At 45.0% G+C, this 55,611-nt stretch overlaps 6 protein-coding genes across 6 annotated transcripts; 2 read left to right on the top strand and 4 right to left on the bottom strand.

The window, feature by feature from the left end:
* Positions 1 to 558: 558 nt before the first annotated feature.
* Positions 559 to 1,790, bottom strand: PtA15_14A323 (uncharacterized protein; the record flags this gene model as incomplete). The annotated part of the gene is made up of 2 exons (XM_053163027.1): positions 559 to 593; positions 1,457 to 1,790. 2 exons carry the CDS (start codon positions 1,788 to 1,790, stop codon positions 559 to 561), a joined length of 369 nt encoding a protein of 122 aa, XP_053026994.1.
* Positions 1,791 to 10,937: 9,147 nt separating this feature from the next.
* On the bottom strand, positions 10,938 to 11,538 carry PtA15_14A324 (uncharacterized protein; the record flags this gene model as incomplete). Its single annotated transcript, XM_053163028.1, has 2 exons — positions 10,938 to 11,416; positions 11,493 to 11,538. The coding sequence occupies 2 exons, from the start codon at positions 11,536 to 11,538 to the stop codon at positions 10,938 to 10,940; spliced, it is 525 nt and encodes a 174-aa protein (XP_053026995.1).
* A 16,290-nt stretch (positions 11,539 to 27,828) lies between these two features.
* Positions 27,829 to 28,837, top strand: PtA15_14A325 (uncharacterized protein; the record flags this gene model as incomplete). The annotated part of the gene is made up of 2 exons (XM_053163029.1): positions 27,829 to 27,867; positions 28,472 to 28,837. The coding sequence occupies 2 exons, from the start codon at positions 27,829 to 27,831 to the stop codon at positions 28,835 to 28,837; spliced, it is 405 nt and encodes a 134-aa protein (XP_053026996.1).
* A 165-nt stretch (positions 28,838 to 29,002) lies between these two features.
* On the bottom strand, positions 29,003 to 30,785 carry PtA15_14A326 (uncharacterized protein; the record flags this gene model as incomplete). Its single annotated transcript, XM_053163030.1, has 7 exons — positions 29,003 to 29,180; positions 29,243 to 29,432; positions 29,511 to 29,628; positions 29,694 to 29,837; positions 29,908 to 30,024; positions 30,084 to 30,254; positions 30,327 to 30,785. 7 exons carry the CDS (start codon positions 30,783 to 30,785, stop codon positions 29,003 to 29,005), a joined length of 1,377 nt encoding a protein of 458 aa, XP_053026997.1.
* Positions 30,786 to 31,400: 615 nt separating this feature from the next.
* On the top strand, positions 31,401 to 32,768 carry PtA15_14A327 (uncharacterized protein; the record flags this gene model as incomplete). The annotated part of the gene is made up of 4 exons (XM_053163031.1): positions 31,401 to 31,424; positions 31,507 to 31,849; positions 31,937 to 32,016; positions 32,085 to 32,768. 4 exons carry the CDS (start codon positions 31,401 to 31,403, stop codon positions 32,766 to 32,768), a joined length of 1,131 nt encoding a protein of 376 aa, XP_053026998.1.
* Positions 32,769 to 50,279: 17,511 nt separating this feature from the next.
* PtA15_14A328 (uncharacterized protein) lies at positions 50,280 to 50,903 on the bottom strand (the record flags this gene model as incomplete). The annotated part of the gene is made up of 2 exons (XM_053163032.1): positions 50,280 to 50,678; positions 50,748 to 50,903. The coding sequence occupies 2 exons, from the start codon at positions 50,901 to 50,903 to the stop codon at positions 50,280 to 50,282; spliced, it is 555 nt and encodes a 184-aa protein (XP_053026999.1).
* Positions 50,904 to 55,611: the final 4,708 nt, after the last annotated feature.

Here is a 55,611-nt window from a genome sequence, read left to right on the forward strand (position 1 = left end):
TAAGCCACACCCAATGATGGAAGGAGAAATTCCCCACCATGGTGGTTACCAAAAAAACAAGCAGAATCAAATAGCAACGCATTCTTCCGATCCTGGTGTGTGTAGACTTGACTGTTCACACTGATTGTGCGGGCTAAAAATAATCTTGAAGCTGTGGTATTATTGCAGATCACAAAAAGAACGGGTCACTTACATGCGATGATTTTGTTTTTCTCATTTTTCAAATTTTTGCAGAGGTAGTCAGATCCATGTTTCTCAAGAAACCCAATGGCCGCCTCGGCAATCGTAGTTGATTGTGGCAAGAATGCCTTATTGATCCACAATGACAGCTTGCTGTAGAAGGTGATTTTGTTCCAAAATTTGGCCATTGCCTTTGTGTCTGCAGCGTAAGAGGGTTGGGAAGTACGGGGGAGAATTCTTCAGTCTTCCACAAGTTGTTGTACCCCTGCAGCTCATTCAAATCGTTTTTTTCTTGCTTAATTTGTACTTTGAGGTCATGCATCCCCTTTGATTTGGGATAAGAATTGTAGTGGTTAAACAATATGGCCCAATTATTACTTAAGAAGAAAATGGTTGTACATCAATCCATAGGCCTGAAAAGACATTGAAGAGTTGTCAGCCCCCGCAGGGCCACAAATTTCACCCTTAATTTTTAGGCCAATTGGGAAGGGACTTTGCAGAGGCCCAGCAATGGGTTCAGAAGAGTAAAGGACTTCTTTTTTGGCTGTATTCCAATTCAAGGTTGATACGATTTCATTGAGATTAATCTCGGCGCGAACCTGTAAAATTCATACATAGATTTGAAGGGCAATTTACCTATCAAAAAAGGGGAGCAGAGCACAGCAAAAAGTTAATGTACATCTGGATGCAAATGTTGATCACTAGTGGCAACATAGGGTAGTTACGTTACGTTGCGTTATCCACACGATTTTGGTAACGTAACTACCCCCGTTATCTGGGCCCCCCCCGCTACTTTACTAGTAACGAGGTCATTTCAGGCCCCGCGCGTAACGTAACGGGCCTCATTTTTGAGGCCCATTATCGCGTTATCCCCCGGATAACGCAATAACAGACCATTTAAGGCTTTTTTAGCCTCATTTTTTGCCCATTCTCAAGGGCTCCGCGCGCCCGGATAAAGCAACAAGCATAAAAAAAAGGGCTTAATATGGTGCGCTAATGTAATCGCACCGCCGTTACGCATAACGCGTAGATAACGACAAAAATTCTGTTACGTTACCGTTATCTACGCGTTACACGTAGAGTAACTACCCTTTGTTGCTAGTGGTCGGAATTGGTGGAACTCCAACACCAACAAAAATGCCAGCTTCATGAATCAAGACAACCATTTTGTCACCAGGTAGAAGCTTGAACTTGCTCTGCTTAACCTTGGAGTATTTGAGGTTGTGGAAATAGGTTGGATATCAAAGGCAAAAAGGCTTGGTTGCACCAGGATTACCATTGTATTGTTGGATGGTCTCGTGAACTGATTCGGCAGCTTGGAGTAACTGGCTTTGGAGAGCGGTGCTTGGAGGAGCGCCAGCGGACAACCCTTCGGCTGGGAATTTTGCCGATTGAAATTGCGCCAGCAGCAATTGGACAATTTTTCTGATGTGCGTCTTTGGGGTGATCTCTTGCATTAAAAATACGGCCAACAAGTCAAAGTCCACCACTTCTTTGCGGTGATCCAGATTTTGCCTGTGGAGCAACATGCACAGTTGTCTAACCAGGGTAGCAACATCCGCCTTGGTGTAATCAATGCCTCTTGAGGGCCCTCGGGGGTCGTCGGCCATAGTCCTGATTGAAGCATAGGGCCCAAATTCAGCAACCTGGCATTGGGATCCAAGCTCAAGCTGCCCCAGCGCCCCAAAACCCTAGCTGGGAAAAGCAGGGACTGGTGCGCCCCGGCATGCACACCTGGTTGGCATCAGTCCCACAATATGGTGGCAGGTGGACTTGTATGCCTCACCCCCCACCATACAGCGCATTTGACCCATATTCCCCTTATTGGGGGGCGCGTGGATGGCGGCAATGGAAAAGACACTCACCTCTGCGTGCGTCGAGAAGGTTGGTTGGCGGCGATTCACTTGATTGGCCTCAGGCTCCGATATGGGGGTTGATCAAATGGGAGAAACCGTAGGCAGCCTTTCTGTAGAATTTTTAGGGACAAGGCAAAGGTCAGAGTGGTCAAACATGTAGTAGTGTGGGGTGTGCAAACTCCACATTTGGAGTATGTGGGAGTCAAGAGGAGGACGGAGGGAGCAATGGATAGACAAGGGTTTTCTCACCTACAACAGATTAAGATTTGATTGCTCACCACATCGCTAGCACATACGGTTGGGAATCTTGCCAAAATCGAATTGGTGCATGGTCAACACCCGGCGTTAAAAACCTGAAATTGCTGGACCGCTACGGCCACCGACACAAGCAAAACGCCCGAAACAAACAAAGGCGTACAAGGCACTACTCGCGCTTCCACCTTTACCACAATCACCAGTTGAAGAATATCCAGACCCAATGGAACAAGATTGGCCACCTTTACCTTTCATCTTGGCAATATCTCATATTTTCTCTAAGGTAGTCACCCGGCACGTTGAAGAATCACCATTGGCTTCGAGTTCACTAGATAAACAAATTGTCATAAACCCTTCTGGCTTACCTGTAACTGCGCTCATTCTAACACCTGACTAACGGCCAAGGATCAATTTACCTTGTGGCACATCTCCATCTCCATCAGAAACATCACCCATCACATCTGTCCGCTCGAGATCTCCGACTACTTCACCAGTTCTTTGGCCTGAAACTTCCGACAAAACCCTAAATCATCAATTAAGTTTATTCTCCATGTCAACGAACACGGTCGATGTATCACCTTGGAATAAATTTCTTCAGCAACCCAGCATCTACAAGCCCAAAGTGGATCTTCTCTTGGCGGATGGGTCAAACTTCAATAAATGGAAGCGGGGCCTTACCCGGGTTATCCTACTCACCCTCGGACATCCCAATTTTTTCGACAAGGCAAAGAACTATGCAAAATTATTTACACAGGAGAACACATGCTTCCTCTATCTCATCCAGATTACGGTTCACAAAGAGCTTGCATCAATTGTGGATCAATATACTACCGGTACAGGCATTCAAAGCGGTTCAAACCAACTTCCAAGGAACGGTTAGGTTTCGTCAAATTGAGCTGGTGGACAAATTACTTGAGCTCCAAGTCTCAGGTCCAATCACCGAACCTAGTCAAATTCCAGGACTATTCAATAAAACCTTTGACATTTTCTCAGACCTCCAAAAGGTTGGCGCCGGAATACCCTTGCTTGTCGAAGGCCTTATCTTACAATCCATTGTACCACCGCTGCCATTGATGTCCAGATCCCAAATGTTCCAAAATATCTCTCTTCAACTCGGCAAGAAGACGGAGGCCACGGCACGCAACATCCAAACCATTATCACATCTGCCTATGGCAAAACTCTGCAATTTGACTTGGTCAGTCAAGCAGGCCCGTCGGTGTTCCGGACGTGGCCACAACAACAACAGGCAAGTGGACCCGCACACCACCAAGGCACTGGATCATTCAAACCTCAAAGACGAACCCTCTTCCAAGGGAACCAAGCGACACAACCCCCGGCACAACAAACTGCTCCAACTATCAACCAACCCCACAACCAGAACATTGGGAGGCCAGGAAATCCTACAATTGACAATATTGCGGCTGTAATCAACAATATTCGCAAGGGAAAACAAGGGACATCGGATGCAAACCTTCTGGCTGCAAATCCATGTGCTTACTGTGGTGCGGTGGGGCATTGGAGATCTACTTGTCCGACTCTCCGCAGGGATGCCAACCTGCCACCTCCCGACACCACCCCCTTTGGTCGCTCCGCTTCAGGTCTTGCCCGTCAGGCCGCACCTCCAAACGACCCACCCACTCGACCTGAGGAGAATGTGGCAATTTGATCGGCAGTGGGTGCGGATGCAACAGGTGCGACTGATGCAGGAAATATTTTGGATTCTGGAGCAACCCACCACGTGAGCGGATCTTTCCACAGTTTTTCTTTTCTTACAGCTTTGCGACCACCACCAAGGCTGAATCTGGCTTCATCTTTCGGATTTATGTTGGCCACCCACAGTGGACACCTGCAGATAACCAGTGGGGCTGGTACCCTAGCGGTCCCACGGGTCCTGTACAGCCCGGACATGACAGGCACTCTTCTTAGCCTTGGTCAACTCATTGACTTGGGATTCAAGCCAATGTTCCTACTGAATAACGACATCCGGTTAAAGGCGCCATTCATGAAAATCACGGCGTCATACCGTAACCACTCGTGGCTTGTTTCCCCAAACGCTTTCCAACCTTCTTTCCCGACTGTCAAATCTGTTTCCTCATCATTGTTTCTTTCCAACCCCTCATACAACTGGCATTGTTGTCTCGGACACGTTTCGGACGCAATTGTCAAAGATTTTATTAAACAATTTGTTCCTTCTTTCAATCTCAAGACATGGACGCCTTTCATCTGTGAATCATGCAAACAATGCAAAAGCAAACGGCGCCGACACCATCTTCCTGACGTAATTCCAATGGCGAATAGGCTGGATTTGTTAGTCACCGACGTTTTGGGCCCTTTAGATCCCAACATCCACGGAAACTGTTTCCTACTTACTGTCAGGGATCATGCAACAACATATTCTTTTGTCTTTGCGATGAAGGCCCGGTCTGAAGTTCTGATGATCATCACCTCACTCGTTAAGCGGTTCATCTCCCATTTTGGCTTGGCACCGAAATACATCCAATGCAAAAATGCAAAGGAGTAAACAACAAAATCATTCACCTCTTATCTCTTGTCGGTAGGCACATTGACTCTATTCACCTCACCATACACACCTGAACAAAATGGTGAAGCGGAGAGGCTCAATCGCACACTTGGTGACATCGCACGGACAACGCTCACCCACTCACAACTACTGGCATCGTTATGGTCTTATGCATACAAATGCGCATGCTTCCTTGTGAACAGGATTCCAAACACTCAATGCAAGACTAGTCCACTGGAGATGTGGTCAAACCAGGTCCCCATGGCTGACTTCTTCTACCCCTTTGGCACAAAAGCCTGTGTTCATATCCCCAAGGAACGACAACACAAAATGGACACCAGGGGATGAACTGGCTACCTGGTTGGCTACCAGGACGATGAACGTGGATGGTTCTTTTTGAACCCAATGACCCAAAAAGTCATTAACTCAGAGTGTGCTGAGTTCTCAGATTTCCAGGGGAAACAGCTAATAAAGTCACCAGAATGTTCCTCTGACATATCTTTGATCCGTAGAACTCTTTCCCTCGGTCAAGAGAAGACAAAAGAGATTTGCAATGCCCAGGATGGTCAACTTGAAGATATACAGGCAATATCCGACGCGGACATACCGGTTAACCTGAAACAGGCCCTAAGGGGCCCGGCTTGCACCAAATGGTGTGAAGCGTGTCTCTCAGAATAGGATCAATTAATGCAGATCGACACATTCAAGATCAGGGACAAAGAGAAGAAGCACTCGATTGGAACTCGTTTTGTATTTGATATCAAGCAACACTCGGACGGGACCGTTGAGAAGCTCAAAGCTAGATTTGTGGTCAGAGGTTTCAAACAACGGCTTGGAAGGGATGTCAAGTCCACTTTTGCACCAATGGCTTTGCTCACTACTCTTTGACTTCTGCTGACGTTGGCGATAAACAATGGCTGGAAAATCAGCTCTTTTGACGTCACGGGCGCTTTTGTTCACAGTCCCAGTGATGAAACAATATTCGTGGATCCCCCAGTTGAACTTTTTCCCAATCTAGCAGGCAAGGTTCTCTGACTCAAGAAAGCATTATATGGGATCCAACAGGCGAGCAGGTGCTGGTGGAAGCATTTCAAAGGATTACTTCAAGGATGGGGGTTTAACTGCGACGAGGTAGAGGAATGTCTTTACAGGTATCGGAAAGGGGATTCTATCATCATTATATGGATACATGTGGACAACGGCATTGTCTTCAGCAATGATGACTCGGCGCTTCAACATCTTAGACACAATCTGGAGGATAAACTTTGGATGAAATGGGACTCGGAACCTGACAAGCTTGTCGGAATCAAGATGGAATACAAATTGGATGCAATTTTCTTAAGCCAACTGTTTTTGATAGACCAGACGATCAAGAAATTCCAGGATCAAGTACAATCATCAATTATTCTGACGTACACACCTCTTGTCAACGATAAAATGTTGACATCCACTGGAGATCCCGTAATGCCAACTCTATATCAGTCCCTAATTGGTTCCCTGAATCACATTGCGTTGGGCTCGCGGCCAGACCTAAGCTTTGCGGTAAACTTCTTGGCGAGATTCAGCTCCAATCCCGATGAATCACACTGGCACGGTCTCAGGCACTTGATCCAATACCTGGCAACAACAAGAAACAAACGTCTTAAGTTGGAGTGCTCAGATGGACAACTTGTAACGTGGTCTGACGCCAATTGGGGAGGCGAGTTCCAACGTTCCACATCTGGTTTTATCATCAATTTTCTGGGGAGTCCAATTGCCTGGATATCACGGCGCCAGAAAGTCGTTGCGACATCAACTTGCGCGGCGGAATTCATATCCATAGGATCAGCGGTGGATTTTCTACTTTTCTTAATTCCCATAGTACATTCTCTAAATATCAATCCGGATCTAGTACTCAAATGCGACAACAGGGCCGCTGTTTTGGTATCAGACAACAACGCTTTGAAAGGAAGAATGAAGAGCTTGGAGCGGAATTTTCTTTGTCAATGATGCGGTTCAAGAACACAAAATCAAACTTGACTGGGTTTCAACTGCCGACAACATTGCCAATTTCTTCACCAAACCTCTTCAAGCAAATCTCCACTCAATCTCAATGAACAAAATCTTTAAATAAAAAAAAAAAAAAAAAATTGTTTCTTATTTACTCCATCTTAAATACCCTCTCAGTTGTCATTTTTTTTCCTCCTCCTTATATTTCTTTTTCTATATATTTGATTGAATTTAGGGTGTGGAGTTTGAGGGGGGGTGTAGTAGTGTGGGGTGTGCAAACTCCACATTTGGAGTATGTGGGAGTCAAGAGGAGGACGGAGGGAGCAATGGATAGACAAGGGTTTTCTCAGATACAACAAAACATGGGCCATGGTGAAGCGGTGGATGGTACAAACAAGCCGAAATCGTCGCAGGGCCGATCGATCAAGTGGAAAACAATTCCCCGGATCAAATAAGGTATGAAAGATTGACCAGCGTTGGAAAAAGCGGAGGTGTGTGCGTGCAGGGCAAAGCCAATGGGACTGAGCCGGCAATGGGGTAAGTTGGCCTGGACTGGGGGCGCGTTTGATCGGTCAAGGCAGGGGCCGGCGGCGCGGTTGCTTTGGCCGGAGGGGCTGCGGGGCGATGGCCCCAAGCTGATGGGCGGGGCCCCCAGAACGCCGGGATTCGCGGCGCACGTACTTGCGCGCCCGCGGGTGCAACTTTGATTGCCTAGACAAGCTTGGAGAGGCTGAGGAAGCCGCGGAGGGCATGGGTGAAAGGGGTCGAATCAGTGGTTGGGCGCAGAAAGTTATTTAAGATCTTGAAAATAACCTTGATGAACGCCGCCACCGGTAGATACCCATCAAAACTCTATTGGGAACAGCCACAAGGAGTGCAACCAGGTCATCAGCAACAGCTTCTCTGCCGTATCTTGCGCCAGCGGCCTTGCTAACCGAGCCCCATATTCAGCAGGAATATTTCTGTGAATGGAAGTTTGCTCAGCTCTCTCATTGACTGCTGTAAGATGGTGCCCGCATTCAGTTGGATTTTGTGAGCTTGAAGGACAACAAGCAAGGCGTACCAAGCTTGGGTGTTAAAAGCGTCAAGGCACACAGAAAACAAGGGCAACTCACGTCTTGCTTGGTATGCTATCTGTACCAGCGGTTTCAAGCAGGCGGCGCACAATTCAGCAGCGCCCCGCGCGCTCTTTACATCGCCCTTGGTTGGTATGTATTGTAAGGCCATAGCTTCGAATCCGCGATGTTGCAGCGCGCTGCTTTCAAAGAGGTGATAAGAAGACTTTACAATAAGTGGGGATCATATACCGGCAAAGTGGCCATTACTGCGTCTAAGGGGGCTGCTGCGTGTAACATATCTGGAACTACACTGCACTCATTGGGAGGTATAAGGCTATGGACAGACTCTGTTCGGGTCTCAGTTACAATACACAATGCCCAAGGAGCAACACTCTCACACATCCATAGACTTTGTTCTTTACATCCTCTCCTTGTTTTTTGCTCAGAAAACAAAAAAAAAAATGATGTTTAATCAGCCTTTTCTGATGTAGGTTTTAATTTCTTTTTTTAATTTTGCAGCCTGAAACTGAACATGTTTATCCTTGATTGATAGATTTGATTAATTGAAAGAAGTTAGCAAAGTTCAAACAGGATCCAACCATTGTTATGTGATGGCTGTTAATTTGATATTTTCTCCAACTTTCTTGGGACTGGTAATCTTTTGAAACCGTTTTCCATTTTTAAATTAACTTCACTGATTTTTTCTCTTCTTGTCACATTGACAGTGGTACAGCAAACCATGAGGTTTCTATTTTGTTGGATTTTTTCTATTTGGGCATTATGTCAAAATATCTACTTACTCCAACTGGTTGCAACTTGCAACAGAAACAAGAAGAAAGAAATAAAAAGAAGAAATGGCCCAAGATGCACAAAATGCACAAAATGTATACAGACTTAGTTGGCACACTGCAAAAAACTCTTTGCGCACTGCACAGTACACAAAGGGTTGTTTGCAGCATGCAAAGCAAGTCCAAATATATATATATATATGAAATTATTGCTGGCAATTAGCACATCATGCTATCAGTATGGAGGAAAAGAATAAGACAAATCAATCCACATACCAGGTAACTATTATCCAAATGAATCAACTATGTACATATAATTTTTTTCAACTTGGGTACTGCTGGTGATTTGTGAACTTCTCTGCCCTTCCTCTATCTTCTTGTCTGATTTTTGTGTTGTGTTGTCAAAAATTTGATCTGCCTTGATGAAAACTTTTTTTCCTTTCTCTGTTACATAAATGGAAGTTTTTCACTTTTTTTTTCCCTTGGTATATATAGTTCCTCTCTGAATTGTTCATGTTCTATCTTAGGCCCCGTTTGGCTGCCACGTTATACGTCATAAATGGTCGAATTTATGACGCGCGACCCCCGGGGGTTTCAAAGTTTTGGTGGCAACGGGGGGCAAACTTGGGTTGCGGCGTCATAAATTCAACAATTTATGATGTACTAGAGTCCAAGGCGGCTACGCTGCTGCACTTTCAGGGTTCCAACCTCCACCTCCATTCCCTTACCCCCCGTATCCCACACCCCAATACTTGCCCAAAACCCTGACCATTGGCAATCCCTGCCCTTGTTGACATTACAGCTCCCACTGCCACTGTTCCACCAGGAATACAACTTACAAACCCAAAGCTATGAACCCCACATCTTTGGGTTGCATTCTTTTGTAGATCTTCAATTCAAACTGTGCCCAATCACATTTGGACCTCAGTTTGCAGCATAAAATTTAGACATTATTAGCTTAACTTCTCATCATCTCAATTAGTAAGTGGACAATGAAAGTCACAGTTTCATGGTCCATTATGAGCCCTGATGTGTTCTCAATCAAGACCTTACCCTTAACTAATTGGTGTATTAGTTTCTGGACAACACAAATTTTCCTTGTGGGGCTTGAATAATAGGGAACGACATTTTTTGATTCAATCTTGTGATTGTCATAGTGCTGGGTGTCCTTGTCCTTCAACCGGCAACCACAAACAGATATTGCTGGACATTGCCCAGCTGGAGGAGGGGGATGCTAGGTGTTGGCGTGTGATAAGGGCAAGGATGATGAGCAGCTTCAAGGCCAGTGTGTGGCTGCGGATGGATTCCTTAGCCTTCTGAGCGATGGAGCCTTTGAAAGACACACAAGGGCGCAGCGGCCGTCCAGTTGGTTGTTCCTGCCGCCGAGGGGAGGGCGAAGGCAGCCATGGCAAATACTGTTGAGGATCAAAAAGACGATGGCCCAATAATTACCATTTTTCTTGTCATCCCTGAACCTCAGTAGTTTCCATGTATTCTGAGGCGCGTCCCAGACAACGTCAACAACTCGATGACCAAGCTGCTCACGTCTTTGTTTTTGTCTATTTGGTTGTTAAAACATTGGTGGTGTCAGTAATCACAAAAAGCTGTGTTATTTGCGCCCAACTTTTGGCAGGAATCACACTCAACTCCATCCATTCTTCATCGGACATCTCGAGTGTTTCAAAAAACTGTTTCCCTTCTCTCCGCAATTCATCATCAGAACAAATAGTGTATTTGCATAAAAGTCTGCCTCCTCTGGGCCGTCTGTTAAAAGGGAAAACACTGAGTTCTAAACGGAAGTCAATTGAGTTTTCAAATGGTGGCTTCCATTTTAATCTACAGAAGGGATGTGATGATTGTCAGTAGTATGTCCTTCTGATGTATATTTGATATGCAAAACAGGCTAATACGTCTTAGGATCCGTCCCTATTTGGGAAGGGGCCGTTGCGCTGGTAAAAAATCAGAGGAAGATCCGCACACAAACAATAACAAGCGCGACACTGCTGGCAACAATGTTCCGGGCCTCGAGCTGCCCCCCAGGGAGCATCCTGGCAAGCTTCCGTTTCTCAACCTCCGTGTTGTTCATTGCCCAAATCCACAGGCCAATGACCGCCAGGGAGAGCAAACAAGAGGGATGACAGCTGCTTGTCAGGCCCAGGAAATACAATACAAAGATTTGGGGTAGCAATCTGAACAGGGTATTTGTATGAGACTATGAGTACAAAAGAATACAAAATCTTGGTAAGTGTCATGGTCAGCTGGACAAGTCCTGAAGGGAAGTATGCAACTTTAAAGCTCTTCATGAAGCAGTTCAATTTCTGGCATTTGGGGGACAGATGGATTGGCGGGGGTGGGTGTCAGCGGAAGTTTGGCAACGGCTGGGGGTAAATTGGGGGATGCAAGGCTTGGGATGAAAGCGACTGTGTAGGTGGTCACAGCGGCAGCGGCGGCCTCTGCTGAAGCGCCCAGCAGGACATCCTGCGCGCCAGTTGAGGCGATGGCAACGGCGGCCTGCTTGTTATTTGTGATGATCTGAGCCGTCGTTGGAGAGAGGAGGGTGGGAAGCAGCGAGACACTGCGGTCCAGGATCCGCTTTTTGAGGATGTACAGACACGCCAGCACGAAGAAGGTTGAGGCCCTCGTGAGTAGGATCCGGTCGAGCTGATCGGCCCTTTGCAGCCTGCTGATCAGCGCCTGTGAGGGCTTTGTCAGCTTGCCAAAGCTCAAGTATTGGTCCGGGGTCAGCTGAAGCGTGGCCATTTGTTGTTCTCAATATGTACAAGGAATGGGATGAGCAGTCTAAGTAGCCCTGTGCAGAGAGAATGTGTGTGGGAGGTGACTGACCTATTAAATGGGGGGACATCACCGAGCGATTGAGTTCCTGTTGCATGATCTCAAGCGTGTTCTGGAGCAACTGGGTGACATGAGGCCATAGACGGCCAAGGTGGCTGCTGGGGTTCTATCAAACCAACACAGCCTTTTCTGTCTGCGGTTGTCTTCATCATCTGCATTGATGACAAGGCAGGCAGCAGTAAAGGTCAAAGAGTTTTGTTTGCTATGAGTTACCAGTAAGAGTCTGTGCGAGACGGAGAGGATGGTCCTCAAAGGCCGGGCGTAATGGGCAAGGAGAAGACATTGATGAAGAGGATTTTGGCAAGACTCCCTGCCGGCGTCTCATTGCAGAATGCCTGGGCACTGGCTGGTTAGGCTTCAGGGGTAGTTACAGTGGCTGTACGATTGGAATTAGCGCTGTACATCACCTGGCAACGGTCACAGTGGCTTTCTGGGCCATCCTGGGCCAAGGTGATGATGAAGCGGTCTGCAATCACAACATATTGAGCATATAAGGGGGCATCTCCTGCACCAAGTTTTATGCCCCAGGTGATCCTCCCTGTTTGTGCATTTGCAGAGCACTGGGGGTGATCCTCCCCCTCCCCGATTGCACTTGCAATTGGCTGAGGGGTTTCCAGCCCCGACTTTTGCCCCACGCACTTGCGCCAGGCTGAGCGGGTTAACACCGGTCTCTTTTCACCTGTGGCATGTCACAGGCTGGGAGTTTGTTAAATCCTTTGCTTTTTTTGTACATATATTAGTTGATTACAATATGCATTGTTTGTTTGTTTATTAGTTTAGCTTGTATTTTTTTTTGATTGCTTGTATATAGGGGAAACCCTTGAATTTTTTTTTGGCAAAACTGTGGTTTTAATAAACTCAGATAACGCGGCAGCCAAACGGGGCCTTACTCATTTTGCATTCTTATCTTTGTTCAACTGCATTCAAGTGTACTATTTCCATAAATATACAGATAACAATAACTCAGAAACATTAAGAGAAATTCTTTAGGTGATGGACCAAATTATTGACAAAACCTTTGTTCAGGTGTGCCTGCTGTGTACACTCATGTCTGCCACAAGCAAATAGAAATTTCAAGTTAATTTTCCCTGCTGGAAAAGGCGGTTTGATATAACAAGGATCAATGTGAGCCTGCGCGCAAACCAAACACCATGCAAGCAACAGTATACATTGGGCATGTTGGCTCACTCCAAATTTAATTGCAGATACTTACCTACATGTCCAATTTTTTGTTTTTAGCTGTTATATTATGGATAATTGCTAGAAAAAAAACATTGGACATGTAGGTATGCATCTTCAATGACATTTGGAGTGAGCAGGGCTGTTTTGAGCTTTTGACGCTATTGGAAACGTGAGCCTGCGCTCAAACCAAACACCATGCAAGCAACAGTATACATTGGGCATATTGGCTCACTCCAAATTTCATTGCAGATACTTACCTACATGTCCAATTTTTTGTTTTTAGCTGTTATATTATGGATAATTGCTAAAAACAAAACATTGGACATGTAGGTATGCATCTTCAATGACATTTGGAGTGAGCAGGGCTGCCTTGAGCTTTTGACGCTATTGGGGTGAGCAGGGCTGCCCTGAGCTCTCAGCGCCCTTGGGATTAGGCTGGTGGCACACATCTTGAAATGAGGCAAATTTACAGGGAGAAGTGAGCTGGGACTAGGCCATCAAGAGTCCATTGATTATAATTTTGCCACTTTTACAAAATAGTCAGATTCATCAGGATTCTTCAGTCTTTACTGTTTCTGATACTTGAAAAATTTGTGAATTTTTCCTTATAAATTTCAATAAGAATGCCTTTAAAGTTGTCTCAGTGAACCATTTTATTAGGGGGGGTTCACAATAGGATAAAAATAAAACTTTAGACTGGATTTTAACCCCTTTATGAACATTTTTTTTTAAAGATTAAGAGGTTTTTCTGGTTGCCAGGGGACACCCAATTCTGTACATCTTGCCAATTTCTCAAATTTTGTTGTAAAGGCCTTAAAATTGGCCCTAAAGTTTTATTTTTATCCTATTGTGAACATCCCTTTCAAAAGGCTGACGGAGGAAAAAGAAATGATGTGTGGCTGGAAATCCTGGGCAAAAAAAAGGGTAAGCACAAAATCTGCATGGATTTTTTGGGCAGAACCCTGAGCCTACGCACAAAACCAGTATGAATGCCCTTTGCCCAAATCTTGGGTTTTTGGTTACTGCATCTCTCGGGGGGTTTCCAGGGCCCCTACCTTGCCACCTTGCGGCAGACCTTGGCTTTGGTGCCGCACACACATTGATTTTCTAAACCAAACAATCCCAAAATGCCAGCATTCGAAGGACGGGGCGGAAAGAAGAGAAAGAGAAACCAAAGACCAAAAACACCCTCATCCGTTTCCCTAAGCCAGTCACTCAAAATTGAAAGAAATCATGCACTCAGGTACACATCTGCAGCTCCCCAAGTTAATTCCCCAACTATTCCGGTGGCAGGAGGCCCAAACCAAGAATCTTCCAAATCTTCTGATCATCAACAAACCAATTTCAATAATCTCAATATGAATCATGACGATGAAAAAGAAGAGAACATTCTTCACCCCCCCAATTCTTGTGTGCAGCTGCTAGCCGACTACTTCTGAACGGAGCATTACGAAAATAAAAAGATAGTGAAAAATCTAGAGGAGCTTTGGTCCGAAGTTTATGAACAGATGTTTTTGTATTTCCATGATTGTGCAAACAAGACTTTGCATTGGGGAGACCATTTGTGCTGGAATAAAGATTGGAAGCCGCAATGTGGATGTCGAGATCATCGAACAAGAGAAGTGGTCCTGGTTGATATTTTAAGTGTGTTCCATCAGATCAAATTGCTGCCAGTTTTGACTATACACAAACTTGTTTTTTATTATTTTAATCAATTGAATTTGTAAAATTCACAGCCGTGTCACACTCGTGACACTTGCACACTTGCCATCTCTCTTCCCGTAATCCTCCAGTCATCCATCGGCAGCTCATCCGACACCCTTTCAAACCTCTCATCAACCATTGACCATTCTCGATCTACTCAACTCTATTCACTCAACCCTTCTTCACTTCTCAATCCCCTTCTTATTTTTCTTCTCTTCTCTTTCCAACCAATCCCTCCGGTATTCAATCTTTCAATGTCTGGTGAGATCTTACCTCAACACTTCATCAATCTCCTCTCGACCTCGTCAACTGATCACCTCTCTTCTTAGCCTATCTCATCTTCAGCTCTCTTCCTTCCTCCATACTCACCTGACCATCCACCTCACATGTCCCTGCTCATCTCAATGTTGGTTGTCTATATCTCAATCTTATCTCTTCTTGTTATTGTCTTCCTTTTCTAACTGTTCTTCTCAAAGTGTGTCGGCTTCTATTTAGGCAATAAATTCGGTTCTCAAAATCTTTTACGGTTAAAAGCCTACGACCAACGAATTTATGTCAACGGAAGCCGGCGCAGGACAACAGGTACCCGATATTCAGATAACTGATACAACCAGGATGGCGGGTTCATCGAATAACAATGGCTTCCAACAGGCGATGTTGAAAACGGCGCTAGAAACCACGCCGCAACTGTCGGAAGAAAACTACTCAATATGGAAGGACAAAATGATGGCACTTCTAGAGCTACGGGGAGTACTCACCGCACTCGAATCACAGGCTCCAAATCTCATACCTCTAGAGGCCGACATTAACGCAGAGCTGAAACTCCTCTTCATATCGAAGATGGATAGCGTGACACACAACAATATCGTCACGGCAGACAACAGAAGATCGGCCAAAGACCTCTGGAAGGCAATCAAGGATCGCTTCGCCTCCGACAAGTCGGCGAACAGAGCCAGGGTGTTCAATGAATTCCTCTATGTCAGCTTCAAATAGGACGCCCTGGAAGCTTTTGTCACTGATATCAAAGTCTTGATTAAGAAGCTTGTCAACGTTGGAATCGATCTACCGCAAGACATCCTTGCATATCTCATTCTCTTCAAGCTCCCAGACAGTCTCCAACTTCTCAAACGACAAATCATGCACTCCAACAAAACTCTCACAGTTCAATTTGTGTGCAATCACCTCACACAGTTCAACAATGAAAATCAAGCCAAAGTTAAGGAAGGGTCATCCTCCAATCAAGCGGCTCTAGTTTCAACCAGAAATCAAAAGCCTAATCGATCCAATGAAAACAAAGGAAACTCTGGGACAAACGGAGCAAAGAGATGTACCCAAGGGTATCACAATCCAAAACAAGACTCAAATCACACTGCTGACTTGTGTTGGCATCTTCACTCCGATAAGGCACCAGAATGGTGGCAAGAAGCTCAAGCGAAGTATCAGGCTAACAAGAACGTCAACTATTACCTGTCGCTGGTCACGCTCTGGACCAAAATCGAAAATCCCAAGTTCAAGATTGTACTAGACAGCGGAGCATCCGTTCACATCTTCAATGACACAAAATTCTTCGATAGACTTGAATTAGGTGACAGAGACGTGATCCGAACTGGAAAAGAAGGTGCCACACTCCCGATCAAGGGAGCTGGACGAGTAACCCTACAGTGGGGAAACTCAACAATCTCGTTTGAGGATTGTCTCTACGTTCCTGACATCGTCATCAACCTCATCAGCGCTGGTGTACTACTAGAAAAGGGCTGCGAAGTAAATGCGAAGTTGAATCACTTCAACGTCTCAAAGAACAACCTTCCTCTCTTCAAAGGGACCGTTGAAAATCATCTCTTTGTGGTGGAAAACCCGGACGCCGTAGGAGGAACGGTCAAATACTCTGCTCACTACACCAAATCATCAGCTCAGTCTCTCAGATCTATCCACGAAAAATTTGGTCATGCGTCTCTACAACGCCTAGAGCAGTTCATACCAAAATCAATCTCGAAGGCCGAAAGAGACAACTTCGAGTGCAAAGCGTGCGCCCTCTCCAAGATCACCAAACAATCCTTCAAGGCAGAATCAGAGCCAGCATTGAAAGTCTTTGAAAGGATCCACCCCGACATAATTGGACCAATCACTCCCAAGTCAAAAATCCATTCCAGGTTCATTCTCACTCTCGTCAACAACTTCTCCGGATACTTGGCTGAATTTCCTCTCAACAAGAAGGACAACACCACGGAAGTTTTGATCAATCTTCCCAAAACCAAGAACAAACAACTTGGCTACTTCCCCAATCTCATATGCTCCGATGGAGGTGGAGAATTCACGGGGAATAGGTTAGTCGACTTCCTTGACAAAAATCACATCCAAAGGCTAATTTCCAAACCCTACCATCCTGAACACAATGGTAGAGCGGAACGAGCCAACAGAACCATTGTTGAATCCATGCAAGCTACTTTCAGAGCGTCTGGCATCGCGAAAAACTACTGGCATGAAGTCGTCAAGTCATGCTGCCTGATGCTCAATCAGATCCCTCAAAAAGGGAATACTCGTTCACCTTGGGAGATTGTACACGGCAAATCACTCCCAGAGTCTTTTCTCAAACCACTAGGAACAACAGCGGTAGTCTTGAACATGAATAGAACCAAGGGAAGGAAATTCGACGTGAAAGGTCAAGAGGGCCTGCTTGTAGGTTTCAATGTCCTACTCCAGTCCTACAGAATCATCACTCAAGGAGGCGGAATCATTGACTCTAAACACGTACGCTTCCTCAAACTACCTCAATTCATCCAGAAAAACGCAGATTGGGAGGAATTCTACCCCAATAAGTTCGTACAGCCGGAAAATGCGGCCCCCGAAGAGCGGAACCTGGAACGCAAATCAAATGAAGAAGATCCTGAGCCGTCGAGTCAGGAAGGGATCAACTCCCAGCATAACCAAGACAGCAATGACCTCTCAGACTCAGAATCCAACACCGATCTCACTCAACTGCTCAAACCTCAAGAACCCAAACAAAGACCTGTGGATCCTCCATCTAGGACACTTAGAGACCAATCAACAATCAAACCCCCAGTGAGATTTGGTTTCCATCATTACTACGAACCTAACACCTTTGAATCAGCAATACGATGTGCCGATGAAAAGTTCTGGAAAACGGCGATCAAGAAAGAAGTCACATCAATTGAGAACCACAACGTGTGGGAAAATCACTACGATGAGCCTCCTAATCCACTCGATACCACCTGGGTCTTCAAAATCAAAGACAATTGTCACGGAGACCCAATCAAACACAAGGCTAGACTTTGTGTGCAAGGATTTGACTAGATTGAGGGTGTAGATCACGGGGAGACCTTTGCTCCAATGGGGAAGGTATCAACACTAAGAATGATACTACTGTACGCGCTTCACCAGAACCTCTCAATCACTCAATTCGATGTTCAAGGAGCATTCCTCCACGCTCCACTGTCAGAAGAAGTCTACATCAAAACCCCTAAAGGAGTCAATCGAAACTCTCCTTACCTCAAGCTTAAGAAGGCACTGTACGGTCTGAAACAAGCACCTAAAAACTGGTACGAAACCTTGGCCTCGTGGCTCGAATCGGTTGGGTTCCATGAGTCAAACTGCAACCCTTGTAATTTATACCTATGCAAAGATGGAGTCTCAAGGCTCTTCTTCCATGTGGACGATCTCATTCTCGTTGGTTCCGGCAACAACTTCAAAGAAAAATTTGAGAAACAATTCTCCAACTCGTCCTGCCACGATCCAAACACGATTCTAGGCATGAAATTCGAGAGAATTGACAGCAAAATTCTTCTCTCTCAACCCAAGCATATCAAACATGGCCTGGAAGAACTCGGACTTCTCAATTGCAAGCCGTCCTTGACTCCACTCACACCTAATCTCAAACTGAAGGACGCAACAGACAAAGATCACGCGCTCTTCAAGAAAGAAAACATCAATTACCGATCTGCAATCGGACTCATGAACTACATTGCTGGTTACACTCGCCCAGACATCAGCTTCGCAGTGTCAAGTCTTGCTTGTTACTCTATCAAGCCCGGCATGACTCATTGGCATGAAGTCAAGAAGTTCTGGCAATACATTAGACACACTCGGGACCTGAAACTCACTCTTGAAATTCGTAAGCCTGACTCAATCCTGGAAATCTTCAGCGATGCCTCGTGGGGAGACGATCCAGTGCACAGAACTTCTCAGTCCGGCTATCTCTGCTACTTATTTGGAGCCCTCGTCTCATGGAATAGCTGCAGACAACAAAATGTCACCTATTCTTCCACCGAAGCTGAACTCAATCCGCTCGTCGACTCTTTCCATGAAGGAACCTGGTTGAAGGCCCTTCTATCAGACATTTGGAACCTCCAAGTTGACACCGCTACTCACTATATCGACAACAAGGAATTGAACGATTGACTGATGATGACAGATGAAGACTTCAAGGATAAATTCGCAAACTCACACTACATCGACAACAAAGGCCTTGACGACAAACTGAAGAAATTCAGCTCCAATCCGAAGACTCGCCATATCGACCTGAAGACAAAAGGAATTAGACAGGAGCTCAAGCACAAGAACATCAAAATCATTTTGATCCGGACTTTCAACATGCTAGCCGATGCTCTCACTAAAGCGGCTACCAAGTCTTCAGTTACCAATCTCACTAAGTCCGTTGATCCTGCTTTCATTCATCCTCAGGTAAAATCTCTCCAGCCACGGGGAGTGTAAAATTCACAGCCCTGTCACACTCGTGACACTTGCACACTTGCCATCTCTCCTCCCGTAATCCTCCAGTCATCCATCGGCAACTCATCCGACACCCTTTCAAACCTCTCATCGACCATCGACCATTCTCGATCTACTCAACTCTATTCACTCAACCCTTCTTCACTTCTCAATCCCCTTCTTATTTTTCTTCTCTTCTCTTTCCAACCAATCCCTCTGGTATTCAATCCTTCACTGTCTGGTGAGATCTTACCTCAACACTTCATCAATCTCCTCTTGACCTCGTCAACTGATCACCTCTCTTCTTAGCCTATCTCATCTTCAGCTCTCTTCCTTCCTCCATACTCACCTGACCATCCACCTCACATGTCCCTGCTCATCTCAATGTTGGTTGTCTATATCTCAATCTTATCTCTTCTTGTTATTGTCTTCCTTTTCTAACTGTTCTTCTCAAAGTGTGTCGGCTTCTATTTAGGCAATAAATTCGGTTCTCAAAATCTTTTAGAATTAACTTTCCTTTACCAGGCTGAAAGCAGGCTAGTGTGTCATTCTGCAACTGGCAGCCAGACCAGGTACGACTGATCCAAATGGGGTACATTGGAGATGCCCCAAAATTTCCCAGGACGGCATTCTCTATTCGACCCCTACAGTTTCACTACATCATGTGGAAGCACAGTGCTGTTGCAATCACACCATTTGCAAAAGCACTTGACGAGTTTCTTGATATTAACAGCTCACTTATACTGGTTTGTTGGTCTCATTCTGATGCAGAAACATCTTATACTGTGAGTATTCTTGCATACCAGTTGCCACCATCCAATTTTAAATTGATGGTTATTTTGTCGGTCCGTCAATGGAGAAAGACACTGTCATCATCTGTGGATGCTTATTGGGAAATGCTGAGACAAGAACAGCTCCTTTCAGAAGAAATGCTGCAGATGTCAGCCTTGGATCAATTGGCAGACATATGTTCAAAGTGTTTTGGACCTCCGGTTGGCGGTAAAAAACCTCACAAGCCGGATTACATTGTTTGCATGGACGGCAACTTTCAACATAGGCAACATGAGGCTGCCAGCAACAAGGTTCTACCTGTCAAGACACCTGGTCTTTTTGTCAAACCGGAAGATGTTGAAGAAATGCAAATCTCTATGAATGATACCAGGATTGGCAATGTAGGAAATACCGAATCAACTGTGAGTCACAACCAAACTTCTAAAATGCACACCCCAAATTGAACTGATTAGCATTTAGGATTGCTGCATCAATCAACATACAGCCGCCAATGATCTTTGTGGGAGCAACACATGGAAGGCATGTGATGACACAGGTACATTTGGAATGGCATGTCAACATGACCAGATACTGTGACTAATCAACATTGTGAGGAGTGGTGAAAGGTATTTACCTGTGATTTATCATCCTTGTGGCAATGAAGCTGATATTTTATATCAATTGATAATTGTAGAGCTTATTTTCCTATGACAATGATCCAATTTCTCCTCAAATCAACTGTAATTGAAGGACAGGTTCCCAAGAGATGCGCTTTTCTATATGATATAGGATGCAACATAGAGAAGGAGATAGTAAGGGTATGTTTTAGTCTTAGATCAAGATGTCATAAAAATTATCTAAATGGTGATTGGTCGGTTGATAAAATGCTGAGTGTCATTTGATATAAAAAAATTCAAAAATGATCAAACTTTTCCATGAATGCAGAGGGACCAATTTCCTGAAGAACAAGCCCAAGACCAGTTGATGTTTGGCACAAGTGTATTCCATTCATACGTGCATGAATGGTCGTGCCAGCTCAAATACAACCCAAGGTTAAATGAAGGTTGGGGTATGTCTGATGGGGAAGGCTTAGAGCGTGATTGGGCATATTTATCTCCACTTATCAGCTCACTTGGGTTTTGCACAAAGAATCATTGCCTTTCTGCATTACATTTCCGGGCAGACCACCATAACCAGGTTGGCAACATGCATGCAGGTAAAGCTCGGAATCATCTGCATTTGAAACTTTACAAGCTGATTTGTTATTGTCTCAGTGAAGTTACTATTAGATTGGGGAAAAACCATAGAGGACTTGTTGAAAAATGCCAAAAATGAACTCTTGGAGATTTTCGAAGTACATGGGCACACAATCAAATACCTGCAAGGCCAATGGATCCGGCAGAGAGAGTGTCAGATTTCCCAAATGGCCAGTGAATCTGAGAAAGATTTGCAAAATCAGGTTGAAGAACTGGTTGAATTGGAGGACAAGCTCCAAGAAGCACAGTAAGAGCCAAAATATTCCACTGCAGCAAATGATTAAATTTTTACTAAAAACTTCATGCTGCATATCTGGACAGTGAAGAGATGCTTCAACTTCGCAGAAGGCAACAGAACAATCCAAACATTGCGCAAGGAAGACAGATGGGTGAAATTTGCAACACTTTGGTACCTCTGGAGCAAGAAATCAAACGGATTATAGAAGAAATTGGCTCTGATTTCTTCAGTAATCTAGCGGGTGCTTCAAGTGAGTCACTGAATAACATGGTATGGCATGATCATAAATAATGCAATTTGACTTGCATATAATTCCTTCAGATACTCAAAAAAGACACTTAATCAAGATGAAGGTTAGCAAGGCCAAACTTTACGAGGCCAAGGTTGGAGTTTGTGAAATACAAAAGAAATGGGATCAAAGAAGATCAGGTTAGTGAATTATATATCTGATTATAGGTGAGTACAGCTTGATGTGGACAAATTTTGCAGGAACCCGTGTGCAGGCTTGATTCAAAAAGATTATGAATTCAAAAACAAAGCTCCTTAGAAGCAAGTGGGTTTCCTACAATAAGAAAGCCAAGGATTACAATACACTGTATGTGCCCAAAGCAACAATGGCAACACCGAGTTTGGAATCAGTCAAATCAATGGACTTAACTGACCCTTTCTGGAATCTTGCGTCCTTAACTCATCCGGAGGAGCCATGGGCAGTGGATTTTAATGTGCAAAGGGGCATTTCAGCCTACCTGACTCAAAGTCGTTGTCAAGAAGAGCTGGCACGAATCTCAAGGGAGGCCAGACAAGCCCTCAAGTGGGCAATTCACAAATCTTCCAAGCTGGATGAAATTTTGAAGTTTTTGAGAAGAGGTGATTTCATAATCTTGCAATGTGGGAAATACATATATGTTAAGTTTACTTACCCATTCCAAAATTTGACCTGTGTTGAACACAGATGATTGGTCTCATACCAATCTACCGGAAGCAGCAGTTGAATTATCCCTCAAAGAATTATGTTCCAGACATAACCTTTCAACATCGGGGCTGGGCTCAGTATATGCCAACCTTGCCAAAAAACACTGCCGAGTGTGGATGGCATGGAATTCTCATTTTTGCCAGCTCCTGATTTGGAGCCAAAAGTACCTTTCCCCGGAATGGCCAGAAGAAACTAATGTTGGACAACAGTGGGATCTTGTTATGCATTTTTTCAAATTGATCTGGGAAGAACTTGCAAAAGTGGACTCCGTGATTATGGAGTTGGAGGACAATGGGGATTACAAGGAGGAGGAGATTTTACAGCAGGAAGAATTGCAGACCCCTTTTGGAATGGGTGGAATGGATGGCGGGGAAGAAAATGAAATGGGGCTGTGAATGGAATAGGTGGCCTGGCTGGGGGTTTGGGTGGTGGAAAAGCAATCTACTTTTGTTGCAGTTCCATCATTTTATTCTTTGCGAATCCAAAATTCGAATGCCAATGGGGTCCCAATCAATGCAGCCCAGAATAAAAACAAGCCCACCTGGGAAAAGCAGGAATCCATGCGCCCCTGCTTATACGCCTGGTTTGCATGGGTCCCACAATATGGTGGCTGGTTGACTTATACGCCTCATTCCCCACCATGCAGCGCATTCCCAGGGTTGTGATTGTTAGTTGGGCCACCAAGAATGTAAAGCTGCCAGCCGCGCTGAGGTGTATTGGAATGTAAAAGGGTGGGCTGCCATTGGCAGTATTGGCTTACCAATTGGAAATGCCCCTTAATTTTGCCTTTTAGTTTTCTTCCAGTTCCGTCCCTTAACTTGGCTTTCTTTCCAATCTTGCTGGTAATGAAGAACTAGTGGTGGTAGAGAAGTGTGGACCAGAACATGTTACAACCATCCTGAATGAAGTGAAAATTGACAGTGGTTCTGGGCTGTGACGGACCTTCAGCCTTATCTACTGCGGGCTCAGAGTCCCCTGGACAGGGTGTTTCAAAGAGGCAACACAAGATCATTTTCAGATCAAGACAAAGAAGGAGGAAATGATTGGAGTGAGGGAACCTACAGGTTGATGTGCCCTTGCAATCGCAGTTATTCTCGTGCACCAACCCGCCGGACATCCGGTTGAACTTTGCCGTCCGCTTCCAGCTTTAATCTGCCTTGCCCTTGTCCTTGGAACGACGTGCATGGGCCTGGACCACGTTATTTGAATGGTGGAATTTTTCAGATTGTCCTGGGCCCCGACCAAGTGATTTGAATGGCGCCATTGATTGTGTCCGTCCTGCTTGCCCGCCTCAACCTCGTCATTTGAATGGTGCAGTTGATTGGGTCCGCCGCATGCCGGGTCTCTGTCCGGGGATGAAGGCGGCAATTGGTGGACCCCGCCCTCCAACTTGCCAAGTGTGGGGCCTGGGCACAGCAAATTGACCCCATTTCCTTTGCAAGCCCCCTGTAGACTCGCGCTTAACACCCAAGGCCCAGCGGGCTGTCCGGATTTTAACCCACATCAACCCAGCTCAATTTCCCTCCGCACAGCTACATTCCAAAGCTTGCACCTAAACTCCAAGACCACTCAAAGATATTAACAAGGCTGATTTGCCTTGGGTGTTCCAGTCTTCAGGATCTGTTATGGACTGCAAAGATTTTCACAAGGCTTTGGTCCTTTTGTGTAGCCAAGAAAAACACAGCTACTCTAGATCCAGAGTAGAGTAGCAATAAAAATAGTGGGAAAAACCCTGCTTAAAGCAGTAGCAAAGCACATCCACAGCTAATGAAAATTTTAACTGTGCGTAGCAAAGCAGAGTTTTTTCTTATTTTGCTTTAGCATAGCAGCTGAATTGGTGCTTTTTGAAACTTTTTAGTGCCATAAGTGGGGCAAATGGGGATGCTTTTGTGCCAAAAGAGTTGCAGGAGAGTGGGAATTTCTGTGTAAAAAGCTATAAAATTACATTTTCCTACTAACCTCAGCGCAACCCTTATAAGCCATTCTAAAATGGCACACTATTTCCAATAATTTGATAGCACAAAATATATGCATCATGGAAAGATTCCTGGAATTTTTGGACTTTTTGGGTGAGTAAAAAAAAAAGATATACAATTGACAGTAATTTTCCTACTAAGCCCTACGCGCACCCCTTATAAGTCATTCTATAATGACACACAATTGCTTATAGTTTATAAAATAAATTATATACATTATTGAAAATTCCCTGAAATTTTCAGACTGTTTTTTTCAAAACGTGTACTGTTAGCAATCATTTTCCTACTAATCCTACTGCAGACCTGTTATATCTTGTGTTCTGATGACACACTATTGCTAAGAAATTCAGGGGGTGCAATTAATGTATAAATCTGAGTTATTTAAAATTTTCATTTCTCTAGTACATGGGAAAAAAAACTTATACATATTAAAAATAGGGGCTTATATTTCCACTTTTGTATCTGTTTTTTGCATACCTCCTTTTCTGCGTGCATACCCGGGTTTTCTATATTCATTTCTAGGCAAAGCAAATCATATCAAAGTTCATCTAAAATGATGAAAGGTGTCAGCCTTAGAGATACAACAATTATCCTAAAATCTGCAAAAACTTTTAAATCATTTACAAATCCTGAAATATTATTGAATATTCAGAATCCTTGTGTAAAATTAAGGGGGGTCACCCACTCAAAGTAACCCCTCATTCCTACTCCTTCATACATTTTTTCACATGTGTACATATAGCCACAAAGCGCTCCAAAGAGCAGGAAAACTACATAAAAAATTATTACATAAATTAAAATACATAAAATTATATTAATGAGTAAAATTCCTTTCCCCCGTGAAGCAAGAGCCACGGGTGAGATGTACACATAGTACAAAGTGATATTACACTTCATATTAAGCTATTTCACGTGACAATTGGTTATACAAATGTCACGTGTGGGAGTAAGGGAAGTTGTGTAATATTTTACAATTAAAATACCCATAACAAAGGTGGAATACACGTCTATTCTTGGCATTTACCCATAGCCAAAACTAATGGGAACTTTTCAGCGCTCTCAATGACCACTCCAGTATTTAACGAGGTTACTAGAGGCCAAGGCGGCTGCGCCGCTGCAGGGTTTAAAACCCTGAAGACCAAGAACCATCATATTCTATTATTCCTTTTGAGTAAAAGTTGAGTTAGGGGCAAGATGGACGTGATAGGAAGGGTAATCTTCAGTTAACACAAGGCAAGCATTGATGATCTGGTGTTGTGCAGTTTGATTAAGACTTGGGAAATTTGCCTTGTGATTCATAAAAAGTGAAACATGCATTGTGGATTTTGATCTGAAGAAATTCAATCTAGATAGCAAGCAGAGAAACCATAACACATCCATTGGTGGATCAGTCAGACTTACATTTGGTGTGGGAAGGGGCAAAGTATAGACACCTATTAATGAACATTGCCGCTCATTTCAGTTCCTATGTGGAAAGGTTAATGAATGGGTTTTCATAGTATGCAAAAGTGATGTATGGAGGTTTTCCATACAAGAATCATCAGTCAAATGGAATTGCTGTCAATATTAAACCCCAGGCTCTAGAGGCCAAGAATCATTTGTCTCTGGTTTGAGCATCTGTGTGTCAAGTCCCCCAATCAGCGCCATCATGCAAGCCCATGTATGATATTCATGAGCAACATCTTCTTCATGTAATTGCTGGTTTTCTTGTTCCGGAGTTGGATCAGCCTCCTGAGGGGGTACCCTCAAGCTCCTCAATTCATTGCGCTGTTGGATATTGTTCTTGTGTGCGGCAGTTTTGACATGCTGGCGCCAGTCCTTTGTCCCTCTTGCTTGGGGACACGGTACGGCCGTGGAGGCATGTGGCTGACCGCAGGGCCATACTCACCCCAAAGCACCCCCCTGACCTCTGGTCCTGCCGGCGGCCAGCCTCGGCGACGCCATGATGAAACCGCGGGTCGCCCCCCCTGCCGAGGTGGCGTAGGGGTGCTAGATGATGGCATCTCTGGGGCGATGGCAACCCCATGTCGCAAATGAGGGCGCCACCAAAACTGGTGGTGCCCCGGTTCATGACAGGGGGCCGTTGTGGTGAGATCAATCAACCATCAACAGCGTCAAAATAGTATATTTTATATAATAAAGTAAATTACACACTACATATTAAATAACTTTAGTACAAATATTTTACGCTAAATCTTTTCACTCAGATTTCACTTCTTTTTATCACCCAGAAAACCTGTGATAGTCCACTCAGCAGGAATCAATCACGCCACAAATTAGCACAGTAAATTATCAGTTTCACACTCACTTATACTGGGCGCACAGCCACTTCAGTCAGTTTTGTTTTCACACATATTTCCCCACAATGATTTTCATTCACATGTTGGTAAATCTGATCTTAGACATGATTTTCATTCCTAAAGTAGTCATTTTATTTCACATTACACCAATTTCTTTCACACTACATTAATTTATTTTCACACTATGTTAATTTCTTTTTCACACACTGATTTCTTATTTCACACTACATACATTATTGCACATCACAAAAACCGCTCTCAGACAGGTTTTCATCTATAAAAGGAGGCCTTCCTTGCCCCTTCCTGTTTCATTTTTCCCCATGCTTGCACTAAATAGTAATATTAAGAGATTACTTCCGCATTCATCACTTTATTATAGTTAGATTATCATAGTTAAGATTTAGAACATAAATTTAGAAATTGATAATTATAACTTGCCCTTGATAACAATCTCAATCACATCATTTATAACATCTCTTTATGCTCACAAAACCTGGTTTTTAGGTTCTGAAAAAGCTAGATAATTAGATTGCGCCACACTAAAATTCTTAGTGTAAACTTTTTCCAGAGCTTATTTAGGAAGGCAGCCCTTCAAGCACCTTTAGCCTAAAATTTTCTGGTTTTTGCCATTATTCCCTTCCAAGCTCAGATCACGCCTTGCGTAGAAGTTCCACACTGTCACAATGACTGTGGGTCTTCATGAGCCCCAGTGGCGCCAATGTGGCGCCTGCACTGCTGTTGCGCCGGCTGGGCGCCCCGACATTGGGCCTGCAGAAACATAAACTGGCCAGCCGGCCGCCCAACCAAAACAGACCAAAACCCACAAGCTTGGCTCCATCTGGGCAAATGTTGTTGGCTTAGGGCTTTCTAGGATGGGATGTCCACCCTGGGGCCACCAGGCAAGATGTATCTTGCCCTTTTTTTTGCGGCTCTTGAAGTTTCACCTCACTTTGGTGTTTCCTCTGATTCATTGTACATACATAGTTTTTTATTATTATCTGCAATAGTCTTGTCATAGATGAGCCGAGTTCTGGACTCTGATTCACAACTACTGAAGCTGACAGCTCCGGTCCAAAGCACCATGTACAAATAGAATACCCGCCGTCAAACTCTATTATTTACATTTGCTTCAAGAACATTTGTGATTGTCAATGAAAGCCGCCGTGGAGGGGAAACCATCTTGGAACCAAATGTGGTTGCGGATGCTTGCAACCGCCACTTGTGCTCCAGGGATGCAAGATGTCAGCGGGTGTCTGGCGTCATTAGGCCCGGTCTGACAGTCAGTCTGACCCGCTGAAAATTTTGACCTCACAGGGCGGGCTGATCACTATCTAATTCCGGGGTGGTCCAATGTCTTGTACACGCGACAAAATTCAAATGCAGCCATGGACTTGGTTGTGCTGATGCATCTGTGCAGTTCATATTGAATGTTACAGCGGCTGCGCATGGTAGCTCAACACGTTCACAGCCTGAGGAACTGTGAAATTGCTGGGTCTCAGGTAATCCAGCGTAGTCGGCCGGCCAATTGATGGAGGACACAAATTTTTCCACTTCCTGTGGGCCGCCGACAGACAAAAACAACGCAGTGCAACTCTCACTTGACTTTGTCAACGTTCAGTCTGTCCCGATAGAAAAAGAAGCTGGTGCTGTTGCAATCCTCAACACCCACCTATAATGACAGAAGAAGTCGACTACACCCCCGGTGCAGAAGCACGGCAGGGGACGGTCGACGAGGCTTGTCCGACGACGGACCCCCCCCCAGCCAGCATGTACGGCCCAACTACGGGTCCCGTGACTGGTATTTCCAACGGCAGGGTTGATCCGTCGTTTTCCTGGGCCTCCCAGGCGACCGTCGCAACCTGCCGTCTCGAGTCGGCTGAGAACAACGGCAAAGGGCGGGCATCCTGCTGTCTACCTATGACACCTGCAGTCGCCTCCGACGCAGGACGGAGGGGGCCACCGCTTCTGCCTAACAACGGGCCACCGCATCTGCCCAACGACGGGGTGAGCCACCTTGCCTGTCTAAAGACGGAGGGTCCCCACTCCCGCCGTACAACGTGCGGGCCTTGCTTCTGTCGCACGACGACGGAAAGGCATCCGCTGCCCGTCAGCAAGGTCCATCTCCGTCCAACAAAATACCGCCCCCGGCAAAGCGGACCTGCTCGTGCGTGCCACACGACCGATTTAAATGCCCAGGTTCCGGACCTCTGATCCATTTGTATGTACATGTAAAGAGCGTGTGGTGCAATTCAGAGCAGAGAAGAAAAGAAACATAGCCACAAAAGACAAGAAAACCATGCATAGCCACAAAAGAAAAAAGAAAACTATCTGTGCAGCCACCTGTGACTGTACAAAATGGAAAAAAAGATAAATCCCTCATATAGCCGCGGCGCCATCATTGCCAGCTCCACCCGCGGCTCGCTCAGCAGCCATCAGCTCCATTTTAGCCAGCACTTCTTCTTCTGTAGGTGGCCTGATGCTGTCAACGTCCATTTCAGTGAAAAACTTGTCGCCAAAGGTTGCTTGATCAAGCTCCATGATCAGTCGGAAGAACCTGTGAGCAGGTCAGATCAGCTTTCTGTACCTGCAACCAGTTCCAAACAAGAGTCTACCCACGCTCGCCTATATGGCCCATCCTTTGCACGCAGGGCTTGAAGTTGTTCATCCACCAATGCCCATTGCCGATTGACGTTGCCTGGAGCCGGCCGAGCATAGTGATATATAGTCTGAATCCGTAGGTAAGCAACACGGGTACGGACCCGCCAATTGTATTGTTCCCTGCTCATATCTGCAGGCAGACCAGCATCTTGAGCAGCCGGACTTAAAATCCTTTGACGCAATTACTTTCGGGGGAAATTAAATAGGGTGGTATGCATTCAGCCACATACAGCTTGCAAGCCCTCAAATATGTAGCCGCAACTTACGTCTATAATCAGATTAGTGAGCGTGGGGACTGGGTGTGTAATTGGGCGTCCTTGAGGATCATGGACCATTGTGGGGAGCTATGTACAAGCGGTCCTTTCAAGTTAGCATGGGCTTTTCATCAAGTGGTGTGGCTTATGCTCACCATGTTATGCATGGCGCCTTGTTCATGCTTGATCCGATCACGCAGCTCCGAATTCACACTTGCCTCGGCGGCGGGCTCCTGGTCAATGTATCCAGGTGGTAGGTAATCTCGCTTGAAGTCCTCGGACTGGGTCCTAACATGATCCTACAAGTTGATGTGTTCGGTTAGCTCCAGGGGTGTCACTCCAGAAATTTCAAAAAGGCAATATACTTACCAAAACCTGTTCTAGCAAGCTCCTGCCCGCAGGAGGAGCACCCCTAACCGGCTCACATGAGTAGATCTCCAGTGTCGGGTCCAGTAAGATCTCCTTTGCCCGTGATTGGACAAACGTCTATGTGTGATATATTAGTCTATCGTGTTACAGGAGCCTTGTCTGAATAAGAAACATACTCGGAAGAACCGTTGGAATGTATGCATCCTTGCTTGAAGTGACAAAGGGATGGCAACCAGTGCAGGAATTGCCTCCCGAGCTTCGTCGCGTGTCCGTATCAGGGACTCAATTGACTGCCTCACTGATAAAACTGAGTATAACAAAATAGCATACTGGCGTGGTTGAGGGACCTGCCAGAGCACCATTGAACAAGTCAGATCGGAGAAAATCTTTGCATGCGACCAGAATACGAGTAGATTTACCATGACAAGCTCCTCCACAAAGGCAGTGTACGGCGCATTATGATCAAATGTCTGGCCCAAGTTCCTGACGAATTCATCATTGAACTCCCCATTGAAGGGGTTGAATGGGACCACAGTCGGCGGCCATGGTTGGTTGACTCCACAAGACCCAGTCGCTGCATTACAATTTGCACCAATGCCTCTAGCTGCGGCTGTTCCAGCCTGGTGACCCGCATTGGTGCTCTCTCGGGATCTATTATGCCCAAGAAATCCTGGAGTTCGGCTACTACGAGCTGGCGGGGAATCTCCCGTGCGGCCTGGATAGGGAGATGGGCGAGAATTTGACTGGTTCCGGAAGTCTGAATGCGCTTGCCTGTTGAAACCATGATGATCCTGCGTATCATGACCAGACCTGCTGGTTTCATGTGAGTGTCGGACTGGAGAATGGGATCCATGTTCAGACTGGCTGGAGGTCAACATTGTTCTTGTGTGGCAAAAAGATAGATATTGAGGAAGGTGAGCGGCGGATCAAAAGAAAATGGGTTTTCTCGGACTGAAGAAAGTGGAATGTGAGAAACTGCGTGTGACTCAAAGAAAATGGGTTTTTTGGGCTGAAGAAAGTGGAATGAGAGAAACTGCGTGCAGCTCCTCCTGATTATGAGGTCAAACACTCCCTGCGGAAAGATCACCGTCCGCCAGCATCCGCCACAGACAATCCACCCATGTCAAGAGTGCACCCGCGCAGATAATCACATAAGCAAAGGGCATGATTGATTTGAGCTCAATGAGCTCATCATTACCACATTTTAAGCGGCAGATACATGGCTTCAGCCTGAACCCATTAAGTTCTTGCTTGTGTGGCAGATTAAAACTCTGGCCCCGGGCCCTAAGGCCACGTCTATGCAATTTTTTTCACCCCCTGATGTGGGAAAGTCCATGCATTCAACTTGCCAAGCCTATTGACAAGTGTGCGCGCTGTTGAAATTTGACTGGGAGATGTCGCAACTGTGAGACAAGCTTGTTTGCATGAAGTGACCTATCATATACTTCTATCACTTGACCATTTCTGGTTTATTCAACAGGATTTCGTCCAGCATGGTTAAGCATTCCAGGAAGAAAGTGCCGGAGAAGGCCAATATGAGTAAGCCCTGTAGAGTAAATTGTGGTTTATTGGAGCTGACACAAGGTTTGCCAACTCTAGGCCTATTCTACCAAAAGCCTGGTGACACACGAGACAAAAGGGACTGTCACCTCTGCAGAGGCGGCCGTGGTTCAATGCACAAAAAACTTGTATAAACATGAGTGGACGGAGGCTCATATTGCGGCAGCCAAACGGCGCGATGACCGGGAACGCTTGAACCCACTCGTAGATGATGCACCAGTTCTGATGCCTGAGACGATGGACTGGAAGGCAGATCCTAACCAACTCCCAGCCAAGGACCCCCCGATTGCGCCAGAGCTTGACATCCATGAGTTAGGCCTAGACTTGGCCTTCATAGAACAGGACAGCTTTTATAGTGAAGAGACTGACCACACAAGGGCATGTGATGACACTTCCAATTCAACCTGATCGAGCAATGACGTGGGTTGGAATACTTGCCAACCATCAGATACTGATTGGGGGCTCCCAGCTCCACAAGCCAATGGGCAGTCCAGAGGTGCATGGGGGCGCAAACGTATTGACAAGTGGTGGCCTTTTAAGTCTGTAGAGGTGCGTCGCCAGGGAATATTAACATTTTCTTTGGTCCTTTGTTATATTTCTGAATTTATTTTCATCAGTATTTGATCGGTTGCTTGGTGGTTGGCCACACAAGGACCATAATTTCACGCGCAATTTACAACCATGTGCGCATGGGGTTTGATATCTGTGCTGTCAAACTGCCTGATTGGACGACCATCCGTCGTGTTAACACAGACCTCCGGAAGATGATTGGACTTGAGGTAGTGGGGCGCCTGTTGGTAATGAACACGCCGGTACACTACTTGAGTCTCAAAAAGATACTTGGACTCGAATTGGCCAATCTGTTGGTTGAACCTCACCTGAGATACTATCCGGAGATGACTGGTGGGCGGAACATATTGCGGTTATCCCAATCATCAAAGTGGCTGGAAGAGCTCTCACCCAACACACGTGCGCAGATGGTTTGGAATAATGAACACAATTTTTACTTGTTTGAGCTTGTCCAGCTCCAATCTGGGCTGATTGTCATCCCGGGGTTCTTCTACAAGTGTGCAGGGGAGATGTATGCTCATTGCCTGACACCAACAATAGACGCAAATCAAGACAATGGCCAACTGGTGATTTCTATTACCAAAGATGCCATCTTCTCCTCACCTGAATATACCAGCATCTCTGTAGCTGGGTTCAATGTGGAATATCCCTTGATGGAGGCCCCTGATGGATCACTATTTTTTGAGCTCTGTGGGAATAAGCTGTACGGTAAATGTTATGTTCATGCATAAATTGGGTGCAGGCATAGATATCTGCTTACCAATGTGTCTTCTCTCAACACAGAGGTTGGCGCGTCAGGCCGGTCAGAAAGGCAAATGCCTAATCCCTGGAGGGAGAGAGCAGCATCTCAAGTCATTCGCCACGTTCCCATTTGCCTATATTCCAATGACACCTCCGGAAATTCGTCCAAAAAATGGAACAAGCACATATCCTACTACTTCACACTTGCTGGGCTTCCACCAAAACTCACAAACCAACATTTCCACTGCCACTTCCTCAGCACTTCAAACAGCGCCGGTCCAATGGAGCTTGCTGAAGGAATTGTTGATGAAATAATGTGTGTGATTCCTGCTCAAGCAGGTTCCAGATAGGTGTATTATTGACGTGTATACCCATAAATAATTCAGGGAATTGACAACAAAAGGTGTTGCCGCTTACGACTGTGGGTTATCGGAGGAGGTCTTGGTGACCACAAGCCTCATCTGCTTTTTGGCAGACACACCAATGCACGCAGAGATCACTAGCACAGTGATGCCCGCAAATGCATGCAACCCGTGTCAGGCGTGTGATTTGGGTGTGAGCAGTGTGGCTCAGAAGAAGACATTGGCTTATCTGCAATTCTTCTTGCAAATCAGCGCTGATGGATTGTGGGTAAGTGTTATTTTGTTCAATTGTACTATAACTTGGATGATTAACATCCCACTGGTGCAAAAATTGTTTTGTTATAGATAACAAATGGGCTGAGATCGTGGGTTGGAATTATTGCCAACTGTTATCTTTTGTGGCAAATGGCAAAGGAATCCAGGTCAAAAACCCGTGCAGGTGACCTTGGCAGGGAGCTAGGCATCAAAGATTCGATCAACAGACAAATTTCAATGTACAAGTATGACATACGAGCAAAGGGAGATGAAGCCACCCCCGCCAATACTGCCTTTATAACGCGTATTGACATGTTGGACAAGGATGATCCGGAGCGGCTTTTCAACTCCTTCTTCAGGGTTCCGGGTATGCATTTAGATGGATACATATGCCTGCTTGTACTTGCCCATGTTGACCGGCTTATCAATTTAGATTTTGATGGTTGCACCAACACGCCGGTTGAGGTACTACACGTCTTTCTCCTTGGAGTTGTCAAGTACATGGTCCGCGATCTTATGGGTCAGATGAAGCCAGCAGATCTAGGACTTATCGAGGGCCGATACCGTGCATTCAACACGTCCAGCCTCAATATTCCATCTCTCTCAGTGTACTATATGGCTAAACATTCTTCAAATTTTGTTGGAAAGGAGTTCAAGATTGTCCTCCAGACTGCACCTTTTGTTCTTTTCGAATTCATGGACAATGCGGAACGAGACGCTTGGAGTGCACTGTGTCAACTGGCACCTCTGATTTTCCAAACCAAAACTGAGGAGATGAGTTTGTATCTTTGTGATATCCAATTCCACATTCACAAACTGCTATACTACATCTTCAAGATAACGGCGCAATGGGTGAATAAACCCAAATTAAACATGCTTCTACATTTGCCCGAGTCGATCAAGCGGTTTGGCCCGGCTGGCTTGTATGCAACAGAAAAAATGGAAAGCTTTAACGGTGTATTGAGGAATGCCGCCATTTATTCAAATAGGCAAAGTCCTGGTAAGGACATTGGCACCACCTTTGCTAACTCTAAGGCAATCCAACACTTGACCTGCGGAGGATGGTTCCTCGACCCAAAAAGTCCAAACTGTTATATTCAGGCCAAACCCTTGGTCCGCGATCTGTTCTTCATGAGATCCTTAATACAAAGATCTATGGACTACAATGATTCACACATCCAGAAGCATGATGAGAGGTACCCGCGCCCAATTTATCCCAGACGCCCCAAGCGCTGTGGTGTTCCATATGCGTGACAATGCCAAAAGCTCATTGCAGAGGTATTATAGTGGAGGGAGTGTGTAATACAGTGCGGGGGAAGAAGGGAAGAAGGAGCAAGAGGGGAGGAGAGGCCTTGACCCCCAACATTGGAAGTGGAACAGGTTAGACAATGGATGCAGAGTGTGTGGAAGAGGATGGAAGATGGCTTGGTTGCATAGCAACACATGACATCATGCAGCGCAGTACATGCATGAAAGTGCTGTGTAGCTCAAGCGCCTCATGCAGTATATATCCCTCATTGTTTGTACGCATAGTACAGCGTATGCAGGTAGATAAGCTGTACAGGAAGTGTCTCCCGCAGCATAAATCCCTCATTGATTGTAAATGTAGCACAGCATATGCAGGCAGATAAGCTGTACAGGAAGTGTCTCCTGCAGCATAAATCCCTCATTGTTTGTACACAAAGAACATCATATGCAGGTAGATAAGATGTACAGGAGGTGTCTCCTGCAGCATAAATCCCTCATTTTTTGTAAGGCAGTGCAGCACATGCATGCAGATGCTGTGTAGTTGAGTGTCTCCTGCAGCATAAACCCCTCGTTGTTTGTACATGCATCGCAGTACATGCATGAGAGGCTGTGTAGTTGAGATCCCCTGCAGCAATAATCCCTCATGAGGAGCTTCCCTGGAGCAAAAATCCCTCACCCTTCAATATATAAGGAGGCCCTTTCTCCCCTCATCAGAGGTTTCGCCATCAGCCTACAGAGGTTTGGTCACAAGTGGTTAGTTAGTTTAGTTAGGATCAGCCTACAGAGGTTTGGTCACAAGTGGTTAGTTAGTTTAGTCAGCAGTGGTTATTAGCGGTATTAGTGATTAGTACAAGTACCGTAGAAGTTTAGTAGTGGTATCAGTGTGTCGGCAGTAGTAGAACCAATCATAACACAACAACAAATTTGAGTTAAGCAGCATATTAGTAACGTGTAGTACGAGTATAACAAAGTAAGTATATTGTCTGCGTGCAAAGAAGTTATAACAGATTTGCTAGCCTGTTGAATCAAGTGATCTAGGTCTGATAGAGATTACTATATGAAAGTAAGATCTATCTTGGAATCAGCCATATCTTTATAAATATTGATTACAAGACTCTTAGATATTTGCATAGTATTATTAGAGGGGCAGGTCTTTCAAACCACCCGTAAGTTGTAATAGCCTTTCAACCTATTAAGCAATTTATTTCCCCCTCAGCGGATATTTCACCAAATTATATTTAGTGTCCCACAGGAGTCCCACATCTGGTGTCCCAACAGTGGCCAATTACCTTCAGCAAGATCATCAAGTCATCAACCAATTTAAGTGGATCATCAGTAACTTCAACCAATCTTGGAAAATAGTGGCGGCGTGGATCATAGACGGGACGGAGTTGATAGGATTTTGAACAACGAGGCTAGGATTTTTGGACGACGAGGATAGGAGTTTAGACAACGAGGATAGGATTTTGGACGACGAGGATAGGATTTTGGACAAAGAGGCTAGGATTTTGGACGACGAGGATAGGCTTTCGCAGGACAAGGATAGGATTTTGGCCAACAGGGCGAGGATCAAGACAAGGATAGGATATCATCAGCAAGTGACAGAAGGGATAGGATTTGGCGTACGTGGCGGGATTGGGATCTAAGTCTGGATTACAACATCAGGGAGTGGGAGTACGGGGATTTGACCGAGCAAGAGAGAGAATTTCTGAGTGAATACTGTGATCAAGTCACCAGGAAGAAGTCAGAAGATTTGGAAGAGCAACTGATTGGATATCAGCGATTACCCATCATGCATCCACCAATTCACGATCAGACAGCTATACTTCAAGACCAGTCAGCTATTATTCAAGAGCAGTCAGCAATTATTCAAGAACAGCGAGCAGCTTTGAAAAGGATGGAGGAAAGGATGGCAGCTTTTTTTGACCAGCAGAAGGCACCACAGAATGTACCTATACCAGAAACCCCAGTTCAACAAGGACCCTCACCTCAATTTGCAACTTCAACTCCGTTCACACCAAGACCAGTGGGTATGGACACAACTATTCAAGGAATTACGGATAGCGTGGGGGAAACACCTGGATCATCACCAAACTCTAGTCAGTTCAGATCACGAGCAGAGATCAAGTTAGTGGACCAGGAAAAGGGTGTTTTACTAGATACCAAGAGGATGAACTTACATTTTGATGGGACTGAAGTGGAGTTGTTCATTCAGCGTGTGGAAAAGATAGCTTCAATGCAAAAAGCTGGTGGGCAAGATGTGGCCTTACAATTGCCATTCCTGGTAAAGGAACGGAAGATTAGCGAATGTATTGAGAACATGGAGGGCCATGAGAACCGGGATTGGGAGCTGCTGAAGACGGAACTCATTCGAAAATGGGGAAGGGCAACACCAATAAGGCAATTCAATGAGGGCTCAATAGGCACCTTGGTTGATAAGTATGCAGACAAGGGTGGCATCCAAACAAAGGAGGAGTACCGGTCATTTATAGGTGATCTTGAGGAAGTACTGGCATACTTGAAGAAGATGGGATACGAGGACGTTAACACAGAGAGTGGGGAACCACTTTGGAAGGCAATTTCAACGGAGATACGGCGAGACGTGGCACGTGATATGGCGCATAATAAGAAATTACGCAAGACCAAGGACGGAAAGGCACTGGTACCCAAGCTGGAACAGTTGAAGGAATACGTGGAGGCATCATTGGCGGTATTGGATATGGATGTGGGTACTACAAAAGGTAAGAATGTCAGCAAGGATCCAGAAAACAACAAGGAAGCTCAAGCAAAACCCCAGCCAGAGGAGGGGAATGATAAGGTAAAGGAATTAGAAGAAGAAATTAAGAAATTACGTACTGACTTAAATACTAACTTGAATACTAACCCAAATTCTAGACCCTTTCCGCCTCATTTAGCAGGAACAAGACCGCCAGCAGCAGGATTTAGACCAGTAGGACCAGGAGGACCACTGTTCCCACGGCCACCAATTCAGTGTTTCTATTGTAAGGAGATGGATCATACAGTTATGTTTTGTTCACATCTGAATGAAGATATAACCAAGCGGGCAGTTTTCAAGTCGGGACCAAACTATTACTATCCCAACAAGGAACCAATTCCGTCTGACACAGGCGACTCTATTCGTGAACTGGTACGGAGGTATGCGGAGCGGGTTGAGTTAAGCAGGGAAGGAGCGGAAATACAAGCTAATAGGGCAGCAGGAAACACGGGAGTGGAGAAATTGCATGAGCCAACAGCAACCATGATTTCGACTAACCGATGGGAGATGTGGAGTCCACCGGAGATGCACTACGGGGAGGAAGACGAGGAGATCCAGGTTGGATTTGGCTTACGGCGATCTCCGAGACATGCGAATAAGGAGAAGGAAAAAGACAGTCAGCCAGTGCAATCTAAACCAGATAAGGTGGAGAAGCCTAAGGAGAGCACACATAATGCACCAGCACCCAATCAAGAGGCCAAAAAGAAACCCCCGGTGACAAAGAAGAGGAGATCAAGCTATCCGGGAGCATGGGTGGAGGGAACATCTGATGACGGAAGCAGTGAAGGCGAGGAGATTCAGGAACGGGAGCGGGTACCTGCAAAGGACAACGAAAGGAAGGATACAGAGGAGTCAGCAAAGGAGTCATCGGAGACAACAGTGGACAGAGCCAAAGTTGGGGGGGGGGCTGATAAAGAAGATATTGAAACAAAGCTTCACACTCACCCTGGAAGAACTCCTGCTTATTGCACCAAAATTCCTTCAAGACTTACATAATTTACCTTCGGCTGAGGTCAAGATGGCGGATTGTCAACAAAACTCCGGAATATGTAACCAAACCAACTTTGAGAAAGAATTTGATTGTAGTGGCCGACCACTGAATACCATAGCACCGCTGACATATGCATGCCCATTGGGATTTGTGAATATAACTATTAACGGACAAAAGATCAAGGCATTAGTTGATAGTGGCGCAGAACTGAACATCATGCCGGAAACTGTGGCTCTGCAATTGCAATTACCTACTAGGGAAATCAGTATGAATATTACGGGTATTGGTGGCCACTCTTCACCCATTGTGGGATTAGCAGAGGCCATCCCATTCCATATAGACACAGAGGACAACAAAGCAGCCAATTTCTTTATTGTGAGAGGGAAGGTATATACAGTGTTGGGAAGACCATTTTTGGCGGATCACAAAGTACGCCTGGAGTTGTCCAAAGCACGAGGAGAAATTTTGAGTTACAAGCTATGGGATGGAGAAAGGTTATGTATACCAATATGCGCTCCAGAAGTTCCAGGATGGGAAATGGCACCCCCTCGGAGGATTGCCAGTAAGTGTTCCCATAGCATTCAGGTGAGTGAATATCAGCTTAAGGAGACAGCAAATGATGGAGTGGGCAGCGGAGCGGATATTGGTACAGATAGGGGGTCAAGCAGCGGAGAGGATATTGGTACGGATAGTGGGTCAAATAGTAGAGCGGATAGGGGTTGCAATGAAGGAACAAACGGTGGAACAGCCAGCGGGATGGATACTGGAACAGATGCCGGCTCAAATAACGAATTATATAACAGCACAGGGTTCACAGAAGAGAGTAGACCGGTATATGGGCCGTTGAACACCCCTTCAGATACTCTGTCAAATTGTACGGGATTTGTGTTGAAGGAAACTGGTAAAGATGATGAGGAAAGGGGAATACAAGGTCATTCTTCAGACACAACTGACCTCCATAAAACCAAGCATGTGCCTTTAAAGCAAGAATGGCAGTCACATCCTTTGTCTGAAATGAAGAAAGATTGGCATACAGAGTGGGAACAACTACCGTTGTGGATGGGCACTCATACTACTCCAGAACCAAAGCTGTTTCCAATAAGTGCTGATTATATTGATGAGGGGTATCCAGTAAAAGAATTCCTGCGCATTTATCCAGAAAATTATGGTTGCACAACTGAAGGGGTTTGGAAAGAGCTCCCTGGGCACCCCGTTGGACGAATAGGATTTATGATGTTGCTAAATTACAACGGGACCATGGGATATCTTCAAAATGACACCATTTGGCCGGAAATTTGGTGGATTGCATCTACGGAACGGTTTGGAATGTACATTGGCAGCACTCGAGGAATTATTGATACGGCAGAACTGGAGATGCGGTATGATTTGCACAATCGGAGGGGGGAGGAGGAGGAGTTCTTGAGACGTGTATGCTCAAAGATGGTGCTGTTGTTTGGGAGATTCAGCTGGGATCTATTCAAATGGGCGCTACGGGACGAACAAGATCAACTTGGTATGGACTTCAGAACCTTCTGGGCAGATTGGGAGTATTCTGCAATTGCAGAATAGCCCCCACACATAGCAGATTACGGATTGGTGTATATAGGATAGATTCTGGAAGAAATTTACTTGATAGCTTCAATCTTCTTGGCACTCCACCTTGCGGGGATTGGTCATGTGTTTTTAGGTTTCAGTTTTCCACTGCCATTTAGGGCTCATTACTCTCAGGGGGGGGGCAGGTTTGTCTTATTTTATTTTATTTCTAGGAAAAGTATAAAGCTAACAGAATAGGAAGGAGACCCTTTGTCTTTATCTTTAGAGCTAACAGGATTGGAAGGAGACATGTTTCTAGATCTAACAAGATGGGAAGCAGACACGTTATTTTATTTCCAGAGCTGACAGGATTGGAAGGAGACATGTTTGTTTTTAAGGCTAACAAGATTGGAAGGAGACTTTTTTTTCTTTTTTTATCTTTAGAAGCTAACAGGACAGGAAGGGAGCAGCTTTGTTTTTGTATTTTTAGATAAGAGGAGGTCTTGGGAGTTGGGCTGAAATATCAGTGGCCTTGGATGAAAAGAGGAAGGGAGAATGGTCAGAGTCAAGGGTTGGTAGGGTCATAGCCAGGAACGGTACGAGTATTTATGTAGTTGAAGCAAAGGATAGCTGCGCAAAGGGTGCGAAACACTAATCGCGCTTGGGAATTGGGGTTGTCGAGTAACACCAACCTATGGGAAGAAGGAGCGTTCGGGACTGTGCTTGTATCAGTTTATGGTCAGGAGTGTGGATGGGAGGAGAAAAGTAGGAAGTAATGCTCACAAATTAGCGCTATGGGCAATGAACCAACCTTCAAGTAAGTTGGCGTCTAAGCGGAGAAGGTTATGGTGATTAGCGTCGGGGTGATTGGCGGGAAATCTGGCCAACATGGCCCGAAGAGACACTAGAAGATTGTAGAACTGCGCGGCTAGGAAAGCAGAGCTGAAGTGTCCATCAGTGTACACTTCAGCAATCTGCGCGGCTCGAGGACAAGGGGTTGGCGGCATGTCAGGAGGAGATGGAGGGGTAGGAGGCATTTCAGTTGGAGGCGACAAAGACGTCGGAGGAGGGGAAAGTGGGGAATAGCGTTGGCGGCGATTCGGGCGCTCTGGGCCAATGGGAGTCGGAGACTCTGGAGCCCAGCGGTGACGAAGGGCAGGTGGAGGCGATCGAAGGACGAACGGAGCAGCTTGTGCCCATCAAGGGGAGTGGATTGGCGAGGGCGTGCGAAGGTTTGCAAGTATAGGAGGAGACCCGACCGTCAACGCAGGAGCACGAGTGTTCTGAAGATAGCCGCCAGCAGCGGTGGAGAAGCGAGCAGTAGCAATATAAGGAGGAGGTGCCTCATCTGGAGTACCTTCTTCTTCAAGAGGTTCGATAAACGACGGACGCGCTGTTGTCGGGGCCTAAAATGAGATGGGGGTGTACTATGTTAGGAGGCAGGTATTGAGGAGATAGCTTGAGCGAGGGCGTACCCTTTCAGTCACAGGAGAGGAAGCAGTATCGCGCGGGGCCTCTGGGGAAACAACAACGCCAGTGGACTCGTGAGAAGACATTCTAAACAAGGTGGTATGGTATTTCTCTAACAAGTCGAGACAGAAAGCAATATTAGTCTCAAAAATAAAGCCAGAAAACAGTAGAATTGGCTGTAAGATGGTGCTCTAATCTCTTTGTTGGTAGTGAAAACTGGAGAGGGAACAAAGGAGGGAGGGAGGAACTGGGAACGCACCTTGATCCCAAAAATGTTGTGCAAACCCGATTGGCGAAACTGGAGAGAAACATGTGGATATGGCAGCGTAGCTGACGGCGCTGTACCAAGCGTTGTCAGCCTATTGATAATGGTCTTCGCAATTAAGGTCACTCATCTTCTTCTGCCGCGAAGGTGAAGAGCTTGAACTGCTTCATTAGATCTGGTTGGCGGAATGGAGGTAGAGAGTAGCGGCCGCATGGATAAGAGCCAAGGTCTGCCGCTGTTCATGGGATCGAGGTATGTGTTTATATGAAGGGAATAAGGTTTCTATTCACTCAAACCAATATTGGGGTGCAGAGGCGCGCGAGGACGGATTGGATCGAGCTGTTTTATTGGCAAGTTACGGAGCGCGGAGCGGATTTTAGGAAGGTCTCTATGACTTGGGGACGACCTTGTAGCACTCCGACCCGTGCGAGCGCAAGCAAAGCGCAGTAGATTCTAACATAAGGGACCGCACCCATGGTGTTGTGGCTACATGGCGAGAAAATCAACAAGGAAACTGTCAGCCTGCGTGATGCCAAGGACAATAATCCTTCTAGCTACACGAGCTGCAAAGTGAAATACTAGAGTTTTAAGGACTCTGGGGATGATATCCAAGGCTTTGGAGAGGTTGTGTGGTGTAAAAAATAGAGAAATAGTAGTTTAATTATATTAATAAAATTAATATAATTAAAATAAGAGGGGCCTGCAAGCAGGGGTGGTTTAGATCCCTCTAAGGTATCGTGCAAAAGCAGAAGATTTAGGTACCTGTTAGTACTGGGGCCTGCAAGCAGGGGTGGTTTAGATCCCAGCAAGAATGAAGCGGAGAATCTCAAGAGAAAGGGGTTAAACTTACTAGAATTAAGCCCTTAAAGTCTTGAGGTTCTTCAGGGGAGAATCTGAGCAGATTCAGACGAAGGAATTGAGCTAAAGTCAGCAACTAAGGATCTTACCAGGCAGAGAACAGGTGTTGAGCACGTGTTGGAAGCGGGTAATGATCAGAGTAGGTGTAATAGCATGAGGGAGGGTCTTTGGAGCGCACAGAGGGCCCTTTAAATAGTCATGAAAGCCCTCAGGGAGCGCTCAGGGAGCCATATAGCTGCTGGCCAACTTGTGGGCGTAATTCTGGCTCAATTTGGCGGTTGGCCAACTTGTGGGCGTGATTTTAGACCAATTTGGCAACGCTACAGGAGGACTATTCCTTTTTGGGGCGTGCAAATGGCTGCAAAAGTAATATTTGGCCGTATCAGGACTAGTCTAAAACACTTCTAACTAGTAGGGGTTGTTACGTGTGTCCTATCTTCTAGATTGGGCCACTTATGATGCTCCTGTATCATAACTAGTCTGAAACACATGGTAATTGTTTCAGGCTAATTTACAGGTTACATAATAGTAATTACTGTTTGGGACATGCAGACTGTCACGTGTGGCCAATTGTTCTGCTTTGGTCTACATAATGACATCACATGTACCAATTGGTTGGTACTTCTTATCTTTGTGCGTCAAGAATGTTTTATTTACATCATTACATATGTAATGGAACATTCTAGGCGCTCATGGGACTCAGAAGGTGTCATATCTTCATAGTATGGCATGATCACGGCCTTTTTGGGTGTCTGTGGCGCTTACAAGCATATGTACATGAGCATATAAGCATGAGCGCTACCTTATCCGTGGTAACTGGGTATATTTTCATGTGTAATTTACACAGGGAAGGAGTAAGAGTTTAGGGTACATTGCAGTGAGGTACCCTAGTTTATTTTAGGCGTAGATTAGGAATCTGAAGTAATATTCTACAATTTACATATGTAAGAGTGCGTAATAATGTCTCTTTCATAGGTAATATTTATACTTTTTATAGTGTTACATATGTAGGAGATTAGTAATAATGTCTCTAACATATGTAACAATTTTATTATTTTTCTGTGATATTATGTCACGGTGGCTCTGACATAGTAGCCAGCTGACAGAAACTTTTTTTGTTTCGCGCGTTCTAGCTGGTAAGTTATTCTATTTTTCCTGGTTAACAAAATCAGGAGAAGAATGAGATTGGAAAGAGAGAGAAATAAATAAATAAAGCTGAGTAAAAATTGAAAAAAAATTAAAAAAAAAAAAATTACATTTGTGTGTAGGCAGCAATTAAGTTTGTTAGCTGAGGGCAGGGGTGGGCAAATTCAAACCAAACCAACTCATGAATAAGAACAACAGAATTTAAGAAAGACTATGTGCTCAAGTGAACAAAATTAACTCAAACAGCCATAACTAACCGTTACTTTTACAGCAGCAGAACCAGTTACTGACCAGTTAAATTGACAATTTCAGCAGGAAGTTTAGACAGGATGGACAACATAGTGTTTGCAGCAAAGTACAAGGGTGTTGCAAAGAAGATTCGACCGGTAAATCAGCCTATGCCACAAGGACTTAACCAGCCATTGGAAAGACCAAAGTTATCTCAAGATCCTTATCAGACACCTCTCACGCCATTTCCACCAGAGTTTAGAGAAACAAGAAGAGTTACAGCAAAGAGGTTAGAAGCAGTAAACTTTGGACCTCCCAATTGGTTGAGAAAAGAGGAGTTAAAATTGTTGAACTATGTGATTGTGTTGCGGGAGAAGGCTATTGCTTTTACGGAAGAAGAACGGGGAATACTCAGACATGAATACGGACAACCTTACAAAATACCGGTGATTGATCATGAGCCTTGGCAACAGCGGCCAATCCCCATCCCAAATGCAATAAGAAACGATTTTATTGAGCTGGTAAGGAAGAGGATTCAAACAGGACTCTACGAGCAATCAACTTCCAGCTATTCTAGTCCAGTTTTTTGTGTGGCAAAATCAAATGGTAAGTTACGGATTGTACATGATTTGCAGCAGCTGAATAAAGTAACTATTAAAGACGCAGGATTACCTCCAAAAATCGAAGAATTTGTGGATTCTTTTGCAGGAAGAGCTTGTTACGGATTGGGCGACATCATGGGCGGTTATGACGAAAGAGAACTGGATCCCGCTTCAAGACCTCTTACAACGTTTGAAACACCTTTGGGGCGGTTACAAATAACCAGATTACCTCAGGGTGCAACAAAATCAGTGGCAGTATATCAGGCGCAGATGACATGGATACTTCAAGAGGAACTGCCAGAACATGTAGGAATATTTATTGATGATGGCGGAATTAAGGGACCTAAGTCAGACTATGGTGGCGCTACATTGGATGAGAATCCAAATATTCGACGATTCATTTGGGAATATGCAATCACATTGGAAAGGATTTTATTTCGGATTGAGGAAGCAGGGCTCACAGTATCAGGAGAGAAGTTTGCCTGTTGTGTTCTGGCTTTGGATATTGTAGGTCATGTGGTATCACAGGAGGGGAGGACTATATCAGTAAAGAAACAAAATAAGGTTCAGACTTGGCCTCCACTTACATCAAAGAAGGATGTCAGGAAATTTTTAGGCTTGTGTGTTTACGTCAGGATGTTCATCAAGGATTTTTCAGCAATAGCAGCACCATTACGGCGGCTGACACGAATAGATACAGAATTTATTTGGACACAGGAATGTGAAGAAGCATTTAAATCACTGAAGCGGATTGTAGGGGAGGAGATTGTATTAAAAGGACTGGACTACGGAGAGGACGCAGGAAAGATCAAACTGGCAATAGACTCGAGTTATTTAGCGGCGGGCGCAGTGCTCATGCAGGAAGATAAGGATGGATTAGATAGGCCAGTGTTGTATGAATCAGTAAGTTTCACGGACAAGGAATCAGAATATGCACAGTCAAAGCTGGAGCTTCTGGGAGTTAAGAAGATCCCGAAGAAACTGCAGATATTATTGTGGGGACAACATTTTGAATTACAGGTAGACGCAAAAGCCCTCATACAGATGATTAATACCCCCAGTTTGCCAAGTGCGCCAATGACACGATGGGTGGCGTTTATTCAGCTCTTTTCTTTTGAATTGGTACATAAGCCCGGAAAGACATTTACAATGCCGAATGGGTTATCAAGACGACCATTGGATAAGGACGACGTGGCAAGGGACGCAGAAGAGGAAGACGGCTGGGTGAAACCTCACCCCGGAATGGGAGTAAAATCAGTTGGAATTGTGGAAACTCAAGTTACGGGAGCAGGAGTACAGCAAGTTGGATTCTGGAAACAAATGAAAGATTATCTGGAGACACTTATGCGGCCAACAGATTGTTCAGACACAGAGTTCCAGAAAATTAAAAGGAGATCAGCTAACTATTTTTTACAGGACGGAAAACTAAGGAAGAGAAATGTACCATACAGTCAGGTAATTGTATCTGTTCCGTCGACTCAACAGAAGATAATGAAGGCTATGCATGAGGAGTTAGGTCATTGTGGAGCAACAGAAACCTATTGAAGAATAAAATTGCGGTACTGGTGGGAAGGAATGAAGAAGATCATCAAGAAGTGGGTTCAGTCATGTGAGAGTTGTCAGAAGAGGAGTTGAATATTGCAGAAGGAGGACGGAAAGGCAACATACAAGACAACATTGTTTGAGAGGGTTAGTATGGATGCAGTTCATATCAAAGCAGGTAAGTGGAAATATTTAGTGGTGGCAAGGGATGATTTCTCAGGATGGGTGGAGACAGTGGCACTGGCGAAGTTGAGCTCAAAGAACGTGGCAGACTGGTTTCTGGCGGAATGGATTTATCGATATGGCGTGCCTAAGGAAGTTACGGTGGATGGAGGGGCAGAATTCAAGAAAGAACTTCAAACAGCAATGCGGCGAGTTGGAACAAACCTCCGGATGGTGACACCGTATTACCCAGAAGCACAGGGAATGGTAGAAAGGGGGCACAAAGAAATCAAAGATGCTCTGACCAAGATGTGCGGAGAAGATGGAAAGAAATGGAGGGAGTATTTACCATTGGTGACATTTGCAGATAGGATTTCAACAAAGAGGACAACAGGATATTCACCTTATGAGCTTCAGTTTGGTCAACTGGCTGTCTTGCCAGTGGATCAGGAGTTAGGAAGCTTTCTCACAGTAAATTGGTCGGAAATTCAGACAACAGCGGAATTATTGGAAGCAAGGGCAAGACAGTTGGCGGCCAAGGAAGACATGATGGAGGAAGCTTATCAGAGGATGAAGAAAGCCCGGGAAACATCGGTTCGTTATTGGGATAGGAGACTAGCACATCGATTAAGGAAGCCCCTCAAGCCAGGTGACTGGGTGCTTGTGTACAACAAAGCCCTGGAAACACAATGGGGAAATTTGTTCAGACATAAATGGAACGGACCATATAGAATAGTTAAGCAGATAAAGAATGGACCCTATGTGCTAGCTGAATTGGATGGAACAATTCTTACCAGGACATTTGCGGCAAATCACGTGAAACGGTTCTAACCGCGGGGAGAGTCTCTAGCAGAAGAAGTAGAAGAACTAACACAGGAGGAAGAAGAGGAGGCACAAGAAGAGGAGGTGGAGAGTCAGGGAGAACCTGAGGAAGAAGAGACTGAAGAGGAGGAGGAAGATGAAGAAGATGGTAGCACAGAGTAATTAGGAAGTCAGGGTTTTGAATATATGATTAGTTGGTAAAAAGTTATTGTATTGGAAAGCATTTGGTAGGCAAACAGTTTCCTTTGTTTAGCTGAGGGAATAGGGTGGGCCAATTTAACACAAATTACAAGCAATTTAGCACAGCAGTAGTCAGTCATTAGGAGATTAAAGGGATAGGAGAACGGACGAATTGATATTTGGAACAGGACAATACAAACAGGCAATGTGGATGGCGTGGAATGGATGTTGGAAACGTAAGGCCAAATAACAGGACAAGATAGGAATTTGCAGATTAGCGGGGTTCATCAATTGCGGGCATCAGGATTGGACTATCTGAAGAATCAGATTGGGTGTGTTTCATGCGGAAAGGACAAAGGAGTCTAGAACTTATTGAATACTAATGTTCAACAACCTTTTGTGGAATAAACTGGCTTTTTCCTTGGGACAATGTCATTAGAATGGAGAAGAAGAGGGATTGAATTTGGAATGTTTTTTTTTGTCTTGCATTGGATTGTGGATGGGCATCAGAGAATGACACCTGGGATTACAGTGGAGATTGAGTGGTGAAGTTTGACGTTGGGCACTTGGAATTGGACCTAGTTTTTAGGGAGGGGAGATGAATCAGTAATTTGGGAGTTCTTTATTTCGACTGGCACTTGGGTATACTAGGACAACATCTGTTGGACGCACAAAAACGGAACATGGCGTATTGGGCTGGGACAAACGGAAATCACGACCATTTGAGGATTCTTTTCAGTGAATAGTTGAGCAGGTTCTTTTGGCACTTGTCACGAATGCTGTGGACAGCATTAAGTTGGGGAGGGATGTGGTGTTCCATATGCGTGACAATGCCAAAAGCTCATTGTAGAGGTATTATAGTGGAGGGAGTGTGTAATACAGTGCGGGGGAAGAAGGGAAGAAGGAGCAAGAGGGGAGGAGAGGCCTTGACCCCCAACATTGGAAGTGGAACAGGTTAGACAATGGATGCAGAGTGTGTGGAAGAGGATGGAAGATGGCTTGGTTGCATAGCAACACATGACATCATGCAGCGCAGTACATGCATGAAAGTGCTGTGTAGCTCAAGCGCCTCATGCAGTATATATCCCTCATTGTTTGTACGCATAGTACAGCGTATGCAGGTAGATAAGCTGTACAGGAAGTGTCTCCCGCAGCATAAATCCCTCATTGATTGTAAATGTAGCACAGCATATGCAGGCAGATAAGCTGTACAGGAAGTGTCTCCTGCAGCATAAATCCCTCATTGTTTGTACACAAAGAACATCATATGCAGGTAGATAAGATGTACAGGAGGTGTCTCCTGCAGCATAAATCCCTCATTTTTTGTAAGGCAGTGCAGCACATGCATGCAGATGCTGTGTAGTTGAGTGTCTCCTGCAGCATAAACCCCTCGTTGTTTGTACATGCATCGCAGTACATGCATGAGAGGCTGTGTAGTTGAGATCCCCTGCAGCAATAATCCCTCATGAGGAGCTTCCCTGGAGCAAAAATCCCTCACCCTTCAATATATAAGGAGGCCCTTTCTCCCCTCATCAGAGGTTTCGCCATCAGCCTACAGAGGTTTGGTCACAAGTGGTTAGTTAGTTTAGTTAGGATCAGCCTACAGAGGTTTGGTCACAAGTGGTTAGTTAGTTTAGTCAGCAGTGGTTATTAGCGGTATTAGTGATTAGTACAAGCACTGTAGAAGTTTAGTAGTGGTATAAGTGTGTCGGCAGTAGTAGAACCAATCATAACACAACAACAAATTTGAGTTAAGCAGCATATTAGTAACGTGTAGTACGAGTATAACAAAGTAAGTATATTGTCTGCGTGCAAAGAAGTTATAACAGATTTGCTAGCCTGTTGAATCAAGTGATCTAGGTCTGATAGAGATTACTATATGAAAGTAAGATCTATCTTGGAATCAGCCATATCTTTATAAATATTGATTACAAGACTCTTAGATATTTGCATAGTATTATTAGAGGGGCAGGTCTTTCAAACCACCCGTAAGTTGTAATAGCCTTTCAACCTATTAAGCAATTTATTTCCCCCTCAGCGGATGTTTCACCAAATTATATTTAGTGTCCCACACAAGTCCCACAGCGCTCTCAAAAAGGAAAATCCCCTGTGCTCAACGCAACACCAGCAATCCCAGTCCCTGAACACTTGCAGAGACATCTCCCTGGCCGCCAATTTTTTCCACTTGATGCTATTCAGTGGAATTCACACCACAAACTCAAGAAGGGGGTTTTTGTCTTGGTAAGTCTGCTCTGCCACGGAACCCATGTATCTGGGCTTAGTCTGATATATATTGGGATAAAATTTTAGATCAAATCTCAAAATCCAGGATGCCTGCAATCAGTTGGGTGCATTGATCAACTGTGGGAATCCAGGAAACATTTGCATGTGTCGTATTGGGTATGCTATACCAAGTATTGTTGAGGGGATATATATTGACGACTTCTATCAAATGCAAACAATCTCCAAGACAAGCGAAGCAAAATTTGTGAACTTGAAGGTCAGTTGGGACTGTGACAATGAAGGTTTTGCATTGTTGAGCTGACTTGGGTGTTCCAGGAGTTGGATTTAACGCTCAATGTCCAGCATAATTGCAATGCTGCTGGCTGCAAGGTCGCATTTACTGGGAGGGTGCGAGTCAAACGAGAAGAATCCAAGGAGAATAATGCGACTGTTTTCCATTGGGAGGACAATAATTATGTCGTCAACTCTGTTGAATTGCCAGGGGCTCAAGCCCTGCGTGTCTGGGTAGATGTTCCGCGCGGTGAGGAGCACATCCAGGATCTCATCACTATGTTGCAAGAAGGGCTCTCCGCTTGGCGCCAATCTCGTGGGGAAGATGGTGATTCAGAAGAGGAGGAAATTTGAATGGGTCCAAGCCCGGAAGGGGAGGTTGTAGCTTACTAAGACTCAAACGTCTAGCTCACTGTGGCTAAAGGTTCTTATTTTGACAATGAAATCTTTTGATGTTTCTGGTTTTGAAGATGAAATCTTTGGATAGAGCCTGTCTTGCTGGCTGTTGCCGGTGCTGCAACCGCACATGGAGCTGATCACTGCAAGGTCAGTCTCTGCTGGATTGGGCTGCTCGGTGTATGTGGGCGGGGACGGTTCCAAGTGGTGAGGCCTGCACCATTTGGCTGGATGCTGTCACCAATACGATTACGGGGCAGTTACAGCAGTCCTGGGGATTTACGGCCCTAGAACGGCTGGTTACCGTATATACAGGTGAGGACGGATGCAGGCCGTGAGGCCTGCGCCATTCGGCTGTATGCTGTTGCAAATATGCAATCATTACAGTGGTCCTGCGGATGGACGGTGGCAAGCGGTGGCTTGGTTCCCGCCGTGTTTTTGCTGCGGATTGCCGCCTTAGTGACGGCAGATCAGCCCTGACGGCCAATCCTGGTCGCTTGTGCGAGTGCTGGGGATTAGCCGTCTGAGGCCCATCTGGCGCCGTGATCCCCTTGAGGAACGGCAGATCGCCGTGCCTGCGGCGGGTTGGCCGTCATTTTTGTTAGAGGGAGGAACGGACGTTGAACTTTGATTTTTTTGCGCCGGGGGTGTATGAAGGCCTCCAAAATGCTAGTCTGGGAGTCAACATGATGGCGGGCGCGCTAGTGTAATCTCCAAGCATGTAGCCATGTATCCTGTTGAGAGTATCAAGGTTGGCATTTGTTGAAGCTTGCATGACGGCATCTGCCTGCTATGTAGCAAATGACATGCGCAAGGCAAGTGGAGTGGATTAAAGGAGGCAGTGGCGCGGCATGTAGCAACCATACTGTGTGGCAAACATTTGTAGTAGGGGCAACCCGCTGCCTTGATGCATACATAGTGACTGGTACAGCCAGGGCCCAGCACTCAACCCTCCATGCTACAACATACAGCATGTAGGGCAACGCAACCGCCACGCCGCTGCCTCGCAACTGACCACACAGTCCTTGTATATATAGATACCCAAAAACTCAAGGTGGATGTGTTGTTTGGGGTATATAAACCTGGGGTTTTGAATTGTTTAACCCCAGGACCTTCTCTGCCTCTGCACTTCCAGCTGGCAGCTCGTCCTCAACCCCTCCACTGTTGCGCTTACTCAGTTTGAGGGTTAATTCTTGATGACCCCCCTTTGCGATTGCCTTAAATGCGGCGCGCTGGGGGTTATCTGCCCAATACTTGCAACCTCTCTAGAAGAGGATGGGTATTGGGTCTGGTGTTGTTTTTTGGCTTTATTTTTTTTCTTCTTGTTATTATTTTGTAGGGGAAACCCTTGATCTTTGTTTTGGTGATTGTCTGTCTTTAATAAACTTAGATGGGGCCACTGGAATTGTCCCCTCAGACATTTCACCACCCATTAACCTGTAAGTTAAATCGTGAAAATTCTCTCCTGGCTTATTAAAGCCACCACTTCCTTTACTTCTGCCCTCTTGGCACAAAAACCACTAGATTTAACTCTAAAATTGCCAATTTCCCTTATAAGCATTTATTACAGTTATATCTTTATAAATAGTTGCTGTAAGATGCCAGCCTCTGACGTTCAGCCAATCAGTTGAAGCGCGGCTATTTCTCTGTTAAAAACCCTATATATCCATGTTCTTAATAAGTAAACCTTATTAATTACAAATATCTTCCTCTTACATAAGAGTCTTTAAACCCTTGTAGTGGCTGAATACCACGTAACCAGTTTGGCACATTATTGCCAGTGTTTTTATATGAGTACAGTTATAGTACTAGGGCAAAAACCCCTATTTCTTATGGGTTTTTACCCTAAGTTTCATAATTAACACAGCTGACAAAAAGAATTATCATGCCATCAGAATTTTAAAAAAACCTAATTTGCATTAATTCAATCTATTTTGTGTACCACCTTTATGAGGTACATGGAAGTTAAAAAATTTTGATTTATGTGTCCCAGCTGGATAAAAATTTCAGGGAAGTTAAAATTGTGCCTATTCTAAGCTAAATATTTCCAATTAAGACTGCTGCACACCATTTATATCTCATGTTTTGATGCCTCCTCATTGCAGATATTTTCAGGGCACATAATTTATACAAAATTCAAAAAATCCTGAAATTTTGAGACTGTTTGAAAATGCAAAAAAAAAGGTATGCAGTAAGCAATAATTTTCCTACTAAGCCTGCCGCACCCCCCCCCCCCCAAAAGAATCTTAAAAATTTCAGGGAATGCAAGATGGGCACAATTTTAACTGCCTTGAAATTTTCATGCTGCTGGCACACATAAATAAAAATTTGTTACCTTGTGTGTACCTAAGAAAAGCAGGTACACAAAAAAATTGAATTAATTCAAATTATGTTTTTTTAAAATTCTTATGGCATGATTTTTGATATTATTTACGTTTTGTAGAAATGAATAAAGAGGTACGTATGCTGAAAAGGGGGTATGTAAAAACTTGGTACGTACACAGAAATACCTGGGTACGTTTAGTAACCCCCTAAAAATAATACAAAAAATGAACAAGAAAACTCCCAAAGAAGAATAATTTTTGGTTGAAAGCTCCCAAGAAACCTGTAGCCTTAAACTAGGTCAACTTGGGAGTTGGTCAAAATTTGGTCCAGGAGATGTATGGGGGTTGTTTCCCCAAAATTTGGGAGTTGTTTTTTCCATCCCCTTTAATTATTAGCAGAGCTAATGTTTGGCTGGAGCTATGTATTGAGCCTAAATTTGCTGGCATGGTTGAGATGGGCTCTTTGGATCACTAAGGGCATGAAACGTACCAGTCCAGGCCAGTCTAAACCTTTACAGAAAGAGTTTCTTCTAAAGTTTGTTGCGCAATCATCATTTCATAGTACTTTTTTCATTGGATATTCCTCCTTACCATACTTGATCACTTGTGATCAGAAGTTTACTTCCTCTACCTCAGTCAGCCCTTCTCTTCCTTCTTGATTCAGCACCTGTGAGCAAGTCATCATCCTCATGGAAGTCAAGACCAAAGACTTTATGACAGCCGATTAATTGTGGGTCTCATTTTGCTTCTTCTACTATCCTGGTTTGCAGTCAGAAGTCAAAAGTGAATTTTTCCTTTACCTCAGGGCCACCCCATCTGGCATTACAAATGAATTGGCAGGGGGTAATCAGATTGGTCCAACTGGTGATTGAATGTGCCCAGCCCTGATTGGGCCAGGTTCAACAGGCACACCCTTGTTCAAGATCAGCCTGGAACCTGCCTTGCCAGGGTTGTGCTGGTGTACAGCATATCACCTCCATATTTCCCTTCCCATCAATCACTCACACAAACCACAAAGCCATCACACTGGCTATGTTAACTCTCTTAGTCATATATCACAAACATTTCCCCCAAATGAATTGCCCTGCCAAATGAGCTGGGTGAGCTGGAAATTGCCCTGCCAGATGAGCTGGGTGAACTGGAAGTTTCCCTGCCAAATGAGCTGGGTGAGCTGGAAATTTCCCTGCCAAATGAGCTGGGTGAGCTGGAAATTGCCCTGCCAAATGAGCTGGGTGAGCTGGAAATTGCCCTGCCAGATGAGCTGGGTGAGCTGAAAGTTTCCCTGCCAAATGAGCTGGGTGAGCTGGAAATTGCCCTGCCAAATGAGCTGGGTGCTGGAAATTGCCCTGCCAGATGAGCTGGGTGAGCTGAAAATTTCCCTGTCAGATGAGCTGAGTGAGCAGGAAATTGCCCTGCCAGATGAGCTGGGTGAGCTGGAAATTTCCCTGCCAAATGAGCTGGGTGAGCTGAAAATTGCCCTGCCAGATGAGTTGAGTGAGCTGGAAAATTCCATGCAGGGTGTGCTGATTAATCCATCCAAATGTGAGCTGAATGTGAGCTGGGTGAGCTGGTTTTCACACAAGCTCACACAGCTCAGCAGGGCATACGGTTTCAAGCCAAAGATGTTGCCGGTTCTTTCTTTGGCTTAAAGCCAAACAATCCAGTGGAAAAAACTCCTTCTTGAGGTCTTATAAGCAGCTGCTTCCTTTGAATGATTCCACAGATTTCTTCTACCAGGTTCCTAGTTATCCAAATTCTTCAGGTCTTACTCTTGCCCTTCTTAAGGTTTTATAACTGGCTGATTTCTTCAAGAGTCTCTTTTCAGATCCGGTGGTTACACATTTCTTTTCAGAGGTTCTTAATCAGTTCCTTGGATGGTTCCTAATTAATTGGCTAGTTGTCAACAGAATAACTGAATATGCCGTTGAGTGTTATAGATTTGTTTGACAAATTTGATTCCTATTGCGGCTTGAAGTTGAGATCTGTAGACGATGGTTTCTGGTTTTCTTTGGTTGAAATCGATTGAACGTTGTCAATCAAACAAGATTATCCAATCACGTTGGGGACTCCCTTGGAAAACTCAAAAGTGGTAATGAAACCCTTTTGCTGAATGGTGAAGGGTATGATGGAGTTGCAAGCTTTGCCCTTCTGTTATCAGTCAACAAGACCCACCAAGCTCAGCTTGGCAAGTTTTATTAAGTGATAGGTCTGGTCTGTTCAAGATGAAATCTGTTTGACTGGCAATGTGTAAGTGTTTTAATTACTTTGTTACAAGGGTGGATTTATTGTTACAAGGGTTGATTTATTGTTACAAGGGTTTTAGGATTTGAGTGTGGATGAGTGTTGGGTGACTTGTGAGTTCTGGGTGAGGAACTGGGGAGCAGGCCACTGGGGGTGGAGAGAGCTCCTTTTATAGACAAAAGTGGAGCCCCTGAGGGGCTTGTGGGTTAGGGTGTCAGCTAATCTAGACAACAGCGTGAGGGATTTTAGCTGGTGGGAGTAGATACAAATGATGTCATAACCCCTCAGGGGCGCATGAATGGTGTCATAATATACCACAGAACATTCTAAACATGCCAGGGGTGCATACATGATGTCAGAATATAAAACAGAAAATTCTAATACATGCATAAGGTGACATTAGACTGCATGAGCTGTCATACAGGGGTAATTAGTGTATAGACAAAGTCTGAGGCTGCAGAAACAGTGTAAATGATGTCATACTATGTATATAAAGGAGTTTATTTAGCTAATATTTAATGAGTGTAGCCTGACAGGGAGATGTATTTTTTTATCCTGTGATATGTATAAGTGCACTACTGTGAAACTTGGGTTGAGGCAGGTGACAGCTGGTTTACTGGGGCTGGCCGTGTGATAGGTGTTCATGAGATGTAACTTCCACACTAGAGGGGGTCCAAAGGTGCTTCCAGTGGTGACTTGGGTTGAATTTGGCCGTAGAATACATTTCTGGGGTCCATTATGTGGTATCTTGAGGCCTGTTATGAGTAATTGTGTGGCATAGAAAAAACGTTTTTATTTTTCCACTTTTCCGTCTACCACACCGTCAATACTACGGCCATCAAATATCTCTAAAAATATATCACAAAGGGTCACAACCAATCCTACATGGCAGTTGAAGTTGCTAACGAGGTACAGGCA

This window comes from Puccinia triticina, chromosome 14A (assembly GCF_026914185.1).
Source record: "Puccinia triticina chromosome 14A, complete sequence".
NCBI lineage: Eukaryota > Fungi > Basidiomycota > Pucciniomycetes > Pucciniales > Pucciniaceae > Puccinia > Puccinia triticina.